Source organism: Populus trichocarpa, chromosome 3 (genome assembly GCF_000002775.5).
Source record: "Populus trichocarpa isolate Nisqually-1 chromosome 3, P.trichocarpa_v4.1, whole genome shotgun sequence".
Lineage (NCBI taxonomy): Eukaryota > Viridiplantae > Streptophyta > Magnoliopsida > Malpighiales > Salicaceae > Populus > Populus trichocarpa.
This window is the reverse complement of record NC_037287.2, coordinates 15,054,787-15,124,684: the sequence shown is the minus strand read 5'-3', so window position 1 is coordinate 15,124,684 and position 69,898 is coordinate 15,054,787. Positions and strand designations below refer to the sequence as shown.

Here is a 69,898-nt window from a genome sequence, read left to right as displayed (position 1 = left end):
AATAACTCTTAAAACTCAAAACTCAAAACTTAAAACCTTTGGTGTTGGATAACATGTTTGGGCAAAACTGTCAATAGACTCAACTTAGGCCATGTTTGTTTCCCGGAATTCATTTTCCGGGAAACCACTTTCCAAACTTTCCTGTGTTTGTTTGCTATTAGAAAAGTTGGTCAACGGAAAACACTTTCCGGTCAACGGAAAACACTTTCCGGTCAACGGAAAACACTTTCCAGTCAAAGAAAAATTTGGTTTGGTTTCCAGGAAAATATTTTCCCTTTTGGCTGTGTTTGTTTTCCGGAAAGTGATTTCCGGGAAACCAATTTCCAAACTTTCCCGTGTTTGTTTGCCATTAGAAAAGTTGATCAACGGAAAACACTTTCCAATCAAAGGAAAATTTAGCTTGGTTTTCAGGAAAGTGTTTTCCTGAAAAATTTGGGCGAAAAACACTTTCCGGAAGTTGTGAAAAATTTAGAAATGTCATTATTTGCTGATTATATCAAATTTGATCCTCAAACGTTTGATTGCTATATATAATTTGTTTTGAATATTTATTTTTTAATTCCATTTCTTAAAATTTAATTTTTATATTAATTTTGATCCTTATTTTTATAATTGCTATTTGCTTTTTTCTTATCATTTTTTTTATTGAAATTTTTTATCTATCAAATTTGGTCCTTATTTTTTTTATCGTTACTTATTTTATTTGAAATAATTTATGAAATGTTAATTATTATTATTTTAATTTATTCACCTTTCATTTTTTTTAATTTTTTAGATTTGATCTTTATTATTTTGATTATTATTTATTTTATTTGAGATAATTTATGAAATTATATTTTTTTTCAATTTCATTCTCATTCAACTTTTTAATTTGGAAGATTTGTTCCTCATTATTTTAATAAACTTGAGAAAAATAAAATATTAATAAGTTATTTTCCAGCTCATTTTCCATGACATAACCAAACACTGGAAAGTGTTTTCCAACTTATTTTTCATTACACTACCAAACATCGGAAAATACTTTTCTGGAATTCACTTTCCCCGGAATTCACTTTCCAAAAGGAAACTACTTTCCAGCAAACAAACGGGGCCTTAGATGAAGAGCTTAGCACTCATGAACTGTCAATTGACTCAACTTAGATGAAGAGCTTAGCACTCATGGACTAAGCTTGGAGAAAAAGCATAATGCCATAAGCTTAACCTGGTAGAAGAGCTCAGCTCTCACGGGCTTAGCTACATTTTGGTTCATATTTTTTCTACATCTTTAATTGTATAAAAAATCTTATAAAAATCTTTTATATTTTCACCATATTAATGTTTGTATAAAAGATATTTATTCCCCATTAATACATGTATCATATATATTTTCTCTTATTAATACTTATATAAAAAATATTTATCCCTTATTAATACTATCACAATAAAATTACATTTTAAACTGTCCTCTCAACAAAAAAACAAAACTTAATTATAGGCTTTAAATACCTCATGAATCCTTTAAGCTTAAGCTTCATAATCTTCGTTTTTTATTGAACATATATTTTTAAAGTATCTCTCTCTAAAATATCATTGTCTTCTCTCTTTAAAAAGATACTTACTTAAACATTTAAAAACACTTAAATCTACCAAAAAAAAACATTTTGCATGTACCAACCACTTTGACATACCAGCACCACGTACCAGCTACCAACCATTTTGGTCAGAAAAAATAAATCAAATTACTATAATCAAGAGATTAATTGATCATCCAATACATAAATCTTACTCCTACGACAACGGTGTTTTTTTCAAATATCTTCATTCACCTATATATATATTTCTCCTACCAAGTTTTTACATGTGTGATAACTAAGGAATTCTTGAAACCTTAAAAACCGATTAGCTATATATTTAACGATCCTTCAATCAGAAATCATATTAATTTTTTTTGGAAACTAAAAGATAAATATAGAGAATTTTTCAACTAGAGGAACTGAAGTTGGGTATTGTTGAATCTATAAAGGCAAATACATACTCTATCCTTATACTATTATTACACTGACTGGAAATTTGGGGTTGCTCCACGTTAGAAAATCAGGAGCCTCGTTGAATAATGGATACTATGAAAAGTGGAATGAAGGACCAGTACTTTTCATACATCCCTCTCAACGAGGAATCAAGTTTTATAATGGGATTCATAAGTGGCGACTGGTCGGTCCATGTCATTCCATTGTTTTTTTCTTACAGGGAGTAGGTAGAATTAGCTGTAAGCATGTAGTTGAACCCAAAAGTGGTTTTCTTGCGACGCTTACTTCGTCAACCATACCAAGTGCAGAAGACCCTTCAGGCAATCAGTCCCAGCTTGTGAAACCATCTGTGCAATAGTAGATAATATCTAGAGTAGGTATTGACTTATGGTGAAGTCTGTGTAAAACATTAATTGATCATATGAAATTAGAATGCAGGGAGGGAAGAAGTGCCAAATTTGTGTACTTTCGGTGTAATCTCTTACTAGAATATTCTCGTCTTTTACAGAAAAATAAGGGACTCGGGCAAATGAAATGAGATGCAAAACTAGGTGATTTGCTTATGGATCAAGCTATTAACGGCCACAAATTGAGAAATTCTTGGTAGATTGGATCCATATGAACGAAAAAGTCATAATTTGTCAGTAAAAAAGACTCAAAACAATTTGTGATTGGATTGATCCAATTGACAGAATCATAAATAAATAAAAATTGTTCTCCAAACCATCCTAGCAAAAAGAAAAAAAATGAAAATGAGGTATGTGCTCATGGATAAAAAGGCAACCGCAACTACAAGCATACTTTTGCTATATTGTTTTTAAAATGCAGGACGACCACTTGGTATACAAATATAATAAAATAGAGCCATCCTGTTTTATGGGCAATGTTTCCTACTTTTCCACTTCTGATACATGCATAAACAATCTGATCTATCATTTCCAGGCGGGCATTTCTCAACGCATTTATGAATGTTCTCATAGCTTGTTTGGGAAAGCACTTGTTCTCAAAAAAATTTATTTTTTTATATTTTTTTAACGTGTTGATGTAAAAATTAAATTTTAAAAAATAAAAAATAATATTATTTATATATATTTTTAAATAAAATAATATTTTAAAAAATAACTATTACCACACGATACCAAACAAATTTAATTTAATTATCAAGTATCAAAGTAGCACTGTTCCTGAACTAGCAATTGGTTAATAATTACACGGTACAAGTTATTAATAAAATACCACTATTCGGTTTCAATTATTGAAAGAAAGAGAAAAGAATTGTACACAAGTTAGGGTAAATGATGGAAAATAATCACAATCACCTGTAATTATCTGATGCAAAAAGAAGAAGCACCAACGCTTTGTCACTCTCGCATTTTTAAAAGGTTTCTTTGTGAATGGGAATGCAGTTTAAGATTTTAAGCGCCGAATTAAGGCTAATGACCCACATTACACTAATTAAGGAATCTACGAGTGTTGGTGCATTTATGCCAAAATTTACAATCCTTTTAGCCTCGGACAAGTGGCTTAAAATATGTCTTGGCAGACGGGTGATAAAATTTACAAGAAAGAAAGCACCACTGCTGACATATTTCGTATAGGCTGCGGACTGATCTTTGGTCATCCCTTTAGGATTTTTTTTTTTTTAGTTTAACGTGGGTGTTCGGGCTAGCTTGTGCGCACCTCGACTAATCCCACGAGCTCTAAAGTTAACGACCATATAAGTTTCCAGTGGCCATCATAATCCCTTTAGGATTTGTGTACCAAGGTGATGGTCGGAGGGTACTTTTGTTATCAAGGGCAGTTCAAGCATGACAGTAGAAATTTACAATGTTTTATGTAAGATTATGTTTTGTTTTTTCATGTTTTACAAATATTTAAAAAAAAATTACATTTTTTTAAATTTTTTTCTTTACTTTAAATTAATTAATTTTTAATTTTTTAAAATTATTTTGATGCACTAATATAAAAAATAATTTTTTAAAAATAAAAAATATTATTTTAATATATTTCCGAGTAAAAAACACTTTGTAAAGCAACTACACTCCCAAACACGCTCTAAAATGTTGGATTTTCGGGGATGTCGAGTTTTTTTATATTTTATTTTAGAGAGATGGAAACAGTTTATCTACGTAAAATAAATTTTTTATCAATCTTAATATATAATTTTTATATGGTTTGATTTAAATGAATGAAATATAATAGTAATGTATACTCTTTATGTATTGTATTTTATTTAACAATACATTAATTATTAGTGCGAATATTATTTTTGAAATTGATAGTGTTTATAAAAATTTATAATAAATTAATATTAATTATATAGCCTTATCCTTCAAGGACCAGAAAATTTCCTCTTTTTTTATTAAAATATGAGCATTTGATGTGTTTATTTTTTTTTAATATCTTGTTGATCCCTAAAATTACCGAAAAAATATATTCCCTTTTGTCCAGAAAACATTCCTAACATATTTAACGTTTCCAAGGATGGAGAATTTTCACCCGCCTCTAAAAAAAAGATGAAACGGTTGATTTTTATTTTTATTTTTTTTTTGTAATAAAGAAAAAAGTTTGATCCCTGGAAAGGAAACTTTGTTCTCTTTTATCCCTCCAAAATCTTCTTAAAAAGTTTTTAAGTGTTTGTCTCTGTTCTTGTTAAAGCAAAATATTCACTCATGAGCTGGTTTCATAGAAAAGCTGGGGTCTCCTCAAGTGGATTCCCTGCATCTTCCGGTCTCCTCCTGCTCCTAGTCTTCTGTGTTGGTCAGCAGCTGATGCTGCTGACACCTAATTCATCAGACCTTGGTTTCAGTTTTTTTTCTTCTACTTCTTTGTACGCAAAAAAATAATAATAATCAAAAGCCGGAATGTTGGTTAGCTAGTTCAATTACTCTAGAAGCTAGAAGTAAGTTAGGGTGCCATGGTTCTAGACTTGTAGCCTGCAGCCAGGTAGCCCGGTGGTTAAAACTCAAAATCAAGTCTTAGGGGCCGATTCCAGTAAGTCCATAAATGGGAATGCGGTTTAGAATAATTAAATTATCAACTTATCCTTGAATTGATTATTTTTGTCAGAATGAACACAGAAATGACAAGGAAATTTCTCATGAATTAGACTTGCGGAAGAGGGCAGAGTACTGAAAGAGACAGATCCCCCTCCATACACAGGCAGGCAGGAGAGACATAGAAGTATGTTGAAAATCCCTTTGGAATAAAAGCCCAGTAGATATACCTAACCTTTACTTGGAATGTGGTGGTCCATTTTCCTTATGCGAGTTCAAAGCTTTTTGTAGCCTTCGTTATGCAATGAGCTTAGCAGAGAAAAGTCCATTTGGAAGAAAGCTTAGTTGCTAGTTTGTTTTTACAAGCAGGCGGCGATCTATTATGTTTACGGGGAGCCCAGAAAGTCTCAAGCCCGAAAGATAGATCTTCCTACCTTATCTCTCTCTCTCTCTCTCTCTCTCTCTCTCTCATTTTTCTTTTCTCTTTATTCTCAAATCAGTTTACACATTGATCAAAATGAAATCCTCTCTTCAGATAATCTTGAAAAGTTATACTAACTTTACCTAAATTAATGTAAGAAGTTAACAATTATTGTGAATTTATCAATTCCCTTGCATTATTGTAAAATTTTCAAGAGTTAATTCGACTATTGAGCGATCTTGAAGCACTTGTTAAGAATCACTTAATGTTTGTAATTAATTTATGTGTTTTTTTTATTTAAAATTTATTGTAAGCACTTGAAGAATTATTATATAAATAACAATTATTTAATGTATATACTTAATGTCATTGATTTTTATTTGAATATTTGATTTTCATTATTTCTAAACACAATTCAACAATAAATAAAGTTTAATCAATGCATTCAAATAATGTTTGACTATGTTTTGCTTTTTGTTTTTTTTTTCGAGGAAACCACACCTTCCGGAAAGCGTATTTTGTGGCTCAGGTGAGCGAGTAAAATTCCGGCTGTTCCAGGCTCTTACAAGAGGTGCACGTCCTGACTCGAATTCGAGACCTGCTGTGCTGATCTCAAGTCCTTTGCTATCACACTACGTGTTTTACTTTTGCTATTTCTTAAATCTTTTCTCATTCACTCTTAGTTTAATTTGGATTAAGTGTCCTGTAAAACAATGCATAGTTTTCTTGGAAACCATTAAAATATATGAATTGCTTTGACAATACTTTATCTTTCGATCATTCCCCCCCCCCTAATTATATCTTTATATTTCCATCTCTCTTTTTTTAAGTAAAACAAATCAACAAGGTATTTGGTGGGATGATTTGCACCAAGAAAATCTCCACCGACGACGATCAAGAAATTAAGAAAGAAAGAAAAAATCTCCATCGACGCTTCAACCTGCAAATGTGCACGTGGTTTGACAACTAGTTCAAACTTCAATGTCGATGCAATATTTTTCTTAAAATGGCAGGGAATAAAATCACAATCGGACCCGCCCTACCGGATTTGGTTTGGTTGCCACGTGCACATGCATGGTGCAAGGCTACATACTAGGTATTCACTGTTTCCATTTATAAAATTCATAATCCAACAACACAAACCCTAGCTAGCTGTATCTTTGATGAAATGTATTTGTCCCTTTCTGGGTGTCTTGATCTTCCAACATGGGAAGATCTCTTCAAAATTGGTATATAGAGCAGGGAAGATATATCTAGGTGGGCTTCTTGAAATGCTGACATGAGCTGTGACGTGAGGTAAATAATAGAGACTTTTGTCCAGTTTTCCTGGTTACAACATTCCCTATTTCTGATTTTCCTGATAAATCTAGCAGTTACTCTTAACCTCCACGAATTCTGGACGAGAATCAGTTAATATGAATCAAGTTTGACCTAGTCAAATTAAATCTTGAAATTCAAACCGGATCAAGCTAGCCTTTTCTTTTTGTTAAGATAAAAGATAATTATTGAAAACAAGCTCTTTCATAATTTCATGCTGGCTGTTGTTGATGAATGGATAATTCCTTTCCTTTCCTTTCCTTTTTTTTTCTCTTTCTTGAAGCATGGAATTGATAAAACTCTTCTATTTCTAAATCTTCATTGTATTCTTTTTAATTAAGATTTGAAATTAAAGAAAAAACTCCTAGTAAGAATTATCTTAGTTGCTCGGATTCGATTAATAAAGAGGCAAAAGATGATATTAACTTGAATAAAGTCCTATATATAATCGTGTACGTAAGCATTACATTGGGTGTGCATACTCAGCTATTTTTGCTTGGTTATCAAATTCAACAGGACTAGCAAGTTGATTGAAAATAACCTTACACCAGAAAGATCGATGGAAAAGGAACAGATTAATTAATATAAGCAACATGGTAGCAGAGGAAAGGGGTTTCAGCAGTCGTCGTGGTCGGCTGGTTGTAGCAACAAAAAATCTCTTCGAGGTGACTGATCTCATAATAGCCAATGGTATTTAAACACATGCCCAATTATTTTCAATGGGCACATGTAGATTTTGACTAATGAGGTAATGAAGGAGACAACAGTACAGGAAATCCCACGCTGAGATGTTTGGAATGGGCAGACCTGCTCTAGCTTGTTACTAGTTACATGTCCGTGATGCCCTGAATCAATTAATTTTTATATTTTATAAAAAACTAAGACCTAAAAGTATTAGGTTTTTTTGCAAAGTTATATCTAAAAATCTCAGGTTTAGTTGCAACGCCTAATCCAAGAGTAATATTTAATTATAATATTAATAATAACATTAAACTTGCATGACCTAAATTTAAGTGGGTTTGACTGCAATACCAGACCCAATAGCATTGGACGTGGATCTAGCTGCAAGGTCGTGTCATAAATGTGTGATAATTAAATAGATTAGTTAAAAAGAAAAAAACAAAGAAAAAAAACCAACAGGAAAATAAAAACTAATTAAAAAAAAGAAAAAAAATATGAATTAACTGGGTTAACCCTTCAAACCAGGTTAACTCGTCATACCTTGAATTCGCATCATGAAAGTTTGATAATTAAAAAGAAAAAAAAAACAAACTAATGGGTTAACCCAGAATTAACTGGGCTAACTCGTCAAACCAGGTTAACCTGTCAAACCCGAAATCCGTGTCATGAAAGTTTGATAACTAAATAGAAAAAAAATTAACATTAACAATTTAAATTAAACAAAAAAATTAATTAAAAAGAAAAAAAATAAAAGGATGAGCTTTTTCACTGTGGACTGCACTATGCAGTCCACAGTCAAATGCATAAAAACAACAAAAAAACAAAAAGAAAAACTAAAAGTATCAGCCGAGAACTACTTAGAAAAAAATTTAATATTAATAAACTAAATTAATTAAATAAAATTAATTAAAAAGAAAAAATAAAAGAAAAAAAACCTCTAAGAAGAAGAAAAAAAACTAAATAGAAAGAAATTTAACATTAACAAACTAAACTAAACGAAAAAATAATAATTAAAAAGAAAAAAAAAGCAAAAAAAAAAATTCCAGGTTAACTCGTCAAATCAGGTTAACCTGTTAAACCCGGGATCCATGTCATGAATGTCTGGTAACTAAATAAAAAAAAGTGAACATTAACAAACTAAACTAAACGAAAAAAATTAATAAAAAAAAATCAAAAAAAAATCCGGGTTAACTCGTCAAACCATATTGACCCGTTAAACCTAGGATCTGTGTCATAAAAGTCTGATAACTAAATAAAAAAAATATAACATTAACAAACTAAATTAATAAAAAAATTATGAAAATAAAAAACAAAAAAAAATTTACGGGTCAACCCAGAATTAACTGGGTTCACCCGTGAAACCAGGTTAACCCGTGAAACTCGAGATATGTGTCATGAAAGTCTGATAACTAAATAGAAAGAAATTTAACATTAACAAACTAAACTAAATGAAAAAAATTAATTAAAAAGAAAAAAAGCAAAAAAAATATATTTCTGGGTTAACTTGTCAAATCAGGTTAACCCGTTAAATCCGGAAAACGTGTCATGAAAGTCTGATAACTAAATAAAAAAATTTAACATTAATAAACCAAATTAAACAAAAAAATTTTGTTAGAAGAAAAAAAATAAAGAAAGAAGCAAAAAAAAATCCCGAAAGGCATAAAAAACAGCTAAAAAAATAAGACAACTTAAAAAAAAAAACCAAAAACGGATCAGTGTTTTACTGTGGACTGCACTGTGCAGTCCACAGTAAAACACTGATCCGTTTTAGTATATGTTACAATTAATTAAAAAGAAAAAAAAAATTCGGGTTAACTCGTCAAATCAGATTAACCCGTCAAACCCGGGATCCGTGTTATGAAAATTTGATAACTAAATAAAAAAATTAACATTAACAAACTAAATTAAACAAAAAAAATTTATTAAAAGAAAAATACACAAAGAAAAAAGCAAAAAAAAACCCATAAAGGCAATAGAAAACCAAAAAAAAAGAAAAAAAATAAAAAGAAAAAACAGAAAAAAAGAAAAAGAAAAAAAAAGAAAAAGAAGAAGACAAAAAAAAATGGGAAAAAAATAAAAACAAAAAAAAAAGAGGAGAGGACTGCTCAGTGTTTCACTGTGAATTTGCACAGTGAAACACTAAGCAGTTTTAGTTTTTTCTTAATGCGATGGCATTTCCACTAATCAAAAAGCTCGTTTCAGGAAATCTCGTATTGCTGATCTTGAGAGATAATAATGAAGGGTTTTTTTTTCGAGAAAACAAATCACAGTAAATTAAAGATTTTGACAGGATAATATAACTTTTTTAAAAAATTAATCAAATAATATATTCTTACGTTGTCATGTTTCTAAAAAGAGACAAGTTAACATCTCGCAATTCAAAAACACGACTTATCATAAAATTTAAATATAAATTAAAAAAACAAAAAACATGAAAGTAAAAACAACATCTCACACTTCAAAAGCATGACTTATTATGAAATTTAAACATGAAAAAAAAACACGAAACATGAAAGCAAAAGCAACTCCTCTCTCAACAAACCAACACCTTAGCTCATATCTTTTTAGAAATCCATCAAACACTTGTCTTGTAATATATTTATGTTATGTCATTATGGTGATATTATAATTTTTTATGAATAGTAGTATTACATACAATGATGGAAACAATTTATTATTAAATGATAATTTAGACATGTCATATACAAAAATAAAAGCAATTATTTATCATGAACTTGAGTGGAATTACAATGATATTAATGTTGAAATAACTTGGAGGTGTCAAATTGATGAACATCAATACTATTTTGTATTGATTGTGTGATGATAGTTTTAAAACAATAATTGATTTTTTTATCCATGATGATTTGAATATGATGGTATTGTATGTTAGTAGTCAATTTAAAATTATAATTAATGATAATTATATTTTATTATTAATAAATGTTATTAACTTAGTTAATTATATTTTAATTACGGTGTATAAATTTAAATAGTTAATATTAATATAATTAATGGTCGACATTTATAATTAAATTAATTCATTATATTTAGTTATTTTAAATATATTTGAGGACTGATATATTTGTTGAATATATATATAGGGGGGGGGGGGGCAGATGTATAGGATGATCATATATAATATTTTTATTATAAAAACTCCTAAAAATACCTTTTTTATTTTAGTTTCTCGTATATATATATCTCTGCACATAATTTAAAACTTTTTTTTTCTATATTCCTCTTAAATTTTACTGTGTTTTCTTTCTCATACTGTATTAATTACTTAAGCAAGCAAAAAGGTAATTTAAAGACTTGAGAGGTTTTTGTTGAATTCAAAAACTCTAATGGATGGTTGAATCTTGGAAAAGAAACAAATTATATGAAAATTATCCTCATGCCGAGAGAGCCTTTTCTTTTTAAGAATAGCATTATTGTGTGCTACAATCTCAGGTTTCTTCTAAACCCAAATTCTTTCCATATTTACTTTTACTTGTTATTTTTATTATTGATCTTAGTTATTAATTTAATTAATATTAAAAAATAAAAACAAAAATCTTGGTTGCATTTACTTGCCTAATTCTTTCAAATATCTTAATTTTCCTAACATCTACATTCTCCTAAAAAATTAAGTTGATTTTTAATTAACATATATTGAAGCAAAATCCTTACAAAAAATCAGACATGTCCATCGTAATTGCGTGCTACACGTGTTACAAAACACAACTTTCTCTCATAGTTGAGGACCATACATTGGTAAAGACACTGCGGTAATAGTCGGTGATGTGCTGCCTTATATATTAGAGGAAAGACGTGTCTGAAGAGAACATTAACAAAAATGTGGCTGTGGCTAAGGTAGATGTCAAGGTCCTACATCTGTCGTTTAAAAGTCTACAAGAAACAGCACTTTGGTGAAAATTGAATGGAGATCATGCATCTTTTAACCACCACATATTTCACGAGAAATACCAGCTGGTGGGTCAACAGCTTTTAAGAGCAAGCACTTGAAATATTGATTCTTCCTCTATATTTAATTTCTTGGATTCAAAACGAGCTAGCTCATTGTCTACTGATCAATGGCTTCTTTTTAATAATCATGCCTCTGATCGATGACGTGCTAAGACACTATGTGCTAGATTCTCCTCCTAAGACTCGCCAAAAGAAAAGGAGAGATTCTCCTCCTAAGAACATTCAATCATGGTGATATATATGGTTAGGGATGCACTGCTCCGATTGAGAAGGGATCCGTTTTGTTATAAAAAAAAAGGGTCCAATTCTTGACATTTGGTGATGAAAATCTATTTATCATCACAAAAAAGTCTTAGTCGATGAATTTTATGAGAATTGAGACTAAAATCCCAACTTGCGTGTTCTTTAAACATACGGTTTTTCCCTGACGAAATTTCCCTGAATCATTTTCTTAATTTTATGATTTTTATCTATAATTATAGTTCAAACAATAAAACATACTTGCAAGTTACATCCTTTCACAGAAAACTTGAGCCACTAGTGTGTGAGTGTCATCTTGATCATTTGTTGGATCTTATCCAACCATTATTAACATTTTTATTAGAAAGGAAATAGTTTACACAGTCACGATGCAATGGGGATCAAATAAAAAATTGTCCTGTCCACGGAAAACTATTTAATATTATTATTAAATCCGACCCAACATATTAACCTTGAAATTTTTCAACACAATTTTTTGTCTAACTCAAATTTAAAATTAAATTATGTGAAAGTTGTCCTGACATAAACCAGTCGACTTAGAGGGTCCAAAGATAGCCCGAAAGACTAGCATAGTTTGACTTTAAAATTAAAAGGATTTTTTTTTTAATATTGAGACAATAATATATTGGAACAATTTAAGTTTTGTGGCTTTATCTCGTCAAATTCGCTATCCGGATGATGGATTCCATTGAGTTTAATAACTTTGTTTTCTCTTAAAAAAACTGTTTTTTTTAATTATGGGATCATAAAAATATATGCTTGTAAAACTGAGTATAAACTAAACACAAAGAAAATATTAGGATGTTTGTTTAAAACTATAATTATCAAACTCAAATAATTTATAAAAACAAATTTAAAATTAAATAAATATTGAAGAAAAAAAATAAGGATGAAAAAAGGGGGGAAATGCAAAGAAAAAAAAATCTCATGGACCTTCATTGTGATTATTTTTAATGGGACAAGACAATAATTATAGTATTGCAATGAATAATAATTTGTAACAATAGGATTGTGAATTTTTTTAATGGGACGGAAATCACTACGCATCGATTCTTAGTTTCGTCCTTGGCCTAGAAAGAAACACATCAACTCCCTTGGGTTTTACCCTCAACCTCCCACGTGGATACATATATAATTTCCTTCATCTGTTCAAGAAAATATAAATGCCGAACTCTTCATCGAAACCAGAAAAACTTTGGAATCTTTGAGACCAACAATGGAAACACACACGTGTCACATCTTCAAACCCCAACATAGACAATACAATCAAAACTCCTAACACTAATTAAAGATTAAAATGAAATTACTTTCTTAATCTCACAATGGAGACTCCAAGGGAAGAGGCATTTCTAGTTAGGTAAAGTCTTGTCGGATTGGGATTTAGAATTTCAAGATGGCAGACCCTGTTAAACTTTCTTACAAGGAAACCCCACAATAGCAACGCGCCCTACACGCGCATGTCTCCTCCTAACAAGCAAAATCATAAGACAGACTATCATTCTACAGCTAACTTACATAAATGTCTTCTTAGGTTTCAAAAGCAAAGACTACCACCGCTCTATTGAAGATGATATTTTTCTTAAAATCTTCGTCAAGATCAGTCCATGATCAAGAACATCATCACGAGCCAGTTGCTGAGGCTGAGGTGGAGACCAGGATTAACGATGGCACGTGCACGTCATTAACAGTGTGGAGGAAGTCACTTTTAATTAGTTGCAATGGATTTACAGTGATTAATTCCTGTGGAGATTTAGTCTATCGCGTTGATAATTACATTGATCGTCCTGACGAGCTCGTTCTTATGGATGGCTCGGGAAAATCCATCCTCACAATGCGTCGACGCAAGGTAATCCGCCCCTTTTTATTTTCTCATTCTATACGTTTTTGAGTTCTTTAGGTGAATAAGAAGCAGATTAGAACTCAAGACCCTATTAAGACGAATCGAATTAAGACTGGTCTCGTCTTAAATCTTGGTTAAATTCTTTTGCAGAAGCTTGGAGTGCTAGTACATAACTGGTTTGTCTATGAAGGTGAAGTGGGTAACTACTGTGCAACAAACAAATTATCAAAGAAGCCAATTTGGTGTGTGAGGAAGAATATTAACATCTTACAAACCAGTCACAATGTGCTCGCGTATGTTTTTCGAGGATCCACAGATAAAAGACATTCGTTTGTGATCGAAGGTTCTTATACGCGTAGATCATGCAAAGTGATAGGTGGATCAAGAAAGGTTTTGGCAGAGATCAAGAGGAAAGAAGCTATGGTCGAAGGTATTTCTTATGGGGTAGAGGTTTTTGTTTTGAATGTAGAACCAGGATTTGATCCTGGATTTGCCATGGGTTTGCTTTTGATATTGGATCAAATGTTCCCCTGATTTTTACTCTTTTTTTTTTTTTTGGATTTTGTAATGAGAAGTAAAATATACATGTCCATATGTTTTGGCCACAATATTAAGGAAATAGAAATACCAATGAGCACTGATCGGTTCAGAATAGAGAAATGCCAGTGGGTATTGAGGTGACAGATAATCTTGGCTCCAAAGATTAAGAGAAAAACACATTTAATTTCCTTATGTTTTCCGATCATAGGAATATTGGGGATTGCCCTCTCTCTCTCTGTTAAATTGATGAAATATAAAGTTGAAACTGCTAATTTAAATTCCCGGAATTTTTCTGTTCAAAGAATGGCTTTCCTTTTCTTTTACAGTCAAAAAAGAGAAAGGGAAAAAAGGAAACGGTGTAACCTTTTCAAAGCTGCAACACCAGCCAAAAAGAATGGAGATGCGGGGTATCGATCCCCGTACCTCTCGCATGCTAAGCGAGCGCTCTACCATCTGAGCTACATCCCCAGAGACAGGGATCGGTGTGGAAATTTATATAATATAAACAAAGTCTGAGAACACAAGCAGCCATCCATGCTGCAACGATTCTCAACTTTAGAACAATGTGTTGGTGCCGTGTTTCGTAACCGAATTTGAATCTAAAATACCGTTTTATATGGGTCGTTAACCAGATCTCCCCTAGTACGTCCACACATGTTTCTTTGCATCACAAGCCCCTTGGTGACGATTCGTTTTCTTTTTTTAAGAAATAGATAGTTTGCAAGTACTCAGTTTCAACTAAGAAGACGAGGGAAAAGAACTGAAATTTCTATTGCCTCGGTGAAGTGCTTTATATACAAGGCAAAGAATTACCTGCTCTTAATGGTACAACATTGCTTTTCATCCCTCAAGATGAACCCTTACAGCAAATCCCGTCCGTCTACAGTCTACATCCGTACAACAATCCCACATTATGTACACATCGGTCCAGCACAGTTTGACTGGCACCACAATGGCGGTGTTGATGGATTACAAGAATTGATTAAAACGAAGAGTTTTCTGAATCGGGAAAAACATTGATCAGCCATGCCTGTCAACACTCCCTGTTTCAGTCCATCTGCATCAATTTACGAACCTTTTGTTGACCGTTGCAAGTTCTATTCAGAACTTTTGCAGGTGGAGGAGGCATCATACATGCTTCCTTTAAGATGTAAGCAGCGGAATGTCTACTTTCTGCAATGGAGTCCCTAATTAATTTGATGGGAGATGCTCTTCTTGATTTTGGAGCAGACCAATTTATTGGCCCTTTCCTAACACTGTCGATATGATCAAGATCTTTTTTGTCCCTAATGGTTGAGGGTTTAGGCCTCTTTGTGGGCTTTATCTGGTCCATGCCACTTCTCGACTTATGGTCAGACCCCATTGATGAAGTTGATGCTGCAGATACATCATCAGGTTTCTCGATTGATTTTGTCCTGCGAGCTTTCATAGCCTTTTGTAAGAGCTCCTTAGGCCGCCTTAATATTCCATCTTGGTTTAGCCTTGCCACGTGAGTAGCAATGTCATACAAGGTTTGAGCAGCCTCCAACAGTCTTGGACAACGTTCAACTGTCAGGCAGAAAAATAACACAAAAAACAAAAACACAATTAAATGCAATGATTATCCAGTCAAACCAGGGCCTGTAATGGCAAGCACAGATACATCCAAACCATTGAACTCATAAACTAGTAACTCATCACACAGTGTACACACAAGGTTGAAAAGGGCAGCTGAGTATTTCAAATCAAATGAAAACAAATTTACGAGTAACTTCAAATTTTACCTCTTCCTTGAGACTTCAGGTCATCTTCAGATTCTGCAAATGGAAGACAAATGACCCTATTAATGGTATTTACAATACATCTACATGTATCTTTGTTAAATACATGCCTCAAAAGACCAGCGGAAAAGGTAGCCCTTCAGGAGTTATTACCTAGCAGAACATGGGATGTCATAGAAGCTTGTGAGGATGACAAACCCCACCCACACCAAGGTTTCAATGAGTCAACATTATTTCCTAGAACAGCCAACTTTGTTACTTGTGAAGGAACTAAGGTCTCATCATAAGCACATGACTCCAAATTTGTTAAAGTATCAGAGGCACACCCAGGTGAATTGAAACTGTCCCCTATTCTTACCCATCTACCTTGGCATGTACTCCTACTTGGTGAACACTTAACCGCGTCAGAATTAGTTCTGGAGTGCTGCCCACTGAAAGTGTGTGACCAGGGAAAAGCTGGCAAGCTAGCCTGGCGAGATGTTTGCTTCCCAGGTCGTGGATCAGGGGCATGCCTTGATGATGCAGCAAGCTTGGTTGCATCCAGAAGCAGAGACTCCAGATCCTTGGGTGGAGGAAGTGCCAACCGATCCAGAGTATCTTTAGGTTGGTCAAACGAAAAATCAAGCAAATTAGCAGGAGTTTCAGGCTTGTTGCAAGAATCCTGTATGTTTGAAAGAGGAGAAGATAGAGCACACATTCATTTACAATGAGCATCATTATCTTTGAAGGATAAGTAGCGCTAGCATGTTAGATGACAACCAAAACAATTCTATCATTGGAGCCTTAAGATTATTAAGTTCAATCACACAGAATTGCATACCAGTTGTCCCAAATTTCAGTCAGCTCTACAAATTGACTTCAAATTGATAGTATAGGGAGTCAGATGACTGTCAAGGCGACTTGAGTTTTTTAAAATTTAATAGTAAGATTTTAGAAAGAAATGTGAATAGTTATTTGTGTGTTAGGAAATAAAGCGAAGGAGTTCGCGGTGACTAATTAAGTGAGTTGTTAAATTCTCATCTAATTCATGCTTGTCTACATTCTCTTGCATTCAACAATTTCATTGAACTAACCTTGGTAAATGAAGAAATATCAGTTGCTGAAGAATCTCCATTTTCAACAATAGAAACAGAGTAAGATGGGCATGGAGGCATTTTCTCGTTGGAATAGACATCTGTCTCAGCAAAATTCTGGAGCTGAGCAGGCCTGGAGAAATGAAGAATAAAGCAAGCTTTTACAACTGAATGCAGAATATTTTCAGTTGCATTTATGGCTTTCTTCCCCTTGTCTTTGCCTAAGCTAGGACACTCGTAAGTGCCATCAAGAACATCATTCAATGATATATGGTCTACCAGCTTTGTGATGTCATGATCATCCGTCTTCAAACCACATAGTCCTGAGAAAAATATCCAAATATAAACACATCAGTTTTTAGCAACCCAGCCTAAAGAGAAGATAAATAGCACAATAAGTTATAAGCACCATAAAAAAGAGAAGAAAAAAAAAGGTATTGCAGCAAGATAAGACACATAATCTTAAAAGGTGCTGAAAAAAGCAATATCAGTGAAATTATACATGATATTGCTAAATCTCATATAGATTGATATTGGCAACTGAAACTCAAATGTACATTCATCATCAGAAACACAACTTCAATGGACCAGACCTCAATTGGGAAATTGGGGCAGTTCTAAACTATCAAAGAGGAGGCAATTGACTCAACTTGTGGCTTCAAAATATGCTGATGCACACACTCCCCCACCCTGAATTGATGGGTTTCTTTCAAAAACTTGCCAAATAAGTCTCAAGAACATCTCATTAATTTAAATTATATACCAAGCATCAAGAATATCAGTATTATATTAATTTCATTAATAATAGAAGGTTGATTTGGCATGCCTCTAATGTATGGAAACTAAATTTGTATGCATGGATGTAATACAGAGTAAGCTGAGGCAATGATTAACAATTCTTACACATATTGTCAAAGAAAACTGATCATAAAACAAAAAAGAAGTATTTATTTGACTGTATTGTACCAAAATAGCTGTTCCCACCACCAGCTGAACCAAAGCTCGCCAAACCTGCCTTCACAGAGAAGGAATCAAATTTAGTCTTCAATGTAACTTTAGAGTGTCTCCTATCACCTCGCTTGCGGCCAAAGTTGTTCTTTTTTTTCGCTGATTGAGTTTTTTCTAAAACGTACATTAGATAGATAAATCATGCATCAGTACGAGGATTGAGGTGGCTAATAGCTTTCATATTAATAGTACTATATATTCTTGTGCGCACATAACTAAATCACGTATAATAGAAGAATATATGATAGGTCATTGTTAGTTGCTACAATCAAATTTCAGAGATGCCAACAGTTGTAAGTGACATGGAAAAATTAAGTCTCCCAGATCATTATAAGAATTCATCCTAGCACAATTCAGATTTTGACATAACTAGTACATGAAGTAGAACAGAAACAGCAGTGAAGGAATTTTGCTTGAGAGAAGTGGAAGAGAAAAGGTATGCTGCAGTTCCAAAACTGCTTTCTCTGTGGAATGTTTAGCAAGCAATACGCGGAGGAAATAAGTGCGCACGCTTACACAAATCCTGCTAGGTATTCACAGCAGCTTGCAGAAACAGACAGCCACCACATTATGTGGAGAGCTTCCATATACATGAATATATAATTAAAAACATGTATGTGCAGGAGAACAATATTGTTGTCAATAAAACGACCACAACTAAGAAAATCATTTTAGGGAGCGGACTTCCACCACTGGCATCTGAAGTAGACAGAAAAACACCTTAGTTCAACTGGTTAATTAATACCAGAGAAAAGGGTTTACCATTACAGTCAATCTCGGTTGGATGCGAACCTAGCTTATCAGAAGAATCCTTTGGGTCAGCAACTCCAGCTGGTCCAGTAGAATCTTCAAATGGAGATAACCGTGGTCTCTTGGAGCAACCACTGCTACTTCTTGTCACTTTTCCTCCTCTTCTTTGTACTTGCACTTCTTCAGACCTAGGAATCCATGAAGGACCATTTGAGCCACTGCAATTGAGTTGTTTAGAAATGTCTCCAATAGGTGAGCTAGGTTTCTTAATAACATCCTCACGGTGTTCCAGAGGTAAAACTTTCTCCCATGAAATTGACTCCAAAGCAGTGAGTGAGCTCGTTTCATCTGCCAAACAATGTTAATAGAACATTAGCTTACATCAACGCAAAAGACCACACACCCAAACCACAAGCAGCCAAAATATAAGGTCAAAAAACAACGAATTCTTGTATAAGATCAAAAACAACGAATTCTAAAAAGTATATATATATAAAAAAAAAATTCTTGTATAAGGTCAAAAATTCAAAAAACAAGGTAAAAGACAAACCTTTTTGAGCAAACAAAGAGCTGCAATGCTGAATCGAAGCAGCTGCTGCTCTAGGGTTAACTAAAATCGACTCCTCGACCTCAACAACTTCTTTACCAACAAGCGTCGAGACCCTAATATTATCATTATTGTCATTATTATTATCTCTACCAAACACCTCATCAGATCCCATAACAAAACTCTTATTCTTCTTCGCCGCCGCCGCCGCCGCCGAAACAACAACATCCACCGGATAATTCAGCTCCACCGACGCATCCATCACGGTCGCATAATTAACATGTAATTAGAGAAAACGATGTCGTGTTGAAGTGTTAATGAAGACAATTGAGAAATTGCAGGGAAGATGAAGGGAAAGGAATTGTTTGGATAGGGAAAGCATGGTTGCGGCTGAGGGAAAGAGAGAGGGTTTGTTTGGGTGCGAGGCTCTTGTTAGGGCAAGAAATTTGGATGAGAATGAGAAGTATTTATAGTTTTCGGGATTTGGTGAGGAGAGGCGTGTGAATTTGAATTATTCCCCGTCGTTTTGGGTATATTCCGGTATTGTAATTGTAACCTTAGCCAGCTTAATCCATTACGCCTGAATTTGTTGTGGGAAGGTAATTTAGTCTTTATGCTTTTTTTCACGCGGATTCGATGAGTCTAATTATGGAATTTTCAGGCTGTTGACTAGTAGAAACTTTTTTTATCCAATTGATTTCCCAGATTATCCTCTAACTTCATTAATTTCATTAATGTAACACTAAAAAAAAGAGAATTTCAAATTAACATGCCATTGTTAATATAGCCAAGAGAAATTTATGCTAATCGACCCAAGAGAAATCAAAATCAAAATCAAAGAGGAAGAAACAATTTCCGTTTTTTTTCAGTCAAACTGCGAGCTTCAAGTCATGCTAAATGTATAAACTGAGCACCTCCTCTCTCATCTCCCGATTATGCTTTCACTTACAACCGTCCCTTATTCCATAAGAAATTCCCCACCTCGTTGCTAACAGAGGTACAGTGACATTGGGTCATGAGAGAGCCAGGATCATGAGATAGAGCAACCCATTTTTTACTTCCTTTGATATAACAAAGAAAAGATCGAGTAAAGAAGAAGATGACACAAAAGAGAGAAGAGAGAAGGTCGGTGATAAGGTTTATGGAGTCGATGGATACTTGCACTGTAATTGATTTTGAAGAGAAATAAAGGCTAATTTCTTAAAGGTCATGTAGCTATTTTCAGGAAGAGGGAAAAAAAAAGAAAAAAAAAAGTTGCTAAAATATCACTGCGTAGTATTTACAGTGTTTCATTTTAGAGAATAATATAAAACATATCTTGAAACTTTACCTAAAAATTTAAATTATTGGGTTGAGATAGTTCTTTGACATGGTATCAAAGCCTTAATGACCAAGCGGTCACGAGTTCGAATCTCACCATCCCTATTTATTTGATAAAAATTAAGCACAAGGTAATGTGAGTCTGTGCAAGTTTCAAGTCCAAAGGGCTTTCACTTGAGGGGGTGTGTTAGAGAATAATATAAATCATATCTTGGAGCCTCACCTAAAAATTTAAGCTATTGGGTTAAGATGGTTCTTTAACATTTCATTATGAAAAACAATCTTTTTAACTTTTTTATAATTATAATTTTTGTAATTATTTGGTCATTTGATGAATAAGATTTATTTTAGTTCCTCGTACAGTAATAAATGCACTTAGTAATAAGTGTATTTAGTAATATTATGTTTTTTAATTAAAAATATATTAAAATAATAATTTTTTAAAACACTTTATTTTAGACAGAGGTATCAATTTATAATAATATTATTCAACTATTTTAACCTCACGTCACTATATTTTATTGCTAGCATCTCATCGTTGTTGCCCCCACCCGTTAATCATCACTATCATTATTTCACCACCACCGTCTTATTATTGTCACCACAAATATTCAACTATTAATACTATTATCTATTCTTTAATATTTTCACCATTATTATCATCTTCGCTACTGCATCCATTACTGTTAATGCTACATCATTTCATCAACTTTTTTTTTACTTAAAATGATCACTCGGGGTCATTTGTTTTACATTAAATACTTTAAAAAAAATTATAGATTTTTCCATGTTTATTTTTGAAAAAAATATTTTCTTATTTTTTTTCTCGTAAAATATTTTACAATAAAATTGATCAATAAATAATATTTTACAGTCAACCTTCAAATTCAGTTTCTTTACTGAAAAATAATCTTAGCTCATGAATTTTTCTAAAAAATTATAAATAGTAATTTACCTGTAATATCATCCATCTATTTTAACCATCATTCTCATCTCATAATCACTACCACCACCTCCTCCTTCTTCATGACCACCTTCACTACCAACACCATCTCCCGACTACCTCCTCCACCACTATTATCATTTCATCATCACAATCACCTCTTCTTCCATAATCACTATTCAAAATATTTAACATGTAAAAAAATAAGTCATCTTAAAAATTTTAAAAGACAAATCATGCTTTTATTGGTTATTTAAGTTGTATTTGGACTTGTTAAGTCAACTGGATCACCTAAAATTAACTATCATACACTTTAATTTTAAACTCGTGTTAGAAAAGAAGCCAAGTCGAAAGTTTTTAAAGTTGATCCATTTTGTAAGGTTTAATAACAATGCCAAATAAGTTTTTAAAAAAATTCATCTTCCATTTTTTTCTTTCAATTGAATTATTTTTTTGATTTTTTATTAATTTTATTCTTCAATATTTAGTTGATTTTGAATTGATATTCATAATTTATTTTGATTTGATTTTTATAAAGTTTTCATAATTTTAAACAAGTATCTCGACATTAAGTAAAAAATAGTTTAAAAAAGTTGGTAAACCTAGTAGAGTCTATATTTCATATCATAGGTTTGACAGGTTAAGCTATAAAATCAAGTCAATGTAATATGTCATCATTTCAATATTAAAAAAAAAGGTTATCCTTAAAGAAAATTTAAATTTAAACCATGTTTTTTACTAACCTTTCAGGTTATTTTTGAACTTATTAAATTGAATGAGTCACATTAAGATAACTTTTACACAATTTAATTTAAAACTAAAGTTAAATAAGAAGCTAAGTTATGAGGTTTTAAAATGAGTTTAATAACAATGCTAAAAATTTCATAAAAGCTTATACATTTTTTTAAGTTTCATAAAATTTTGATCTAACTCTGTAGTGTGGTCAGAAAACTACTATTACACTATAAAATGTCTAAAAAAAAATACACATGATCATTTAAACTCTCAACAGGCAAATCGTAAAAGACAAACCCACATGCAAAAAGAAAAAGATGCACTTGAAAAGTTAAAAATGGATGTGGAGACAACATCCTAAAAGCCAACGATTTTTTTAGTATAAAGTTGCTAAAAATTTATCCAAAGTGTCGTATATTTTTTAAAAAAAAACTAAAATAAAAGGGTGAAGTTCAACAATGTAAAACATTATGCACACACTCACTGTGAACTGAAAAGGTGGTTTTTTAACTTTTTTTATTAATTAAATCCTTCAATTGCAAAATTAATGCCCAATTACTTTAACTATGGGCAAAATTAAAAGAAGAAAAATCAAGGTGAAAAATACTCAAAAAAATAGCTGGTATTGTTAAAATATGATGCAAAATTAAAAAATGTATTTTTTATTTTTTAAAATTTACTTTTAATATTAAAAAAAAAAAATTTTAATATTTTTTTACTTAAAAATTTATATTTTTTATTTTGATCCAAAAATTTAAAAAAATTAATTTTTTTTAAAAAATATTCAAAGTAAAACTAACTCCCAAAAACCGTAATTATTCACATAAAAAATTGCTTCTACTGCTCTATAAAAAAAATCCCTCAAAAACAGCATAACCGTCCGTACCTTCGCACGGAGAGAGATAAGGGGCGCGCGTGAAATATAATGGTCGGAATGATGGCCGGAACGATGATGCCGCCACCTCAAGTAGCGGAGGGGGTGACGATCAGAGCGGCAGGGCAGCAGATGTCGGCGTCGCTAGCGAACTCGTTCAGAGTTCATGCTGTAGCGGAGCGATTATCTTTGCATATACAACCTGGCTTTGACAGTAACCCTACGGAATTCTTTGGCCTTTGCCTCTCTCTTGCTCGGTAAATTCATCTTCTCATTATCAGCCACACGAAAATTTTATTTATCTAGGTTTTTATTCGATCCTCTGTTTTAATTTCAGTGTTAAGTTTTGCTTGTTTAGTTAGCTAGGGTTTATAATTTAACATTATAAGTGTTTCTCGGTCTGGCGAAGCAGCGAGCATTTCGGAATTAAATTTTGATTAATTCTGCTTTTTTCTTTTTGTGTGTATTTTTTTGACACTTGCTGATGTTGATTAGATTATAATTAATAATTTTTTTTCGGGGAATACAGAGGGATTGATTTTGCAGTTGCGAACAATGAGACTCTGCTGAAAGCTCAAGAATTACCTTTTTTATTGAAACAAGTGAGTTGTTTCGTACTCTTATTATTGTTCCCTTTTTATGTATTCTGTTATCAATTGCATAATTTTATATTTTGGGTAATAATGCAACACCCTGCTATTTTCAAATGGACCACCCGTATTTATGTCAAGCTTCTTGGATTTTTCATACGACAGATGTTATGTTGATTTTGTTCTCAACATCATCTATGTTGGCTTAATTGACAAGTGCAGTTAGGATGGTCAGAATGTGGGTAATGTGTTCCATAATCTGTGCTACTTTTGAGCTAAAGCAATCTTCATTCATACTTCTTTATATTTAAATCTTTATGATAATAGGAGATGCATTAACTCTTCTGCATTTTTCCATTAGCTTGGGACATGTTGGATTAGTTCTTTTTCTGTTTTGGGTGTCTTGTTAGTCCCTAACATGACAGAGTTATTGATGGTGAATTTCTCGTGTTTGGGGAGAGGTAAAAAAATGCAAAAGTTTTTGAAATTGTGTATTGTTTGTGGTTATTTGGGGCAACTGGATGGAGTGGAATGCTGTTATCGTTCCTTGTACGAAATGCCATGGCATAGAATAGCTTTTTGGCATCCTTATGGAGTTTCCATAGACAATATTCAGCTGGACTGACAAAACCTGTTATCTTATTTCTTTTTCATTGTCTGGGAGGATAACTTGTCATGTTATATCCACTCCCTCTTTATCAATAAACTATTCTATTTTCAGCTTTAAAAAAATCTGCTATGGAGAAAAGTATCATCTTATATTTATTCTCATCTGCTATGCAGGTTTGCCAACGTAAAAATGATGTTTTCTTGCAAGCAGCTATTATGGTTCTGATGGCTTCCGTTAAGGTATCTCAGCAATACTTCTGTAGCTTGTTTAAAGCATTTTTACAAACGTTCCTCATCTTCTGTTGCATGTTGTTTTGGGCTATACAGCTGGACTTTTATTGTATGTGGTTTCCTTCATTAAATCGGAAAAATGGATGGATGGGTTCAGTTAATCATTACTGAATCTATTGTTTGGGGTGTCAGAGGAGAATTCTTGTGGAACACTTGAATGTGGCATGAATGCCTTTTCTTATCTAATGTTACATAAAGGTTTCCCCATTGATTCCCTTTTTGTCTTCAGGTGCATTGCTTGCACATTTTAGTGCCATCTTCCTGCGTTCTTCAAATGAATGCTCATGCTAAGAGTATTTTATTACAGCTAATAAATTCTTATGTTTGATCATTTCTTTTCCTCTTTTCCTCTCCCTTGTATTTTGAAAGGTTTTTATTTTTCTCTCTGAGGCCCGTACATTGTGCAGTTGTAGTCATCTGATATAAAATTGTACTGAGGTTCATGTGATCATTCTCACTTTCTCTGTCTTCATGTGGTAGAATGCTTGCATGGTTGGATGGTTTCAAGAGAAAGAAACTCAAGAACTCGTTACTCTTGCCACCGAGGTGCTATAATTTTCTTCCTCTGAGTTTTTGTGCCATATGTGATGTGATTTGCTTAGATGTTGCTAATTATCATCTTTCACTGCCTGTTTCAGATAGGGAAAGTCTTTTGCACTCCTGGAGATATTAATGCTGGGACAACTGATTCTCTTTCCATTATCCCAACAATCATGTCCAGGTAAAAAGGTTTTGTAATTCCTCTTCTTTTCCTTTTCCTTTTCTGTTTTACAACCTTTTCATTCTGAGTTTTCCAATTCCAGTTTTACAAGTAATTTCTGCTTAATGATTTTCGACTTTCGTGTTTGACATTTTTTTATGAGATCAACACACCACATGAAATGACTTTCCCATGATCTTTATGAAGGCATTTAACATTTTATGAGCGCTCACTATTGATGGTTGATCCTGTATTATTTTTTTCTTGCCAACTTTGGCCTGCTTGGTAACTTCAATAAATGAGAATTTCGTGTGCAAAAATAAAATGCGAAGTAGAATGATTATAAAGGAATCATAGCTAGAAATTTTGGCATCCTTTATAGAAAATCTAGTATAAAAGTGGTAGAGATGGAATTTTGGCTTGCATTTCACAACATTTGTCAAGATGTGCCCCTGGTTTCAGCCACCAAATGGGCTCTATAGTTGCTGTGCCGATTGAATTGTTAGGTTGGTTGAGGGGGAATCATATGAAATCTATCAAGATGGCCTTTGCTTTGAATTTTTTAGCTTTGCATGTCTTGAGATAATATTTGAACCCCCCCCCCCCCTCTTTCTCTCACAGGTTCTATCCACTAATGAAGATGGGTCAGATAATTGTTTCTCTAGAAGTCAAGGTAGTTTCTTTGCCGTTTTCTTTTATATCTTCAGCAGCTGAAAAATGCTTTTGTTGATGTTTTCTTTCTTTTTGTTTTGTGTGTTGTAGCCTGGGTTTGGTGCACACGTGATTGATTTTCATATTTCAAAGACGACAAGAAATTCGACCGAGGACAAAATAGTAAGCATTCTTTACTTTGTTTAAAACTTTTTACTGGTCTAAGGTGAGTTTGCATTGTAATATTGGGGATGAGTGGGATTTAAATTGAATATGCATCTGATCTTCTTAATTTACATATATTCTATTTAGAATTTGCTCTGTCTCTGCATTAGTGCCCTATTTGCTCAAGTTGTGAATGTTTCTGCTTAATGAATGGCTTATTATGTGACTACTGGCTGGACTGCTGGAAACCTCTTTTCTGTTTGACTTAATTGCCATTTTGATTTGTGGTCTGATTGATGCCGACTCTTATTTTGTTGGCTTATCTAAATTAGTCAAAGCATCTCACCTTCTATGTGCAATTTGGCCTTTGTTCTTGGTGCTCTATAGTTTCAATCCTCTGTTCCATGGGTGGTACTTTGTCTTGTTGGAATACCCAACTCGGGGAACCTCAGGCAAGTTGAATTGAGGGAAGAAGGTTCCCAAATATCACGTGTCTTAACAATTGAGCTTTAGGCAATGTAGACATTTGTATCTCTGCTCTGTCCAGGGTCACCAGGACCATGCAAAATAGATTTCAGCCATAAATTGGTAAATGTCTACCCTCAGTATTAGCATGCTGCAAGTTAACCCCAGCTGGGGAATGTCAAAAGTCAAAACCATTTTAAGTAAATGGCAACTGATCCTGACTGAGTTAATTACATGCTGTTATTATTATTTGTTTGCACTGTTACTGTTGCTTTAGTACTTTCACTCTCAGAATGGAATGTTTGATCGTCAAATTCATTCAACTTCTCACTCCTATTTTGTTTTATCCTGTGGCTTGCAGTGGTTATTTGTAGCACAGACAGATAATACGGAGACATCTACCTGTATTGTAACTCCGCAAGAAGTGAAGTATGCATCATTTTTTTGCTTCTTTGTTAGTTTCTGTTGCTTTATTAAATTCTGATAACCTTTTCTATTAAACCCTTTTAGCTTTCTTTTAAACGGAAAGGGAGTAGAGAGGAGAACTAATGTTATAATGGTTAGTGTAATTCCTCTTAAAGATTTTGGATTTTGACATATGCAGTAGCTGGATTTGATAGCTTTATGATGATTTTTCTTTTCAAATCAGGATACTGGACCACAGATGCCAACCAACGTTACTGGAATGCTTAAATATGGAACAAATCTTCTTCAAGCTGTTGGCCAGTTTAAGGGTATGCTCGAGCACAAGTCCTCCTATTTCTTAGAGTGACCTTTGTCTGACATTGTAGCTTTCTAGGCCATTATGTTATAGCTGTCGCCTTCATGAGTGTGGAACCAAAACCTGAAACTCCTGTCCTACAAGATTACGTTCACCCTTGTGCAGCTGAACTAGATCCAGGTATGCTGATAGTGGAAAAAAGAAAACAGAAGATATTGATTTTTCTTTTTGGTCTAGAATGGTTTTACAATTGTTTTTGTGGTGTTATTTGATCTTTCATTTGTTGTCTCTTCTTATTCTGTCGTAGATTCTGACATAATTGAGGGACCATCACGTATCTCTCTTAATTGTCCCATAAGGTATGCTATGGTACTTTTGCTTGTGATAAATGCAGTGATAATTTCTTATTCTGCTTCTCTGAATAAAAGTTTGTGGCTACTTTAGATTTGAAGCGATTTGTTGTAACTTGCTTTTCTCTCACTGGGAGAATTTGAAGCGATTTGTTGTAACTTGCTTTTCTCTCACTAGAATTTGAAGCGATTTGTTGTAACTTGCTAGTATTAAGATTGATTTAAGTTATTGAGAGAAGTGATGGTTTAACTTGTGTGAATCTTAATTAAAGTAAAGCGTAAGTTACTGTTAAATAGATTTTGGGTTTGCTATTATGTCTTGTTTTTTTATGAATGAAAAATCAGGTATAAGTCATTATGGCAGCATGTTTCTGTTTGTCTTTAGGGGCCAAAAATTACCCTTGTCCTGATCGACTGATTTTTCATCTCATACAGCTACACACGAATCAGAACTCCTGTCAAAGGGCATTCATGCAGACATCTTCAGGTGAGCAAACTTCTATTATCAACTGTTGATCACTGATGCTTGTTGCAAATAGTTGTCTCATTTGCATTGTCAACATAACAGCATGATGGGTATTAGTGTTTGGAACACTTGGTATTGTTTCAAGTAAGGCTGTGATTTCTCAGCATCCCCAACTTGTATCATTATGGGACCCTGGAGCACTGTGATACAAGGTTCTGCAAATCCCTAGTTGTCTGCATTATAGCATTTGGCTAAACTGTACAAGCTAAAATGTACTGTTTTTATTTGCTTGGAAAACCTTGTTTAAGGTGTAAAAATGCTTACTTTGCTACAAAACTGTTTCTGGGAAGTTGGAGCATAATTTCGAAACTAGGCAGAATATTTTAGATTATTCTAGTAATTTTATAGAGGACCAAGTAACTACGCAATATTATGGAAAATTAATATAGATCATCTCCACAATACTCCAATTTGCATGATATATTGTCTTCAGAATTGTTATAGAATTTAAGACACGGTTGCTTTTAATGTCCACTGACTTGTCATTTTCAATTGTTACTATTTCATGTTTTCCTTGTTTTTTGAATATTTTCCTTGCTCACTGCTTTCTATGTGCCTTAGTGTTTTGATTTTAGTAACTTCGTTGATATAAATACAAGAAGACCATCTTGGCGCTGTCCACATTGTAATCAGCATGTCTGCTACACAGATATTCGAGTTGATCAAAACATGGTTAAGGCAAGTTGTGGGGTTGGAACTGCTATATGCTTATCCTTCATTAATAAACCTGACACGTTTTTCTCTTATTATTATTGTCGCACGGGTTACAACAATTATTATTATTATTTTGGTTTGTTCTGTAGGTTCTGAGAGAAGTGGGAGACCATTGCAGTGATGTGATTATCTCCGCTGATGGATCATTGAAGGCCATCTCAGAAAGTGACAATAAAGTAGATCAGACACAAGAAAGGACTTTGCATTGTGAGAAGGGCATGCCGGAGCAGGTAGAATCTATGACTTCCACGAGAGCCCTTCCCATGGTTATGGATCTCACAGTAGATGATGATGAGATAAATGGCGAGGACAATATTGATGCTGAAGACAGGAAACCTTTTCTGGCTACTCTTCAAAACCATCCTGTCGATACTAATCCAATTCCAACCATGCCATCACAATTGATTAATGCAAATGCACCTAGTCGAAACTTTTCTACTCTAGCGGATGAATTTTGGTCCAGTCCTTACTGGTCCAGTTCTGCATCAGATGCACAGATGGTGAATGGCTTCTCTGAGCCCTCTACTACCACTTTTATGACATCTCCTGTGATAACTGATTCTGTTTCTCCTGCACTTAACTGTGATGTTGGGGGTTACGGGAATACCACCACCTCCTCAGTGATGCATAATCAGCTATCTGCTTCAATTTATTTACAGTCACTGCAGCAAAACTTTGTGAATTCAGTTGCCAATGGTGAGTATGGTACATTGCCACCAATATATCATGTCGACAGGTCTCCAATAGCAGTTCAGGCCCTCCCAGCTCGACCTCAAACACCAGCTCCACAACAAAGATCAAGAACTCCAAATCCTGCAATTTCCAGTGGGGCCTCCCTTTCTTCTCATGGTACTCTACCAGAAGCTGCAAATGGTCTTAGCCCAGTCTCTGGTAATATGGACAGGCAGCAGCAATTTGCAAGATCCCTTAACACGAATTCATCTTCTTCGCAGGTCAGATATGCTTCTGTTGCCTTTTATACTTCATTACATGTTTATATATGGCAAAGCATGTGCCTGCCACAATAGAACTGAGCTGGCATTATCAGACCACAAGTTCATTTAATTTGTTGTCTGCTTGACCAAACAGGTTGACAAATTGCATTGTTTATATGTGCCATTGAGTTTCCTCTTCCGTGTCTGCTAATTGAGCCATTGGATTTTATCTTCTGTATGTTTGTGTGCTTGAGAGCATTTTGTTCTGATTTCTTTCATAACCTTTTCAGCTTTATTGTTTGTCTAATTCTCTCACAGAACTGGAATATGCAAGACCATCCATTTATGCATGGTCAATCAGCTCAACAACAGGCTGTTACCCTCCCTAGTTCGAGTCAATTGGCTGGTGCTCACAGAGCATCCTCACCCAACTTACTATATCAGCAACCTCTTCGAGTGCCCCAATCAAGGAGCCACTCTCCAAATGTAGTCCGATCATCTTTGCCTCTGGCACCAGCTCAAACCCAGCAAGGGGCTGCACAAGTTGGGGTTGGAAACTCAGCAGGTGCTACAAATAGCCAACAAAGTAGGTTGATGGTTGCTGCTCAGCTTGCTGCCCAGAGGGCTAGACAGCCACCTTCAGTGCCAGTTCAAATTCAAACATCCGGAGCAGGGGCATCATATCTTACTAGTGCTGATGGGATTAGAGCGCCAGCAACTGAGCAGAGAGGGAATGCTGGAGGAGCATTGCCAGCAGTTTCTGGCACCGAGGGTCTGGTGGATTTGGCATCAGAACAGAATTGGCGACCAACAGGTCGAATGCGTGGAAGTCTCTCAGGTCGAGCTTATTCTGCTGCTCTTAAAGAGTTCATGGTTCAGCCTACCCAACAAACTCAAACCCCAAGACCACCACCAAACTTACCCCCATCTCAATCTAGTATGCCACCTCACCTGCAGTTTCTCTTTGCAAGAAATGCCCAAGTTCCACAGGCACAGAGTAGTCCTGTGACTGGATCTGCCATTTCAAATGGAAGCTCCAGTATTCTACCATAAAATTATCCACTGATTTGCTAACTTAAGATGTATATGAAGCGTATGGCTGAGTTTTGCTTCACACAGTTGTTCTGTATTAGGGCCTCGTAGAAATCTGAACTCCACGTGCGTGGATTCAGGATTGAACTTAGTTTCTAGTGGGGTTTTATATTGTTAAGTCAAACTTAACTAATTTAGGATCCTCCTAGGATTGTAAGACCATGTTTAATGATATTACCTTAACACTCCAAAAGAATTTGGGATTTTTTATGGAATGTTTATATGAATAGGGAAAGTATATTAATGTGTTTTTTTAATCTTTTAATAATGATTCCATGTCATGGCTCAGCGCTTGGGGTGGGTGCAGGTCGTGAGGATAAGTATTGGAGGTGCATCTATTTCTAAATTGTGATAAACAAGAGATGCGAAAAAAATAATTCTAAATGATTATATATTTGGCTTTAATAATAATGCCAAAACATTTTCTTAGATATGGAAGTTTTTTATACTTTTTTAAAAATTAGGGTCTCCACTCTCCAGTGAATACAAACTAGTTTTGTTATAAGGAAAACTAAGACACGAGGTGGTTTTACTATGTATTTTTTATATATAAATTATTGGGAGTTGAAGTAGTATATTGTTTTAAAATTTTATTTTGGTCATGAAACTATTGTTTTTACTCAATTGCACCATTTTAAACCCAAATTATATTTAATTGCTCTTTTTTTTCTTTCAATAAGGGTAAAATTAAAAGATAAATGACCAAATTAAAATAAAAACAGGGAAAATAAGTGTCAATTTCGAATTTTATATGAAAAGTCTAATTTGGCCCCTTTTCTTTTTGTTTAATAGGAAATTTATCCCTTTAATTATTGACAATTTAATTCCTATACACAACTTTATTTTTTTTATTTTTTAGTGATTGATTTGTGAAAGGAAAGAGACTTATTTAATTTTAGTGTCAAAAAAAAACTCATTGTTGATACTAATTCCAACCGCCAAGATATTTAAATTTTGTATCAATGAATTTCATTCATGAAAATTTTTTTACAGTGATTGTTTAAAGTCTTAATATTACCTAAAAACAAATATAAGTTGAGGAAGAAAAAATTTTCTTTGTTTGATTTTGTGATGTGAACCATTTTATTGGTTTATTAGGTTGATACTTTTTCAAGATGTTCTAAAAGTATTTATAAAGTGTTTTTATGATAAAATGAGTTAAAAATAATTTTTTTAAATAAAAAAAAAAAACTCTGACCTTTTTTGGCCATCATAGTAATCTAGGTAGATGCGTGACATTTCTTATGCTTATTTTTTCTTTAAACCCCCCTCCCCCGGCGCCTGAATAATTAAAATCAAACTCATTGAAAGATCTAGACGCACCTAGCCACTAGGCCCGCACATGTGGAATGCAATGGAGCAGTAATTTTAAAGAAAATTGATTTTTTTTATGTTTTTGACCATTTTAACCTGCTATGTTAAAAATAAATTTTAAAAAATATAAAATTATTATTTTAATGTATCTATCTAAATTAGCAGCTCTTAAATTTTGTAATTTTTTTTATTTTTTTATATGAGATTATTCTAATTTGATATTTTATATCGTGGATGAGAGGGAAAACTATTGCAAGTTTAGGTGTCGAAGGAGTTATTATTAACTGAATATTTTATATTTTATATTAGAAAAATAATTATTCAGGCCGCGGCGTAGCTTATCACTACACTGTTACTGTATGCATCTCAACATAATGATGGGCTCGTTTTGGGATTTTAAATACTAAAAAAAAGCCCTTTAATTCAAAGCCTAAACACCTCTCCGCTTTCCAACTCCAAACGAAAGGCAAACAACTTCCCCTTCCATGTCTCTCCCACTGCCAAAGAAACTCGGTTACTGACTCACTCGTATGCACGCCTGAACTAAACAGTCCATGAAGTGCCGATCCGTGGCGTGTATATGGCCAGATACACCTCCACCTCACAAAGTCACCGCCTCCGCCGCACTTAACCACCCACCAACTCTCTACACTGGTGGATCCGATGGCTCCATTCTCTGGTGGAACCTCTCCTCTTCCGATACCAACTCGGTAACTCACATCAGCTAGCTCTCTCTCTCTCCCTCTTCAATTATCGTAATTGACTTTTCCTTCCTTCTTCCAAGCTAACTTAGCTTGATGATTGTTTTAATCATTTTTCATGATTATCACTGCAATTGTTACTAATCGAGGTTATCATTGATTTGATAGGAAATTAAACCGGTTGCGATGCTTTGTGGCCATGCTGCACCGATAGCTGGTCTTAGCATCTGTTGTCCCATGGTGGTTACGGGAGATGATACGAAAACGGAATGTTCGAGTAATGGTGATGGAAGTTATGGTGCGTTAATTAGTGCGTGTACCGATGGTGTGTTGTGTGTTTGGAGTAGAGGAAGTGGACATTGCCGGCGTAGAAGGAAACTTCCCCCTTGGGTTGGAAGCCCGTGTATTGTTCGGACATTGCCAACGAGTCCGCGATATGTGTGTATAGGGTGTTGTTTTATTGATGCGCATGCTCATTTTTCAGATCCTCGTTCAATTGATTCTTTTGAAGGGGGCGAGGCTTCGGTGGATAAAGGTCGTAAGCATGGTAAACATTCAAAGACTACCGTTGTGATTGTTGATACGCATGGTCTTACTATTGTACAGACTGTTTTTCATGGAAATTTATCAATTGGGCGATTGGATTTTATGGATATAGTCTTGTTGGGTGAGGATGGAGAGAAGCATTCTGTTTTAATGGCTGATTCGTCTGGTAGGGTGGAATTGGTTCCGATTTTGAAAGAGTCGAATGCAGGTGGTGATGATGGGAGTGGCTCGAGTAAGAGTTCTCAGTTGGAAGTGGTTAATTGGGGAAATAAGTTGAGTGAAGGAGGACAGGTTGTGTCAATTGCAACCCGCGGGGACCTTATCGCTCTAGTGTTGAAAACTCGTTGCATATTTAGGATATTGTCCAGCGACGCCTCAATTGGAGAGATTTCTTTTGCCGAGGATATCCTTTGCGTTGAGGAACATTCTAATCAATCACATGTTTTGGGGGGCATGTTTCTTGAAATTGGTGATACTGGTGAAATGCAGAATGCACAGTATGATAATTTCTTGGGACATTTTGCTGTGTGGAATAGAAGAGGTTCTGCTATTGTATATATTGTATCGTATTTGAATAATGTATTTAAATCTGAAACGCTCTGCGAGATTCCTTCTTCTTCTTGTCCTGCTGATGTGAGATTGTTATTTTCTTTCATTCAGTTGAAAAATTATCTTCTTCGAATCGAATCTGTTTGCTATGATGATGAAGAGCCTTTACGGTGGAAACCCCATGTCACAATCTGGTCTCTATGTCAAAAGAATAATATCCATGGAAAGTCATCCCGACAATGCAAAATGCTTGGTGAAAGTGATTTTTTGGCTGAATGGATCTCAAGCTCTAGCCTCCATGAAATCAATAGCCAGGGTGGCAGGAAAATGAGGATTACTTCTTTGCAAAGCTCTTTTCGAAAAGCAAGAACTGAAAATAATAAACATGCAGAGGATGAAAGTTTTAGTTTTGTGCACAATGGACTAGCTGTATCCTCTTCCATGGTTATTTCTGAAAACCATTTTGTTCCTTATGCTGTCGTGTATGGCTTCTTTAGTGGTGAAATAGAAGTTGTCCGATTTGATATGCTTCTTGGACCAGATTGTCATGGTGAAAGTCCAAGTCATGATGTAGAACCACCTGTTTCCAGGCAATGCTTTTCAGGGCACACAGGTGCTGTGCTTTGTTTGGCAGCACATCGGATGATGGGTGCTGCCAAAGGATGGAGTTTCAGTCATGTTTTAGTTTCTGGAAGCATGGACTGCACAATTCGCATCTGGGATCTCGACACTGGAAACCTCATTACAGTGATGCGACAACATGTAGCTTCAGTGCGCCAAATAATCTTTCCCTCAGCATGGACAGAACGTCCTTGGGGTGATTGCTTTCTCTCTGTTGGTGAGGACTCATGTGTTGCTCTTGCTTCTCTTGAAACTTTGCGTGTAGAGAGAATGTTTCCAGGACACCCAAGCTATCCTGAAAAGGTTGTGTGGGATGGTGCAAGAGGTTACATTGCATGTCTTTGCTGGAGCCATTCAGGATTATCTGACACCTCTGATACTTTATACATTTGGGATGTAAAAACAGGTGCCCGAGAGCGGGTCCTTTGTGGAACAGCCTCTCACTCAATGCTGGATCATTTTTGTAAAGGAATCAGTGTGAATTCTTTATCTGGTTCAATATTGAATGGAAACACTTCAGTGTCCTCGTTGCTTCTTCCAATACTTGAAGATGGAAACTTCTCTCAATCTCACTCAAAGCTTTCAGAGAAGGTCAGCTCACCAAGAATGACGTCAAGCATGAAAATCACAATGGACCCCACTACTTCCCAAGGACAGGTCAAGAAAGGAATATTTCCATCCACGCCATCTTTTCTACAAATGAACAAGCATGCCATTGGGTGCACTTGCCCGTTCCCTGGAATTGCAGCCCTGAGTTTTGACCTTGCATCCTTGATGTTTTCTTGTCAGAAACATGAGCCTGCAGCTAATGGTGGTGTTAAGCTTAAGGAACGGGGAACTAGCAACCCAAGAACCCATGATATGAACTTTGATGATGGTTCTGATAAGAATAGGACCTCAACTGATACAGTTGAAGAGCATGAGTGCATTAGGTCACAAGAAGAATATTTTCTTCGATTTAGCTTGTCATTTTTGCATCTGTGGGATCTGGATATCGAGCTTGATAAATTGCTAGTAACAGAAATGAAGCTAAATCGGCCAGAGAATTTAATTATAGCTTCTGGTTTGCAAGGTGACAAGGGGTCTTTGACACTGTCGTTTCCTGGTTTGAGTTCTATTCTTGAGGTACTTTTGGATGAACCTGTTAAATATTGGGATCTGTTTTCTTATTTGGCTTATTTCAACTTTCATTGAGACCTTGATAATAACCTTTTAGCTCTGGAAATCATCATCGGAGTTCTGTGCAATGAGGTCGCTTACGATGCTGTCCATTGCCCAACGAATGATTAGCTTCTCTCACTGCAGTTCACCAGCCAGCAGGTATTGTGATGGTTCCCCCACAGAAGCACTGTATGATACTAGTCTAATTCTGTCACCCAATTCATAGTGTATGCTACAAAACTTGTAAGCTGTCGAGGATTACAGTTATGGTTTTCTGAGTTAAAGCTAATATCCGTTATTTTATCAGGATTATGTATAGGATTGTGCAACGAATCAAAATGTGGATATGGAAATAGCTGTTAATGAGATACTTAAATTTGAATGGTTTATGACAAGGTGTGTGAACCACCTTTATCTTCATAAATTCTGAAGTTGGTCTGAGATTGTTCTTCTTGTTATAGCTATACGTTTACAATATTAGGCTGCCAATAAATGACATTGGGATAATATTTAGCTTCTTGGTTTTATTTTCCTTGACATAATATTTTAAATATAAGATTATATACTTTTCTATGTTGGTCTGGTGTGGGAGACCTTCAGAGAAAACCTATATTGCATGGTAGGTCTTCATTCTTGCATGTGGCATTCTATGACACTGCATGTTTGTTTTCCTGCAGACGCTAATATCTACTTTGCAGGAATAGTACCATGATCTGCAAATTCCTAGTTTTACAGATCAAATTAGCTTTCTTGTTTGTTAATTTTCAAAAAACCCATGCACATTTTGCTGTCAATGCTTGGTAGTTTTGATCTAATAGATATTATTTTCAGTGCCTTGGCAGCATTTTACACTCGAAGCCTTGCTGACAAGATTCCAGATATAAAGCCACCTTTACTCCAGGTCATCTTTTTCCCCTGAAGCATCTTGACAATTATATCAGTCCTGAAACTTGCACTGCTGGAATTGTGCTTGAAAAGTTCCTCTTTTATCATCTGATCGTTTTTTTTAGATGAAGTCTCTGCTTTTTGAAAACAGCTTCTGGTGAGTTTTTGGCAAGATGAAAGTGAACATGTACGCATGGCTGCACGCACTTTATTCCACTGTGCTGCTTCACGGGCTATCCCAATCCCTCTATGTGATAAAAAAGCAAATGCTAACAGAGAACTTGTGAGATCTTTGAGTGAAATTGGAGAAAATGAAGGTCAAGTTTCAAAAGTAGGTGGGACATCTACAAATGGTTTGTCATCTGATATGTCACCTGAACCTCAAGCAACCTCTCTAGCTGCAGAATCTCCTGACAAGTCACTGGAAAAACAAGGAATTACTGAAGCAGAAAGATTCAAAATACTTGATTGGCTAGAATCATATGAAATGCAAGACTGGATATCGTGTGTTGGGGGGACAAGTCAAGATGCAATGACATCTCACATCATTGTTGCAGCTGCATTGGCTATGTGGTACCCTAGCCTTGTCAAACCAAGCCTTGCCACATTGGTTGCTCATCCTTTAGTAAAGTTGGTCATGGCCATGAATGAAACATACAGTTCCACTGCAGCAGAGCTTCTATCAGAAGGTATGGAGAGTACATGGAAGGCATGCATTAATTCTGAAATATCTCGCCTCATTGGGGACACATTCTTCCAGATAGAGTATGTAAGCGGTCAATCTGCCAACACAGCTGGACATCGTCCTCCTGTACCATCTTCCATTCAAGAGACTTTGGTTGGGATTCTTCTTCCAAATTTAGCTATGGCTGATATACCGGGGTTTTTAAATGTCATTGAGAGCCAAATTTGGTCCACTGCATCTGATTCACCTGTTCATCTGGTATCCCTCACAACTCTTATAAGGGTTATGCGTGGTTCTCCACGGCAGTTGTCTCAGTATCTTGATAAGGTTAGTAGGGTCAATTACATTTCGAGAAGACAATCATGTACAATAATTCAGACTATATGCTTCGTATTTTGGATCTTCATGTAACGTTTGGACAGATCTGCAGGTGGTTAGCTTCATTTTACACACTATAGATCCTGGCAACTCAATCATGCGTAAAACTTGTCTTCAAAGTTCAATGACAGCATTAAAGGAAATGGTACGGGCATTTCCTATGGTAGCCCTGAATGACACATCTACCAGATTGGCTGTTGGGGATGCAATTGGAGAGATTAATAATGCTACCATTTCAGTTTATGACATGCAAAGGTATGGGTGGTATGAGTTTTAGATTCAAAAGAATTTCTTTATTATGAGTAAGTACCCCCACCATCCTATGTTTTGGGCAACATTACGCTTTGCATCCTGGTTTTTCAAAACCTTACACTTTCCATCCTCTATTTTTCTAGCAATTTCACTTTCTACCTTCCATTAAAAATCTCTTAGTTAGAAATTTAGTTGGCTTTTGATTAGTATGCCCATCATTGAAATAACCCCTGGGAAGATGGTAAATACCTGGAATAGACAATACTTATCCAACTACCACTATATGTGTTTCGACAAAACACAATCTTTTCTTCCAAAAAAGGGAATTTATAGACATACCCGCCTTGATTTCTTCGAGCACTTGCTCAAAAATATTTGATTAAGAGTTTTCAGTGTTTGGTATTTGAGAAAGAGAGAATTGCCAATAATTGAAACTATATGGTACATATTTTAGCTTTTTAAAAAAAAACATGACATTTTTTTTTGGATTTTTAAAAATCTCTGCCAAGAAATTAGTTGGTCTTAGGGCGGAAACAATAAATTTTCAAAATCCAAGGTGCAAACTGTAATACTATCCAAAACAAAGAGTGGTTGAGGTAATTAACTCTTAATGTATTATATTTTTGGGACTTGGGGGGTGGGGTCTGCTGAACAATTCTCATGCTTATCTATGTTTGGTTTACTGAATCATGTTCATCCTAGGAGTGAAGTTTGCTAAGTCTGGATCTAAGATTTCTCATTTTCACAGATCATATGGCCCAAGGGAGGCCATGATGGCCATCACCTGACTTAAGGTCGCAGCTCTTTTGGCCTCAGTGGTTATATGATATCCTTTTCTTAGTTGGGTTTATGTGGTCAGCTAGATGGCTCATATAATAGTCACAATACAAGGTGAATGACCATGGCGATTTTCAAATAGCTGTGTGTACCATTCAATCTGCCTCCATGATTGATTACCTTGGTCCAAAGTGCCCATTGGCATAGGAACCCTTGCTCTTCTGAACTAAAGTCCACAGCCCTAGTGTTTGCTTGTCCTTATCTGTATAACTATTCCACAAAACCAGCATACTAGCATTCTTTTTCCTATTTTCTCTTTTTGGAAAGATTGTAAACTAAGTTCTACACTGATCCTACCTATCCTTTTAGCTTTTGAGATCCCAACGAGATGCAGAGTGTTCACAACTCCATGAAATTTTGGAGCTTCCATTTAGTTTCAAAGATGTCCATCAACATAATTGGCTGACCAGATTACATAGAGAAATCACTCAGTGCTTACAGTACTAATTGCTTACATTTGAATGATTAATTATACTGTCATTCGGAGAATATGAGTATTGGAGAGAGTTGTAAACTTTTGCCACTCCTGCTTTATGTATTTTTTTTTGGAATGTGCTGCTGGAGTTGTCTTTGAACTTTTCTTTGACACCTCTAGCTTGATACTTACTTTTATTTGTGGGGATACTTAGTCTATCCTTGTTTTCTAATAGTGTGACAAAAATAAAAGTCTTGGATGCAAGTGGACCTCCTGGCCTTCCAAATTTGCTGTCAGGAACATCAGAAATGGCAGTGACCACTGTAATTTCAGCTTTGAGCTTTGCCCCTGATGGAGAGGTAATTGTATTTTGTTCATAGGCCTCAAAGAGAATTTTTAATCTTGTACTAGCCAGCTAATTCTGGCTTAGACTCCGCAATCAGCACGGATTAAAAGATTTGGCTTTGAATCATGAACATATTATATAAATAACGACTCCATGTGAGTTCAGAAAGTATATATTTTGAATGAAGAACTTAAGTATATATATTTTTCTTCCACTTTATGTAAAAAAATCATTTTATTTTCAAGTCAGGCTTAGTATGCACAGATCTAATGGACATACAGAACATCTTCAGAAAAACTTTAACACCTTCAGTTATCCATGGGGTAATGGTAAAAGTATAGGCTGCAATCTTGTTGGTTACAAAGCTTATCAATGTTACCTATTTGACAAGATCCTGAGTAGTTTGGAGGTGTGGACCCTCTTAAATTATTGGTCCGATTGGTTAATGAAAGATGAAAATAATAATTTGTTGGTTGTTTGAGTGTTTTCCTGCCATTATCTGAATTTGTCATTTTACATGCAGGGGCTGGTTGCATTTTCTGAGCATGGTTTGATGATAAGATGGTGGTCCCTGGGATCTGTGTGGTGGGAGAAACTTAGTCGTAACTTGGCTCCTGTCCAGTGCACGAAAGTCATATTTGTTCCTCCATGGGAAGGATTTTCACCCAATTCTTCTAGGTCTAGCATAATAGCAAACATATTGGGGCATGATAGCCAGGTCAATATGCAGGTGATTTTCCTTATAGCTAGTCAATACGTGCAACCTCGGGTGGTTAAAAATTATATTTTTGTTGAATCGCCTTAACTTGCTTTGGTGGACGACTTTATCTTTTGTAAGATAGATTAGTGTAAACCAAAAGGATTCCTCTGTTAGCACAACTAAGAAAGACGTTATATAACTGAGGCTTCTACACTTTTGTGATGTCCTTTTTTTGTTTCCTGCAGGAGAAAGCTCGGGATTCAACTTATGCTGATAGTTTGAAAATGTTGATTCATAATCTGGACCTCTCTTACCGACTACAATGGGTCAGTGAACGTAAGGTACTTCTTTCAAGGCATGGCCAGGAGCTGGGAACTTTCCCACTGTAAGCATTACTGTCATATCTTCGCAAACATCTGATTCACTTGAAAAGGAGAGTTATTGAATGATGCACGTTCTTATGGACAAAGCTTTGAGAAGGATTTGCTATAAAATCTGCTCTGTGCCACAGTCCCGCGTCAGTTAGTCTCAAGAGTCAAGAAGGAAAGTGCTTCTGTAGATGGACAGAACAATTTAGGACTTCTTTCTCAAGAAGGAAAATGATTTTCTAGGGCTTCTTATAATGTTTCAAGCCTTTCATGCGCAGTTCTCGCTTCCCAGAATATCAACAGTTTAATTGTGGTGAATCTACACCCAAATAGACACTTGTTTCACTGTTTCCTAAAAGTAGGTACATATCCAGGCAAAATTTTTAACTGTTTGTTATGTAGTTATGGTGGGGTCAGAGAGTAGCAACAGGGATTAATTTTGCCGTCATTTACAAATTCAATTTTGCTTGAGGGCTTTTGTATAGGCATCTTGAAAATAGAAAACTTGGACAAAGAGAAACACTCCTGTATCACTATGACTAAAAGAATTCATTTTCAGGATTTACTTTGCCAAGAATTTTGCTGGACATAGCTTGAAGAATCCGAGTTTGACATGTTTTTGTTGGGATTAGAATTTAAGATCCATTTTTGAGATTCTAACAACTGATGAAATTTTTTTATCTAATTTGAGGTAGCTCGAGCATGAAAGTCTGTTATGATTTAATGAAAGTCTTAACCAAGTATTTTTATGATTTTTTCCGTAACTTAAAAATCTATTTTTTTAAGTAAAGAAATTTAAATGTATTTAAATTTAAAATATTATAATGTGATAATTTAAAATATAAAATTTAAATGGACTAAATCTTGCCCCTTTAATTTGACTAGGATCGCTATAATTTCACCCAAATTAAAAAAACCTTGCCCTCAAAGGCAGGGTAGGTTCTCTTTAGCTGTTCTTCTATATTTTCTCCAAGTAAGTGGTATATTTGCAGGCACGTAGACAAATTTCAGTGATATTAGCACCAATAAAAACTCGAGTATGTTGTGCACGAACTATCAAGTCAACATTCTTAGGAACACGTGGCTTCGGCCAACATGCTTTAAATATTTGAAGATGGGAAGCCTTGTCAGGAAAAGGTATATAAATCAACTGGTCTAGACACCGACCTAAGACTAGGCAACTCTGGGTTAATAATGTCTGGCATATTTGTTGTTCCAGTGATAAAAACAGTTTTCTTTGCTGCCATGCCATCCATTTCTATCAAAAGTTGATTCAAGACTCTATTCGCAGCTTCGAACATCCCTGTGGCATCCTTTTCAGGTAGGTCCTCTAAGTGTGCCCTCATGTATGACTTCACTTGAGTTTGCAAGATTGATCGATAATCAAGGACAGAAACTGACTCGAGCTTGAGTTCCAACCTCTACATTCCATTAACAAACTGCATGTTTCGGGCAATTTCTATGGAAGTTTCCACTTGATGCATTTGGTCTTCGGTTCTCCAATTACTATCTTCACCAGATTCCAAGTCACAAAACTGAGAAGTTATACCACCATAAGTATCCTCATACCTATATCGATTGACATTCGGAGTATCTGCTTCTTTTAACACATTTGATATAACATTTACCTCAAATATACTGCTAATGAACAAAGGATCATGCTCATTCTCAACAAGCTTCTCTCTCTGTTGCCTTTGAACAGAATCATAGCTTCGATGTTCAAAGAGTGAGCTAGTCTCCCTTTTCTTACCTTCTTCAAGGCAAATACCCTCAACCGCCAGCAATGCTTGGTCATAGCTTAAATGTTTGCATTTCCTCCTTCTCAAACGTCTGAAGAATTTCCATCCCCTGATGCATTCTCTATTCTTTTGCAATGATCCATGATTGTAATTGCTTCCCATTAGAAAGGCCTGCAAACATCCATGATAGCAAACTATCAACATTAGCAGGTAGAACCCCGTCTCCATTCCCAATAATGGAATCAAACTCGTCAAAGAAAAGTACACAAAGAGCTGACTGCTGTGTTTTGTCGGTTGTGATAGAACCCCTCCACATATCCAAAAAAACCAGAGCTCATATCATCAGCAGGAAATCCCATAGAAATTATATTCTCACTGGTATATGTTATATCCAATTCAAAACCTCATTCCTGATATCTTCGCTTGTTTTGAGAGACAGCATGCCGAGTTTTGACCTATAATGCCTTCACTGTATTTTTAGAAGTATTAACTAACCTCTTAGTAAGTTTTCCAAATATACCAGATTGTGAAGTTGATGAAGTTCCTTCAAGAATATCATCTGCCGCAGGCGATTTAGGAGACAAGCGCAGTCCAAACCCACTAGTAGCACGTGCAAAGTTTGATTTTCCAGCATTTGCCGTAGGCGAGTCATCTGGCGAGGAAATCAATGGTTGTGGAATTGTAATGCCATCACCATCTCCAATTCCCATGTTGTCAAGACCATTTATTGTACTACTCAGATAAATTAGTTGAGCTAACATCAGCTCATCCACATGTTAATCTTTACCTGCATCACTGAATGAAGACCAAGAATCAACCTGCTTATTGACAGGGATGTTTTTAGCTGTTGGATTAGGCTGATATTGGGTGACTTCATTGTCATTTCCTTGCTGAACTTCAGTTTGGTTACAGCTGGTGTAATCACCATCCACCACTACTTGGCCATCATTGGATAGAGGATTATCAAATGGTTTATTCTCCTGGACTCTTGAATTTTGGAACCGCCTTTCAATGGAAGCATTGGTTGTAGGTACACTGCACAGCTGCAATAGGAATTGTTCCTCTATTACTTGTGCAATTTCAGTAGCTGGGGCACCTGCTTGCTACTCACCATCACCAATCCACCAATCATTACTAGCCCTCTTTGTCCCTGTGTATGCAACAAGTCTAGACCTTCTGGATCCTCCCAGTTAAACTTGTGAAAGTCTAACTTCGCTGCCTTTTTCCCTTGAATTTTAATAAACTGATCTAACCTCTCTGACATGTTATGTAATTGTTTAGCTATTTCTTTCAAAATTTGTTGCTGTTTCATACTAGCGACCGTCTCCATTAATTGCACCTTTCGGCTTTCAAGATACATGGCTTGCCAGACTCTGATACAAATTATAACAAACATGAATTATCATGGTGATAATAATAGCAATTTTATTGAATAAAAAGGAATTGACTCACAATATCTAATTGAAAAAAATAAAAGAAAATTTCTCGGCATCGAGGCAGCTCGGGCTTTCAATGACTAAATGAAAATCGTAACTAAGTTTTTCCATGATTGTTTTTATAGCTTAGAATTTTATTTAGATAGAAAAAAAATTTAAACATGTTCAAATTTAAATTTAAAATATGTGATTTAAAATTTAAATGGAATAAAACTTGCTGAGGTGTAAATTGAAAAATTCTAATCTAACTTGGATCGCTACAGATACCAAGTGCGGTTTGCATCAATTTGTTCTTAATGCTTGCAAGAGTCAGCGGAGAATAAGAACAGAACAAGTTTATTTCTTCTTTTTTCCGGTATCCAATGGATTTAAGTGGGCAAAGCTTCTTTCCAATTTATCAAGTTTGAATGCTGAGAAATGGTTTAATCTAGATGAATGCTCAACAAAAGATTTATCGTCCCCTCGGAGGCAGCCTCGTTATTAATACAGAGAATCTCCAATTAGGGGTTTCAAGTTCAACTTCCGAGTTCAAATCCTGGGATGAATTTGGGTGCCTTTAGAGCTAGATAAGGACTGTCCTTGTTGTATAGCCCAAGAAGCAATGAGCCCAGTAAATTAAAAACAAAAAGACTTCTTTTTTTCATGAACATTTAAGCAATCATAATCGTATGATCTTTGTGATTCAACTCCTCCCTTCACAAAAACCTGTATAGCCTCTCACGCTCGTTTATGCCATTGACGAACCCACACCATTTTGACAATTACCTAACAAAATAACTTACAAGAACATTTAATAACCATCCAGATGACATATTTCTAGTAAAATGGCTCTATAAATACCATGGAGTGATCAAAATTAGACAGTCACAAAGTTATGGGGCATATTGGAGTTGTCTGGGGTCTTGTCTTGGCTAGTCAAGATTTGCGGCATATTGGAGTTGTCTGGGGTCTTGTCTTGGCTAGTCAAGATATGCTTGCCATGGAAAATGAAGAAGAATGCTTCGCGGCTACTAACTATGGAGATTCCCTTAGCAGATCAATCCTATTTTTGAAGGGCAACGTTCTGGGAAATTGCCTTCCAACCAGAGAGTAAAATGGAGGGGAAGCTCTGCTCTCTCTTATGACAAACCTGCTAATGTATGGCAAACACACTTGCCATTATTTTAAAGGGGCTAAAATGTTTTCTTTCTGAAATTAAATTTTTTGGCTGACTCGTTAAGAATGTCATACTGCTGTTTGATTTGGTAGACAAGTATGGATCTTCTTATCAATCACGATCAGTAAGGCAAAATGGTTTTTATTTTTTATCTAAAAACCCTTGAACCAGGCTTTTCAGGCACCTCTCCCATGAATGAAGTCTGAATTAGCAAATGAGGCATCGTATATTTTATTTTTAAAAAATAAAAGACAGATAATGTATGGTCTAATTTATTTTTATTTTTAAATAAAAGGGCCAATGTTGTTTCATTTACCCTAGACATAAAAAATAAATAAATAAAGAAAGCCAAAACTTCATGCTTCTTTTTCTTTTTAATAGGACAAACAACATGTTGCTTGTCTAATTCTTACAAGAATAGATCTATGGCATATTGTCTACTGTGTGACAAATGACACATTGTCTACTTGTAAAAATTAAATTTTATTAAAATAATTATTTTTTTTAATTCATGTTTTCTTATTTGAATATAACATTTTTTTTTATTCATAAATTTTTTTTTAATAGAAGGTAATTGTTAAAAATTTTAATCATTCAAAATTAAAAAAATATATATTTTCTTAATCTAAACTTTATTTTGTTATTAATAAATTTATTTATTTATTTAATGAAATCATATTTTTTTAATTGGAAGCACTGTTATCATGATCTATAAAGCAAGTTTTAATAAAAACAATATTAAAAAAATATCTTAATATTTTGTATGTGAAAGTAAAGAAAAAAACTGATAAAATTATGACAATAATATATTAAAAATAAGAAAAAATTTATTCTTATTGAATAATCATGAGCACATTATTTTTTTATTTTTACATATTAGGTATATTATAATTAGAAAGGCAATTGTTAACATTAACATAAGAACCTATAATAGTATTTAAAAATGATAGCAAGATTGAACAATAATTAAAATATCATGTTAAGTAATTAATTTATAACATGTTTCAATTAAAATTTTTAAAAAATAATTTTGAAAAAAATATATAAAATAAGGTCAAGCACATGGATCTAGGAGATCATTCAGGGTGACTTCAAAGCCACAGACATGTGTGTACCCTTTTTATTTTTATTTTTATTTTTTTGTCTTAGGGTGGATGATATGTTCTAACACTTTCATTTTTAATAATAAAAAAAAAAAACAAGTTGCTTGTTGGTTTAAATTTTGACCAGAGGTGGCCTAATAGTCATGTTTTTGGTTTTTTTTTAATCAAAAAACTTATTTTCATCTGAAAATACGTGATAAACATCCTAAAAATCTTAATAAACTAATTTTCAATCTCAAAACACCCCTAAACATGTCAAAATATACGAAATTAAATTGAATAAAAAATTCTTCCTTTACTCCAATCTACTTTTTCCAGAGAGATTAAAGTTCATAAATATCTTAATAGTGTTACTCTTGTCAAGAGCAACCTATTAATATCAAGATTGATTTTTTTGTTGTTAAAATGTGATCAATTGATCACTTTCTCTCCCCTCTCCGATATTTTCAAGGGCTTTTTTTTTTTTTTCAGAACTCAAGGACTACAATATAAAACAAATAAAGTTTCAAACCTAAGCGTGAAAGTCTAAAATTGAAGGGACCAAAAATATCTAAATGAAGACTATTAGCATGAAAACGATGTTTTTAACATAAAAAGGGAAAATGCCCCGTTATTTTTTTTTATTTTTTTTATTTTTGTCCTTCATTTCTTAATTATTGTTAATACTAAAAATTTAAATCTTATTTCATCAAATCAACCTCTAATTTGAATTTAAAATTTTATAAAACACCTAGAACATGAAAAGATAAAAGAAAATATCAAAAACATCACGTTAAATGGATGGATTAAATAAAAAAAACCAATAAAGTTAAGTGACTAAAATAAAAAAATAAAAGAGGCACTGTTAATTGAATTCTATGGTGGGAAGAAGGATTTGGACAAGTTTAAGAGTGATGTGGAGTAATTTGTAAGTGCATTGATTCCGAGGAGTGGTTTTGTACAGATTGAAACGACTCATTTGTAAGTCATTTGTAATTATTATTTTTTTAGTTTAATATGGGTGTCCGGACCAGCTTGCGTGTACCTCGACTAATTTCACGGGCCCTGAAGTTAATGAATATATAAACCTCCAGTGACCATTATATAAGCAATTATAGGGCTTGAACCATAAAGAAAGTAAATATTTTGATTCAAACTTTTATTACTGGCTATATCGATGATTAGTCATTTGTAATTATTACTTGTATTTGACATTTACTTGTATTTGGCATGGCTATAAATAGTCAAAGAAGCTAGCAAAATCTAAGGCTACGTACAAGGAGAGAGAAGCAAAAAATTGAAAACCGCGTATCAACACTCGAAAGTCTTCTCAAGTTCATTAAAAAATAATTAAAACAATTTTCTTGCTGAAGAATTCGTAAAAACTTCAGCATTGAATTGGACTTTTCTTGGCTACATCTTGATCTGAAGTGTCTGGATTTAAATGCAGATTTTATCTCAGTTGTTCCTGCAAATTTTTTTTATCATAATAAAATATTCTATAATACCAATTAAGTCATAGAGTAATGTAAAGAAAAGAAAATAAAAATGAAAAATGTAAAAAATATATGAAATGGCGTAAATTAAGCCCTTGAATGAATAAATTTTTGTTTACCTAAGGGACCCGAAGATGTTAATTAGAAGCAAATAATTACGTGTGTACTGACCGAGTGGTTCATTGAAACAGATAAATAACATATTTCTAGCTTGGATTTAAAAAATAAGGGCATTTTTCCAAGAAAAAAAAAACTGAGAATATTTAAGAACATGGAAGATATAAAGGTCTACTAGTCCTATTCCGAACAAGGTACGTTGCATCTAATTAATCTAGGACCATCTGGAGGAGAACATGTAAGAACTACCATGTGGTTCGATCTACTTCCACCTCACTGACCAAGTCCTCCAGCTTTTTAGGTTTTCAAGTTACGTACCAGCCCTTTGATCCAACTCAAAGATTGTCTACCAAGCATACAACGTCGTGTACGGTCCAAATATTAAAATCATGAGAGTTGATTTTTTAGATATTTTTGTAAGCAATCAATTAAAACTTCCTCTCCTCTTCCATTACTTACCATATTCTACCAAATATAATTTTAATATATTAATTTCAAAAATAATTTAAAAAAACAACTATTATATGCTAAATACGCCGAAATTAACATGGTGTTGGGTCCATATACAGTTAAGCTTATCCAGCAAAGTGATTAATTAATGTCATTTTCCATCACAGTTAGATAGATGATGGACGGTAAGTGATATAGTGGCACACTTGCATTAGAAAATTCTCGAAAAATCCAAGTTGCTCATAACAAAATAACTCGTTGAAGATAGGAGATGCTGTGATCTCAGTCCTTCTCTTTCCTGGTAGAGGAAAAAAACAAAAGAAGAAGAGCAAAAGATAATGACAGAATATCATGTTTGCAGCAGTTGATCAAGAACAGGTGAACGTTGAGCCCATTATTGTTTTAGATACAGAAACATTGTTCTCTAAAACCCTAACATACTCATTCCTGATATATCTTGAAATCTTCTATTTCAAGATAGATTCGAATATACAAAACTTAAATTACAACAAAAAACAAGGAGAAAAAGAAAATTTAATCCTATATATATATATATATAGCTCATTAATTTCTGGTGCAGCTTCTCCTCGAGTTAACTAGTATAGTGCGCGGCCACAATTAATTAAGAGCTAGTTGTGGGTATATTGGATGATCGACAATCTGCAAATTCATCCAGAAGAAGCCCTTCCAAATCCTCTATACTCGGAAATAATTCGTCACTGAATAATATATCTGGCAAGGCAATTTCGTCCAAAACCTGCCCTTGATCTAATAATTCTTCATTTTTAATACACACATTTTGCACCAATTCATCTTCAATGGAAGTCACTGAAGGGGTTGTTGGGGAGAGAACCCCATCAAAATTCGGCGAAAGTTCGTCTTTTATTGTTGGCATATTGGGCTCAATATTCTTAGTGGCTTCTTTAGGCATAGATGGCTTGATTCGGGTGCTACCGGCGAGGGAGCTTCTTCGAGTAGGATGGGCATGGCTATGCTCAGCTGTGTAGGTTATGATAAATGTTGATGGATCTGTACGGCTTCTTTCCATTTGCTTTCTTGCCAAACATCCCTTTAGACTGCTGCATCTGTAGTAGCTCCTGTTTGTTGTTCGTCAAAGCAAATGTTAGAGTGCCATTAAATAATTAAAAATAAATCTTCAATAAATGTGGTGCAGCACTATTTGTACCATTTCCAGGCTACCCACGCTGTAGCTTGTACGAAAGGGGTAGAATTTATTAGATTCTATAACCTCGCTTGACCACAGACAAACAGAAAACTCAGAATAAACAAACAAATAGAGTTTTCTTTTACCTTGGATATGGGGATCCCTTGATGGGTTTCTGCCCATATTTGCGCCAAGCCCACATATCAGATGAGAGACCATCTTCTTTCACGTGTTGAACCACTTTTTTGTGCTGATTCTTCCTGGAGATTAACATCAATTAATCTCAGCTGCATCAATACCAGTCGAGGAAATCTAACTTAAAAGAAACTGTATTAATTGAAATTCTGAATAAATTTACTGACCTCCTTTTTGATTTGGCCGCACTAGTAGCATCAACAGTATTTGCAAAAGTAGCAGATTCAGGAGAAACAGGCTTCTTTTTCTGCACCTTTTGTCTCTCTTTAACTTCTTTTGGAACAGATATGGATGTGGTGCTGATACTGGTACTCAGGATATTGCTTTGTGGAGAATTAAAGGTCTGGTGCAACAAAGGGTAAAGGGGCTTGTAAAGGCCATCTAGTCCATCAAAATCTGTTGGGGTTTCTTGGAAATTTAAGAGCTCATCTTGATAAAAACTCAAGGGAGCAAACAAGGAAGGTGGGTTGTTCGTGATGTTGGCAAAATCTTCATAATTAGTACTGCTTCCTGACCTTACCACAGCGTGCAGATCCCAGCTGTCCTCCATGCAAACAAATTCATCCATCATTTATCAGCTAAAACAGAAGAAGAGGGAGAGGAGCTGACTTTGTGGTTGGAGTAGATATAAAATTTGAGAGATGGAAACCTTGAAAGGATATATTCCAGGCAGGCTGTATATATATTAAAGGAGAGTGGCGCCTACTTAGAAAGTCTCGGGCTTCTCCATTTAGCTAGACTGGATTTTTTTTTTGCTGCTGTTACTGCATTTCCATTGAGTTGACTTTATTACAAAGTCAAAAACGTATACGATAAATTATGGACCAATAATTTGGATTTTATACATTCCCTTGGATAAAGCCGACTTGCTGAGACTCGTTCGTCGGCCATGTCATCTTACACCGGACTGCATTATTGGGTTTATTTTTTAAAGAAAAAAATTTTAATGGGAGTTAATTTCTGCTTTAAATTGGATGGATAAGCGAAGGTAAAACTCAAGTCTGAGTCCTGCCCCTGAATATATCTCTTAAGGTACAGAACTTACTTAATGAGTATTGCTTGTTATTTGGAGAGCTCGAATTTTTGTAGGCTTTCCAGTGAGTTTAATTTGGCCTCCACAGTATATATTCTCTTAGTTGGTGTAATTAGTAACCTTTTTTCAGCTTTTTCTTTTTATTGAGTTTAGAATTGCATAAACACATGTTACTCAGTGTTTTGATTATTAGTTTTTTTAGTAAAATAAAACTCAAGGTTTCATATTTTATACATGGTAACAGCAATATTAATCTCTTTAATTATATAAGAATCACAGAAGTAGAATCTAGAATTCAAATTCTTTATTCCTTTTAATATATAAAAAATATTTAAATATAATCGAAACAAAAAACACAACCACATGGTTGTGGGTTTTTGTATTTATTAATATATTGTATATATGCATGCTACATTGTTCTACATATTAATTATTTGCAACTGTGGCTCTTGTTATTATTACAAGAGAAGTTCAGAAATGATAAACCTAGGCGTCGCGATCGTCTGGCAGGGGTGGGAATCCTCTAGTGATTGTTATAGTTCGAGCTAGCTATAGCGATGTTGGTGAGTCATGAGTGCCATAAACGGTCCCCTTCCCTTCCTGCACGCCTTAAGGAATTAGGGGTCACCTCTATATTATTAGACCTCTCTACTTATATATATATATAGGGTATAGCCAAACTCTCCGAACTGCCACTCCGGCCACTTGTTTAATTTATTTTATTTATTAAGGATTTCATTAATTGGGACAGATCTATCTTGAAATATAGGGCTAGTGTTTAATTTACTCGTCCTATAAATTCTCAATCGTATATCCAGTACCCTAGCTAGCATGCATTAATCCGGTTGTGTAACCCAAAAAGGAGGGGGTTGTCTCTTCTGTGTAAAACTCCCGATAATTTCAATTTTCATGTATATATTTAGCTTTCCATAGTTTTCTTACTTTCGTGCGATAGAGCTTGTTCTTTATCTTTTTTCTGTATATTGGTCAGCCTTCATTTTATCTCCTAATCTTTTATTATCTGTAAGATTCAGAATTTTGACTTTGATACTTCCGGCCTAGTCTAATGCATGTGCTCCGCCCATTCAACCAGGCAGAAAACAAGTATAGAAACTCAAAGGGGGACCTGCGCGGTCTCAGTACTGAGTCGCTAGCTCGTTCCTCCAAATTAAGTACCCAGTTTTGCCAAATATTTTGTAAGAGGAAAAAAGTTCAATCGGTGGTCAAAGAGAGAAAAGGAGTCGGTGGTCGCCAGCAAGCAACTTGCAAGAAATTTGTAGCACCTACAGCAGGTAGTTTCCATCCAACGGGAAGCAATATGGCAATGGAAAAACAAGCAAGGGATGATCTTTACATGCATTGCGTAGATTCTAGGGAAACTCAAAAAATAAGATATCGGGTCCACAAAGGCCACTACAGTGATCTCATCTCAACACATAAGAATATGCTTCTTGTCTCTGTTCATCAATTAGCTTTTGTTTTTGGGAAAACTACTAATACGCCCTCCACCTATTAGGTAGGTCTCAATTAGGTCCCTCCCACACTAACTGCACTAACATTACCTCTTGGAATCTGGATTCAAGCTATCAAGATTGCATGTGCCAATCTCCTCTTTATTAATTAGACGTTGGTTTTTCCTTTTAGATCACACAACAATCTTAAGCATGTTCACTCTCTCCAATTCTATGCTCACAAACTTTTCACTTTTGAGTACTTGGTGGTATCTTGCATGCTAAAGACTATTCCCAGTGGATGTGTGTTGAAGAGAAATGAAAGTTTCAAGGAGATTGTTTCTATAATAATGTAGTTGTATTATAAAGATAACGAAGGTGGCACTAAAAGGAGCTAGCGCAACTAAAATTGGCAATTAGAAAAGAAGAAAACGACGTGTAATTTGACAAGGCAGATATCATCATCCCATCGACGGAGAGAATGGATGGGCACAGTTTTCCTAGGTTGAGTGCAGCATTGGTGCAATCAATAGGGGAGGGACATAATTGTAGTTTGCCCTTCTTGTTTTTTCTTTTCCCCTAGCGTCTTTTACCTATAAAGAATAGACTATAGAGTGTGGCTGTACGTGTGTAGGCAGGCAACTAGCAAGTAGCAGGAATTGAAAAGATTGAAAGCTCTTGCTGGTTGTGGCAATTGGGAGCTGTCCCACGCGGATAGGTTGTGACTTCCAAGCTCGGGAAGTAACTAATGAAATTGAAAATGACTAAATGCGCTAACGTCAGAATTTGATGTCTCAGTAGTTAGGTTTGCATTCAAACATCAACGCTGGAAAAAGAGCGTTTATTTTTCCTAATATAATGCATTTAGTATATGATTTGAAAATGAGCTGAGGCCCTGTTTCTTATTGGCTGGAATTTTGTAAATTCTCTTGAGTTAAGATTTTTCGTACCCAGATTTAAATGGTATATGCGCCTAAGAAACATGCCAAGGAACTTTCTAAAAATAAGTTCATTCACATGTGCATGGCTACGAACTCCTTATGTTAGTTGTAATTTGACAAATGTCATGTACCCATGAAACAAAAAAGGGAAAGAAATTGGAGCAAGAGTGGGTGAAATTGATTTTAGGAAGGCTATTTGAGAAAACATTATTACTTCAATGATAATTCCATTGTGATCATTATTTTAGCATGATGTTACATTATTTTTTATTCTCCCTTCTTTTTCTTATTTCAATTATAACTTGCTTGGAAGAATTATTTAATTTCATATTCTAAAAATACAAACCGAGAAAAGTCATTCGATACCATGAAATTTACTTCTTATTATAAAAAACCAATTTATTTTTTTACAAAAATAATTGGACATGAGTTTTTGATTTTTTACACCTTTATCATGTTAATTTTCACATATCTGAACAAATTACATCACTTTTGATACAATAAGAATGATAGTCTATTAACTTTAAAGAACAATTATAAAACTTTTTTTCTTCATAACCCAATTTAAGGTATGATTCCAATAGATGGTACAACCCGTTTATCATTAAGGCTAATCTCTTGAATTAATAGTTTGAATTATTATAGCATGTCAAGAGTAAATAGGGTTTATATATATATAAACAAAGCAATTTATAGATTGTGTGTTCCTAACAACATAATCTATGTGGTTTGTTTGTGATGTTTTGAACAGTGCAAACCTTACATTTAAAAGTGTTCTGTGTTTTTTTTCCATTTCTCTTCTACTTCATTCTCTTTTCCCTCACCCACCCAATCTTCCACTCCCCTAACATGACTACTATCTGCAGCCATTCCCCTCTTTCTTTCTTATTTCATTGTCTCCTTTCTTCATTTTGAGTTTTCATAATTACAGTGTTTACAATTAAAACCAAGTATTTTCAAGTGAATGAAAGCAACAATGTCGAGTGAAGCAATTAAAGTAAGAGAAATCATTAAACCAATTATTGTTCTACATGTTAGGTTGTGATGTTACAATAACTAAATGAACATTGCAACAATAATTTAGGGTTTACGAGGGTTTGGTATTAGGATTAAGAGTTTAAGGTTAGGATTTGGTGTTAGGGTTTATGGTTTGGATTAAGGATTAGGTTTGTGTTAGGATTTGATGTTTGGATTTAAGGTTTAGTTAGAACGGAACAAATTGAATTCAAGGACTTCATTCTAATTTTTTAGTTGATAAATTGCACTATTGAAAAAACATAGCCCATTAGATTATGTTATTGAGAACAAGGCAACTTATAAATCTTTGCTATTTTCTCAAATAATTTTTTGAATGTGCTTGTTTGTAAATAAATAAATAAATAAAATGGCATGTGTTAGTTGAAAAGAATAACTCCAGAGTAAATCATGAATTGAGATTCAAAGTTGGAACAAAAAAATTGACAGGGGAAAGTCTTTCAATCAAATGGTAGGTTAGACCAGCAGGGAACAAAATTAAAATCAATGCATGATTCACAACCGACATTTGACCAAAGACCAAATAGCTATTAGCTATTAGCTACCTATATACTCTCTTAAACAGTAGTAGCACTTAATTATCAATTATTATTCTTTTTATTTTTATTCTGAGTAATTGGAAGATAAATAATAAATAACGAATACTATACAAATATTTTGGGAGTGGCTATCCAAGCTGATCATGCAAGAATCTCTTTGTAAATTAGAAGTGCCATGATTCTCCAAATTGATTGTTCTAATTTAAAAATTGTGCAAGAATTTTCCTTCACGTAAGCATGGCACTTTTGCGGTCTGCGGGTGATTCTCGGACAACCAGTTTGCAGCCGTGATCCTTGCGCAGGACCCACGAGTAAATAGTTAGAGTTTGGGCCAGCCAGGAATTCAAAAGCAAGCCCATTGACTTCTACGCCCTGCCCATCAAGAAAGCCCATTAAATGCCCGTCAATAAGTGGACATTAAAGCAGAAACCCGGCGTCCAACTAGTTCTTAAAAAAGCACTGTTCACTGCCGACATTGAAAGGATAGTCAACTGCCAGTTACTGATCCCAAATCCAAGCATTTTTCTTTTCAAAGGATAAAACATGGTGGCGATAACCATGGCAATAGTCATATTGGCCAAAAAAACACAAGAATAACAAATGTAAGTAAATAGCAGGTTAAAATGATAGATCACTTCAAAACAACTTCCATGACTTTTTAATAACAAAATTGTTCTAAGAAATTATTCTGTGATACAACTCTCATCCAAACGTGAACACTATTTTAATGAATTTTACACTCTTAATCGAGGATAAAATTGAGCGTAGATACCAGCAAAATTCCAGCTTACTAAAATGAATCCAACAATCAAATGGTGTGTGAATCAGATTCAAAACCAGTCTCAGCCGCAATATACAGAACTACAGGCATCTCAATTCCTAACAAACAATTTCAGCTTCTCCTGGATGTTAGACTCACTCTCTTTCCCTCAACGGAGAACTTCTTGCAACCTTCCAGCTGCAACCACCACAGAAAAAATGTCAGATCAGAATTGTACGTGCAAGGTCACTAAGGAGCATGAAAGGTGCTGGCTGAAGATCAAAAAGCAGGGATAAACGGAGAGAAAAAGCTGCCATATCTTTCTGATAATTATTACTACAAAATTGTTGGCTGCAAATTGTTGAATGGTAGCTAGATGCACATACCTTTTGCTTCAAGTAAGCAACAGCATCTCTCCTGGAAGTGAAGTTTGAAAAAACAGCTGGTGAGTGTTCTTCAACCAGACTTTTCAGCTTTTTAAGCTTTAATGACTCTCCCGGCACCTGGATAGTTTAATTAATTAGGGACATAAACTATCATTTGCTTAAAATAGCTAGCAATGTTAGGTGCCGCACCTGGTGCAGGAGCCTTTTACACAGGCTTTTCAACTTCACTTTTTGTTCATTAAGTTCCTGCATTTTGGGAGTGTCCTCACGTTTACGTTTTCCTGATGAACAGAAATCAACAGAATCCTTGTCAACAATTTTCGCTTCAACATTTTCCATTTCCAGAATGCCATCACAATTTTGTTTTGCTGAGGGAAAATCAGCAGAACATTTGTCATCAGCATCAGAGTCGTCGTCATCAGATGCAGAATCCTCATCATCACTGTTGTCAAAGGTGGTCTTTTTCCCCTGAAAGCGAACACCAGCTATTTTCTTTGGCCGATCCTTAATACCCAACCCTTGCTTTCCAGATGTAGCTTTGTCCTAAAACAGTAGAAAAATGCAATCAATGACTCCCCTGTCATGTAACTACCCGACACTCCAAACACAGCCCTTGAAAAAAAAAAATTCAAAAGGCACATTCAGTTTATCAGTCATGTTCCTGTACAACTTTTATCCTGCTCCATTCAGGAATTTCCATGAGATATGTAATCGGCATAGGTTAAGAGACTAGACCGGATATTCCATATTAATAATTTCAGAACTCAAGGGATTACAAAAATTTAAAGAAAACATAGCCCAAAAAATAGTATTCAAGGAAAAAAAGTTCCAAAAAAGGACACATACTTGGACAAGTTTGTAGAGATTCTCTTGATCTTCTTCAAAGAACATGGCCCTTTCATTACGATTGTGAGTATCAGCAGTTCTGGTTGATTTCTTTTTGGCAGGCTTTGCTCCAAGTAAACCACCAGATACAAACCCGTGTTTAAAACCCCACCAATCTGGAGGAAGATCTTCAACCTTGCTTCCTGTCACAATGAGCTAAAGTTATTCTAAGCAGTCAATGTTTTCCAATCAGCAGCTGAAGGAAAACCAATGTGAAATATAGCATCTCATAAAAAGCACAAGGATCTACAGATACAGCACAAATTGCATATTTATGTAGAGAAATCTGTGCCAGAGATGATCAAATAAGGTTTATGAGGAACATGACAAAGAATGGCCGAGAAGACCCTTGGATTCAAATGATTTCACTCCCCCAAATTATCTGAAATCAATGAGCTAAAATTAAAAAAAGTTAAACACCTGCCAATGGTGTTGAATGATAAATTTGTTGCAGTAACTACTCTTTTGGATAAGTTCAACAGAATGTAATCAGCATATGTTTCCCAGCTATATGAAACATGATTCAAATTGTCATCATCATTATCTTGACAAGCACATAGAGAAGCTTATCATGCAGACCTGAATCCTTGGTATAAAATCACATTGAACTGCCTTGTCAAAAGCCCAGGGCACTAAAAGCTAAGAGTTAAGGGGAAATAACACAAAGACTATAAAATCATCAATTACTGAAAGACTGCATAAATGCACAAAACACATGAACGAATAAGTAAAAGTTCATCGGAAAAAATCCCAAGACATGCCATTTATCAGAAAAGACACCTGTTGTCTCCATATACTTGTATTTTACCTCCAAGATACCATATTTGACTCTCAAGTGCAGATTCAGACTCCAACTCATTGTCTGGATTTGGATCTGTCTGAGGTAACTCCTCTGATTTTTTTACCTGGGACAAATATTACTAGATTACTAATGATGAAAGATAAAATTCTATTTGAATACTAAACTCACAACATAGATCAAACAAAAGCACGGAGACCAATGGAATAAGAATCTATCAGAAATTGAATATTTCGAAATGAGCTTTCCTCCATTGGTATATTGTATTTTAAATACCCAATAACATGTGTAGTCTTCAGCATATCAATTATAAGTCTAGGTTCTGCAACAAATCCCACATATAGCGATGATGCACACTCAAAGTTCATGCTTTAACCATTTGACAAACATTGAGTTTCCAAGTTTTAAAACTTACAAGAATCCCTGAGAGATCCTTTGAAGAATATGCATTGACAAGCTTCCCCCTCTCTCTTTTATGATATCTGATAAACAATGCTGATGCTGATTAGTATTCCGTAAACTAATTCTTCTATACATTAACCCAAACCAATATGCAATAAAACTGAACTTCTTCAAAGATAACTATAGCAACACACACCACCACTAACCTTCCCCGTGCTCGAGTAGCCTTGACAACTTGTTCCTTAGCATCATTAGTTGCATCAGTCTCAGTTTTTTCTTCACTGCTGTTCTCCTTCACAACCTCTGTTGGACGCAGAAAAACTAAAGACAATTAAATAGTAATTCCAATACTAGTCGAATCAAATTTCATTATAGTACGATCATACCTTCATCATTACTTTGCACAGCTTGCTGTCAAACAAACACAAAAAAAGAAAAAGAGAATCAAAATCCATGATGGCAAATATTATGCAAACACGGTTGAACAATTAAGGCAAAAACAGACCACTTTCAGTCTTTTAAGGATGCTATCAAATTGGGTGGTATCAAATGCCCAGTTATTAGGCTTCTCTACTCCAACACCTGTAGTGTCCTGTTTGTTTTTTACTCTAACATAACCCTTGATCCCCTGTTTATCTTTCCCTAACCCCTCTCCTTCTTCCCATCCCTGAAAAAAAATCAACAAACACGCCATTAAGAAGTGAAACGAATAAATATATCAGGGAGATGGGGGGAATCTACCATTTGTTTCATGAGGCGGAAAGCAGGGGATTCCCTAACGATACCGACGTAACGGAGAGGGGCTTCAGGTGCGGCCATCTTTGCCGCTTTTTCTTCTGCTTCTTCTTTGTTTTCTCGTCGATTTGGAGGTGCCGTCGTTTCGAGGAGTGGAAGAAGGGTAAATTTGGAGAGGGATAGGCAGGTCAAAAACCCTAGGGAAGGGGTAGGGGAATTATCTGGTGGATTTAGAGAGTTTTGTGTTCGGTGGGGATGCGAGGGATTTTAGTGGTTAGGATTTCGATGATGAGTTAGCGGATTTAGGCTGTACTGATCTTACGTGTGTGATTTTCTCTTGTCTTGGCGGTTGTATTCAGTACACGTAAGCGTTTATTTCATTGGGCCGTCGAGGAAACGTCGACGTTTTCCTTTTTCTTTTTATTTTCCCCTCTTTTTCTTGGATAAATTGTGTCAGGGATTTTTTTTTTCTATTATTTGCAAATAATTTTCCACCACATATTTTTTGAGCTAAAAAAAAGGCGATTTGTAGTTTATTTATTCTTTAACCTTAAAAAATAAAAAAGAATGTTGAATCGGACTGATTGTAAAATTTTATTGGGGACAGGAATTTCGTTTTTTTCGGAGTCCATATTCTCAAAATGATCTTCATAATTTTACCTGACCAAAATTATGTCCTTAAAATTAAAATCATTCGACAAAAAGATTTTTAAATTTATTTATTTTTGTATTCAATCATCTACCATATTCCTGGGTGTTGGTATACATCGCTAGTATTCGAGTTAAAATCTCTTCTTCGTTTTTTCTTGTGACTTCTATTTAGATGGCTGAAAACCCTTGTAAAATTATTTTTAAGATTGTTATACTATAAAAAGGCTAAAAAGGCATAAAGACTGGACTTTCACAGTTAAGGTTCCGTTTGAAATTGTAATGATTGTGGCGGTTTAAAGTGTTTTTTACTTGAAAATATATTAAAATAATATTTTTTATTTTTTAAAAATTATTTTTGATATCAGTACATCAAAATAATAAAAAAATATTAAAAAATTTATTTTATATAAATAAAATAAATCTTTTTAAAAAAACATAATTTACACTTCCTTTCAAATAGGCTCTGAAACACCTACAAAACTAGTCCTTGCAAAGGATTGGGAACCTTCAACATCTAAATTAGTCTAGGAGATGAAAGCTTTATGAAATTGTGTATGTACGTGTTTAGTCGTAGAGAATTTTCAGATTTGAGTAAGAGAAAAAAGACAAAATTCCCCCTTTTCTTTATGAAATTATAAATTCAAATTCTTTTTTATATATAAAAAAATATCACAAATATAAATTTGTATTGAAAAAGAATACTACCCAATTAAACTTTATTCCATAAAAAGGAAAGGAAAGATTCAAGCAAAAACTAAAAAAAAAAGAATAAAGGAAAGGAAAAAATAATAACATACCTTATGCCTTATGAGGAATGAGAATATCTTGGCGAGGATTAATGTCAAGTAGAGAAATAAATGATATTGTGCTGCTAAATATTTTTTAAAAAAAAGAAAAAGGGGGAAATAACTCAATCAATACTCATAATTCGGGTCATAAGTTTATATAGTTATAAAAAGTTGATCTAGATTTTTTAGGTTCTTTTTTTACAATTAATTTTTCTCAATTTTATCATTTTATTAGATTATCTCGATCTCATGTACTAAGTCGTGGGTTTCTCGGATTAACCCAGTTGACTTGGATCAAGTTTGTTTTGTTTGATTTATTTGTTGTTATCTTGAGTCAAATTGTCTTTGTATTAGAGTTTATTCTTTTTTTATATATTAAATTTGATTTTTATTATTTTGATTGCTATTTTTTTATTTTGATAATTTTTTTAGTTGCTTTTTTTTCTTGATTTCATTATTAAATATTAAATTGGTTAAAAATTAAGTTTTTTGATTGAGTTCGGGTCTTAGATTTAACAATTATAATTTTATCCTCCGTAAGTTTTTTTTTTCTATCAAATTTGATCCATATTAATTTGATTGTTTTTTTTACGTTAGCAAATTTCTTAAAATGATTTTTTTATTTAATCATTCAACATTAAATTAATCATAATTGAGCTTTTTTATTAAGTACGGGTTTGAGATTTTACGAGTTGTGAATCTTATTGAGTTACCTAGGTTTAGGAGGTTCGAACAAGTATTTTTTTTTTTTAGCTCGTGATTTTTCAATTTCATTCGTCATTATTTATTCAATTGGAAATTAGACTCCGTTATTTTTATTTGTTTAGTTTCTATAAAAATTTTCAATAATTTTAAAAATAACCTGTGTTATCTGAGTTCTTTTTATTTATCATTCTTTGTTGAATCTAGTTTGACATATTTTTTAAATTGATATTTTTTTACTTCATCCTTCAATATTATATTATCTGAGAATTAATTTTATTTTCTAGTTCTATCCTTCAAGGTTGAAGTTTTTTGATACTAGACTTCATGATCTTTTTTAGTTTCCTTTCTATTTATTTATCACAGTCTTGTCACTTAGATTGTGAGTTTGACGAGTTAGCCTAAATCGACTCAATTTATTTTTAGGATTGTTTTTTTAATTTAATATGTTTTAAGTTTCATCCTCTTTTTTTGTTTGCTTTCTATTGAGTTATTTCATCCATATGATTTGGGTCGCAGAGTTTAGTTGATTTTCTTGACTTGCTATTTTTTTATTTGTTTTTAATTATTTGTTTTTAAATTTATTATTCTACGCTGTATTTGATTGGAGTTGAACTTTAAGGTTTTTTTTTTTTTCCTTTTTGCTGACTTATCTTAATTTTATTACCTGACTTGAATATTTAATATGCTTACTTAGGTTGATTTCTTTTATTTTTATTTTTATTTTTTAGTTTTTTATTTGACTGCCTGAAATCATTGCTTCCTCATCTTTTTTATTTTGATAACTATTTTTTTTAGGTTCCATAAATTTTTAACCAAATTGATCCATTTATTGTTTTGACACGTTTTTTTAAATTAAATTATACCATTTTTTTCCCAGTTGAATCTATACCATGAGTTATGTTTGTTTACTTTTTTGAGACAAGATTGCCTCGTCTGAATGTTTTTGTAACCATTTAATTAATATTTGCTTGCTGCAGCGCGGGCCACAAATTTAGTTTGGTTACAAAAGGTGTTTCCTACACAAGTCAAAATTTTGATTCTGTTTACCCCCAAGCATCTACAAGGCCCCCATAAATTAAGTTTTGTTCCTCCACCATCTTTCACGAGCTTGTACCATCAGCTTATAAAACATTGTACTCTGCCAAATCTCCATTACCAAACAAAACAAACCTACCGGCTTGAACACCACAAAACACTCTTCACACAGAACAACAGTCACAAAAAGAACCCGTTTTTGTTCTGCAAAACAAAATCACAATGGCCATGGCCACAAACCTGTATACTTCATATTCTATAATAGCGACCAAAGCCCACAACAACAAAAGTGTCTCTCTTTCGTTACAACCTGGTACTTACACCACTAGCCATGTCAAGTTCACTTTACCAATTCAAAAAAGAACCGGACTTTCAATTTCAGCTGCGAGTACTACTGCGACACAAGTAGAGGGATCTGCAACTTCTAGCAAAGCATCCAGGATTTTGCCTTTTAGGGTGGGTCATGGGTTTGATCTCCATAGGCTGGAACCTGGGTACCCTTTGATTATAGGTGGGATTGATGTGCCACATGATAGAGGATGTGAAGCTCACTCTGATGGTAAAATTTTGATTGATTCTCGATGTTTTTTTATTTTTTTTTCTATTGATTCCATATCAATTGAATGCTTGAGTTCGAAGTTAGAGTTTTGGGATTTAAAAAGATTCGGGCTCTGATCATCCTTTTGGGGTTATTTTTTTTATGGGAACCAATTGGGATATGATTTTGTTTAAAGTAGTTTCATTGAATTGCTTGCAGGGGATGTGTTACTTCATTGTGTTGTGGATGCAATATTGGGTGCACTGGGGCTCCCTGATATTGGGCAGATATTCCCTGATTCTGATCCTAAATGGAAAGGAGCAGCTTCATCTGTTTTTATCAAAGAAGCTGTGAGTTTTTATATACTAGTCATGACTATTAGTTAAGTATTTTATGGGTTCTTGGTTGTTTCTTAAATTCGTTTGTGTATTCTTAATGTTTACGTGTATTCATTGTCAATACTTAGTATAGATTCAACTGTGTTCGCTCATTTAGGAGTAGCAAATCACTCACAGGTTCAGATGTGCTAGTCAAGATGCTTTGAGGAATTTGTTCTGCTATGAACACAATGAATAAATCAGATTTGCTTACTTCAAGTTGAGGATAAGAAAGATTCTATTGCTATGAAAGAAACAAAGAATATCTACACTTTCATAGGCAATAGCAGACACATGTTCGAGTTGAATTGGAGTTACCCTAAATTGAGCAACGTGATTTTCTAACTGCTTTACTTCCCCTGCATGAATTGGCATTTAAAGGTATAGTATATAATCTACAAAGAAGTTATTCTAGTGGGGCTCTAAAATCTCTATGCTTCCTGATTGATGCCGATGAAATGAAACCCGTGCTTGGAACAACTTCAGTTGTTTCTGGTTTGACTTGGGAGTTCAGGGGAGGGCGGGCAAGGATTCGTCATAGGAAATTACCTTTGCATGATATGTATGTCCTGAAAAAGATAAAAGTGACGCTGTCTATATGATGTATACATCCCTAAAGAAGCGGGTGGGGCCTTTAGCACTGCAGAAAAGTGTTGATAGCACTCCACTATTATTAAGAGAGAAAGATAGATCTAGAGAGAAGTAGAGCGATATTAGAACTTGGTGTAGTGCTAATGGCACCACCCCACAGTAGCCTGTCACCGTTAAATTCTCGGTATAAAATGTTTGTCTCTGCTTTGGCTGGGCCTCCGTGCATCGATTATAGTGTATTTTTTTTAAAGTTTATTGTAACCGGTAGAAAACAGCAGACAAGCTTTCACCATATCAGTCTTGATATCACCTTTTGAAGGTTTTACTTGTATTATTCCCTGCAAAAATTATGCATTGGCATGTGTTTTTTAACTCATCTATTTGTGCGATGTATCCGTTTTCCCATGTGTTTTCTTGGCAATCCTACCTTCAAACATGTATAATGTCTTGGTGATGCATATTCCTAGGACTTGCAGAAACAAATTTGCGAATTTAGGATACAAAGAGAAATTTTTGAGAGGAAAGATGAGAATATCAATGTTGTTCCTCAATGAATTATGTTACAGTGATGGGAGTTGATCCTTGTAGAGTTGTTAAAATTGTGACCTTCTAGCTGTTTTGACTCAACTGCATAACCACCTTTCTTACCAAAACTAGTTAAAACTATAACAGTTTCACCATCCAAGTCTCTAATATGCCTCCCCTTCAATCTCTTTGGTAGGTAAGCTATTCTTTCCTTCAATCTTTGCGCCATCTATCACTTCCCCATTCGCATCGGTGACAGTTAAATGTAGCCTAAAGAGGTTTTGGAACAAGCCTTCGACGATCAAACTTCTTATAGTTACTCTCTTGTGGCATTCTTGAACATTAACTACTGTGATAAACATCTGAAATCGTTGGGCGGGATGTTCTCCACTGGAGTGGTGTACTGGCGTTTACATTTAGATGTGAGATAATGACTTGTGAGTACCGACATCAAGGAATCTTTTTATATACATATCTGGATAACAACCTGACAGGATAATCTATCCTGGAAACCACCGTCCATTACGTTTATATCTGAAAATGATTTCATCTAACTTTCTGAAACCTGGGAAATCGTAATGTGAGGTACTCTAAGCAGTTCAGTTATCTGTAATAACCAAAGCTTATCCTATGCTTCATTTCAGGTGAGACTTATGCACGAGGCAGGTTACGAGATTGGAAACTTGGACGCTACCTTGATTCTTCAAAGGCCAAAACTGAGCCCACACAAGGAGTCGATCAGGGCCAATTTGTCTGAGCTGCTAGGAGCAGACCCCTCTGTTGTAAATTTGAAAGCAAAAACTCATGAAAAAGTGGATAGCCTTGGTGAGAATAGAAGTATAGCGGCACACACAGTGGTTCTTCTCATGAAGAAGTGAAGTGAATGTCTTGAAATGTATACTGTTTTGGATAGGGCAATTGTACTTCATTGGCATTGTTATATACTGCTACACAAATAAACCACTGTGTCCTCTCAGCTGATATCATCGGTGTCTCGTATAAACATTTCCCTTTGGTGCAAGTTTATCCGAAGATTGGTTTTTTATGCTAGATATGGTAGCAATTGGTCAGCTTATTAGTGTTTTGCCTTCCCGAGTACCCATTCAGATCGCACCGGATTCGGGTTTCGTATTATATAATCACCTTGGTTCGAGTCCCTGGCGAGTGCGGGACTGAGTTAGGTTTTTATTTTTAATATGTTCATGTATAATAAACATAACAATTTAATAATGTGCATAAAAAATAAAAAATAAAAACAATATTAAAGGCGTATTTGTTCTTACTGTTCAACTTGTTTTGAAATGTTTTTTAATTGAAAAAAAAATTTAGATGTTTTTTTAATGATTTTAATATATTAATATTAAATTTAAAATTTTTATTTAAATAAATTTTTAATTAAAAAATATTTTTATAAAAATACATTACGACGGGGTTAGGAGGTGGGGTGGGTGTAGATAGAGGGCGAAGGTATGTAAACATAACAATTCTTCTTCTTCTACTATTTATCAAGAATTATGCAGATTGGTTTCTATCTTACTTTCTTTTCTCATCCTTCCAGATATATATGTGTATGTTTGTGGATGGGGTCATGCGATAGATAAGATTTAACTAAACTTCTAGGGAATAGAGAACTTGTCTGGCAAATTAACTGACTTGTGAAAACTAGTTCTTAGAATTGTGGATTTTTTTATTTTATCTAGCTTTACTTTGAACTCTATAGTTTGTTTACAAGTCTGAAACAAGGTAATTTTTGTGCAATTAGATTGCAAATCATTAAAAATATTTACTTAACTGGAATTGTGAATATATAATTAATTAAAATATTTTATTCAAGTTTATGATTTGAATTTATATTATATATTTTGTGTTATGTTAAAAAAGTATTTTTGAAAATATTTACAGGAAGCGAATTCAATGAGCAACAAGCTTCTTCTAAAGTCGTATGTAGGAGGAGCGGACAACATGTTTTTTCAGCTTTACGTGTTTTGCCTCTACTTTGAATGTCAATTGAATTTTTCACGTTCCTCATGTTTGCAATTTGGTGTCATCAATTACTTTAATTTTTTTTCAATGGAAGAAACTTAAGAGTAAGCCGACCAAACATCCAAAACTTTCAAAACACAACTTTTTTTTTTTTAGTTTAATATGGGTGTTCAAGCCAGTTTACGCGCACCTCGACTAATCTCACAGGTCCTGAAGTTAACGATCATGTAAGCCTCCAGTAACCATCATATGAGCAACTACAGGGCTCGAAGTTAAAATAATAGAAAAAACAAATTTTTTTCCTAAACTTTTACTTTTATTTGAACAAATCACTGCCAAATACTAATTATGGTGTTCAATCTCTACCTAATGACCTAAAAATAATAATGAGAGGCTGATCTGACAGAAACTTCAATAGTATATATAGCTTCTACTTTACATTGGATCAAATCAACCCTTTACTTCCTAGCAAAATAGAGTACGATTTGACAGAATAAAATGCAGGGGGATAACATGTGATTATCGGTATAAACAACCTTGTAATTCACACTCTCCCAAGTTTAAGATCTTCCTTCATTGGCGTGTGCGGATAACAAATTTGAAAGTTTCAACCCTCCACGTGCGAATTCTATTCTATGAACTTTGACAGGAACAAAAGTGAAATTCCACTGAAAGTGTAAGAGAGAAAAACAACTTCGATCCAAGTGGTCACATTCGTATATTTGGACCATGCATGAGAATCTCACTGGAAGACCTGTATTAGTAGCCACCCTTGTGCTATGCACATTGTTGACGCATCCACTGTATATCAAAGCCACCGTCCATCTTTAATTATTATATATTTGTTTTTGTATTTTAAAAATATTTTAAAAAAATTAAATTTTTTATTTTAAATTAATATTTTTTGATATTTTCAGATCATTTTGATCCGCTAATATTAAAAATAATTTTTAAAAAATAAAAAAAATATTATTTTGATGCATTTCCAAGTGAAAAACATTTTGAAAAACAACCGCAACCATACTTTCAAAAACCCCTAAATATATTCTCTTACCACCTTTATATATGCTTCCAAACAGAAACATTTTCCATTACCAAATCAAGGGCTTGTCAAGTTTTATATTGTTTGATTGCTATTTGGTGATTATATATCTAGCTTTTGTATTCAAAAGTCGTGTTTTTTGTTTTTTGTTTTGGGTTAATCTGTAATTATGTACATGAAAAGTATCTTCGATTAATGTAGTGTAGTGGCTTTGTCAAGATACCGCACTTGTTGTGCATTAACCATCCGATCGGATACTTGTCAATAACGTTTCATTCTATATATCCAAAAACTACTAGAAATTTCTTCATTACCAAGTATTTATTTATTTTCTTTATTTATAGAATATAAATGTATGTATATTTTTGTTACAGTACTCGATATCATTTCAAATTACTTTAATTGCGAGCTAAATTTGATTATATTTATTTAAAGAGCACTGGAGTACGTACGTATCCCATTATATTATTTTTTGTTGTATAATTAATTGGATATATTTATGCGCGGATAAATCACACATGTTTGTAGAAACTCCCAAGTGGAACACCGAAAAGCTTCACACCGCAATATTTCATTTCAAGCCAGCAAAAAAAATGAAACATAGAAAAGAAAGGACCATGGTCAAACTTTTTGCCTGCCAGTCTGATCTGAGACTAGAAAAAAGTCAAAAACAGACATATAAACCGCTAGCACGAGTTTCTGGCGTGCGTCTCGTTGGGGAGCATTTATAAAACGGGGGCCAGAGGTTTGAATGTGCATGTGAAGATATATGTGGACCACGTGTGGATGGATCCATATTGTCCACCGAGAGTCGTAGTGTAGGGGAGGAATAAGGGGGACACCGTCATGATTAGCGGAGTAGGTGTTGCTACTCCTCCTGCTTCAAAGAAGGCGGGTTAAGTTCTTATGTGATAACATAAGTAATAATTCATTCACATGAAAATATATTGAGTTGGAGTTTTATCGCGACTTAATGAGATGGCATAGTATTGACAACCGATATTAAGAAAATAATTAATTCATTTTTCCCATTTTACGTGACTCTTTTTTTCTTTTCTTTTCTTTTCTACGGTAAAAACCCCATTCCAATAAATAAAAAAAATGATTGTTAAGTAAATACATGATTACAAGAAACCATAAGGGCTGGGAACAGTTGGGTTTGGTCCATGCTTGAAACGCTCTCAATTCAATCATCTAGCAATGAAGTTCATAAATTGTAGAAGCAACACTCACTTCGGCAGGCTAATAGCATTGCTAAGATCACAATCTTGTAAGATTATGCGGGGTCTTTGTGGAACCGATTCATCCCACGAATCCTTACAGTTGAAGGTAAAATATGACATTGGACTTGAGAGAATAGTGAATATTAAGTTGGGCTTTCAGTCCATTTATTTTGGTTATGTTGAAAATGGATGGAAAAGCCATCATTTACATTCAATGGACCTTGACAATAGCACGTTGACCCATACCAAGCTGAAAGAATATACTTTCGGTGAAGAACATTTTAAAAACACGAACACAAATATATTTATTTTTAAAACAACATGTTTCCCGAAGATTTGCAGTTATTTTTAGACTGTTAAAGAACATAAATAGACAAATTAGTATGCCAACTTACTTTACACGAGATTGCAAAAAAATCTTACGTGGAAAGAGAGGAGAGAGAGGTCCCCACTTGAAGAGGAGTCGAAAGCGTGGCCCTTCACGTAATGTAATTATGTAAGAGGTCATAAATACACACCTCACAGAGATCATGTTGTAGAGATTGTTGATAGAAGCGAATATATTCGAAATGGAATCCTACATGAATTGCGTTCGACCTTATTACGCTATCAAAAAGTAAGCAGATGCACTATCGCCAACAAATTAGGCATGAGATTCAATTCACTTGACAGGCAAACTCAAATCCAAATCGAATATAAACTCTTCTAGTTTGATGACCCCGGCCCGTGCTTTCTCTTTCTGGTTTTTGGCCACCCTCTAGAGACACCAACTTTCAATCAAAGTTCTGGAGGTCCACAGAGCAAAAGGGCAAGCAGAAGCAGCTGGGGCAAAAATATGCACGGTTTGGAGAGCGTAAATGTAATAGGAATTCTTGTTTTTCAAAAAGTTTTTATTTTTTATTTTTTCATGTTCGGTAAAGTATCAAAATAGTTTAGCACACTTGTAAATTTTTGTAGAAAACCTATAACATGCAAAACAGTCTTGTAAGACTTATTCGGTGAGATTTTAGGACCCTCAAATTATAAAATCAATAATTTTTAAACATATTATTATAATGAATAAGAGAATAAATATTTATTCTTAAGAATAAAAATGTTAGTTGTTAGTTTCGATACAATGAATTCTATGAAATTAAAAATATATTTATATTGAGAATAAAGATTATAGACCTTTTACCAATATGATCTAGGGATATTTATACTTTTGGAACCCTGTAGAAAATATATTTCTATTGAGAATAAAGATTATAGACCTTTTACCTATCATCTAGGGATATTTATATTTCTGGAACCCTGTAGAAAATATATTTCTAAGGGTTTAAAAGGTTCTTCTACCCTTATAACACTTATTAGAGATAAATATTCCTGACATCTCATGTTAATATGGGATGATATATTTGTTAAGTAATATTTATTAGTTTTATTTATTAAGGGTATAATAATATTTTCAGTTTAACCTATATATAATTCCTTTGTATTTAGGTTAACTTATGCATTCATAATAAACAGATTATTCAGAATTGTAGCCTCCTTTTATGTTTGATCTGAATTACTTTAACATGGTATCAGAGCCTAGTTGATCGAACCCTTGGCTTGTTAATTTTATAGAACTCGCTGCCCTTGTAGAAATCATGTTCACCAATGTCAAAGCCACTGCTCGTATCAAAATCGTTATCATCATCCACTTCATTCTCTGTAGGATGTTCCAGCACGCTCAATGCATTCCTTTGAAGCTTAACTTCAGATCCATTTTTCAAAACATCAGACATGGGTTGTTTGACCTATTAAAAGATGGAGGATGAAGATCAGGTTTTGTGCTTGCGGCTGAAGAATTAATATCTGAAACTTTATTTTAGATTCTTCAGCTTCTGCAATTTGGTATTTCTATTCTGTCTCTGCAATTGTTTTGGTATTTCATCTTCTCTTCGGTTTTTGCAATTTGGTATCAGCTTCTGCAATTTGGTGTTTCTGTTCTGTCTCTGCAATTGTTTTGGTATTTCGTCTTCTCTTCGGGTTCTGCAATTTGGTAT

At 34.4% G+C, this 69,898-nt stretch overlaps 7 protein-coding genes and 1 non-coding gene across 12 annotated transcripts; 4 read left to right on the top strand and 4 right to left on the bottom strand.

The window, feature by feature from the left end:
- Positions 1-12,857: 12,857 nt before the first annotated feature.
- Positions 12,858-14,309, top strand: LOC7497810 (protein LURP-one-related 17). The gene is made up of 2 exons (XM_002304486.4): positions 12,858-13,497; positions 13,642-14,309. Exons 1-2 carry the CDS (start codon positions 13,219-13,221, stop codon positions 14,023-14,025), a joined length of 663 nt encoding a protein of 220 aa, XP_002304522.1. The 5' UTR covers positions 12,858-13,218; the 3' UTR covers positions 14,026-14,309.
- Positions 14,310-14,426: 117 nt separating this feature from the next.
- On the bottom strand, positions 14,427-14,499 carry TRNAA-AGC (transfer RNA alanine (anticodon AGC)). The gene has a single exon. It is a non-coding gene; the product is annotated as a tRNA-Ala (tRNA).
- A 284-nt stretch (positions 14,500-14,783) lies between these two features.
- Positions 14,784-19,834, bottom strand: LOC7497809 (uncharacterized). 2 transcript variants are annotated; one of them, XM_002303577.4, is made up of 7 exons: positions 19,173-19,823; positions 18,635-18,970; positions 17,831-17,986; positions 16,865-17,187; positions 15,945-16,452; positions 15,795-15,827; positions 14,784-15,579 (listed from the first exon to the last, which is right to left on the bottom strand). In XM_002303577.4, exons 1-7 carry the CDS (start codon positions 19,429-19,431, stop codon positions 15,080-15,082), a joined length of 2,115 nt encoding a protein of 704 aa, XP_002303613.4. In that variant the 5' UTR covers positions 19,432-19,823; the 3' UTR covers positions 14,784-15,079. The 2 variants fall into 2 exon arrangements, with proteins under 2 accessions (XP_002303613.4, XP_024453503.2); XM_024597735.2 differs by lacking the exon at positions 17,831-17,986 and having other exon boundaries at positions 19,173-19,834.
- A 3,166-nt stretch (positions 19,835-23,000) lies between these two features.
- On the top strand, positions 23,001-31,107 carry LOC7458200 (E4 SUMO-protein ligase PIAL1). Its single transcript, XM_024597644.2, has 16 exons — positions 23,001-23,298; positions 23,571-23,643; positions 24,415-24,480; positions 25,012-25,077; positions 25,170-25,252; positions 25,853-25,904; positions 25,994-26,065; positions 26,874-26,941; positions 27,023-27,071; positions 27,162-27,246; positions 27,312-27,413; positions 27,541-27,592; positions 28,019-28,070; positions 28,671-28,787; positions 28,913-29,776; positions 30,077-31,107. Exons 1-16 carry the CDS (start codon positions 23,093-23,095, stop codon positions 30,809-30,811), a joined length of 2,742 nt encoding a protein of 913 aa, XP_024453412.1. The 5' UTR covers positions 23,001-23,092; the 3' UTR covers positions 30,812-31,107.
- A 1,472-nt stretch (positions 31,108-32,579) lies between these two features.
- LOC7497808 (uncharacterized) lies at positions 32,580-41,177 on the top strand. 3 transcript variants are annotated; one of them, XM_024597025.2, is made up of 9 exons: positions 32,581-32,874; positions 33,034-35,706; positions 35,798-35,901; positions 36,574-36,643; positions 36,779-37,639; positions 37,743-37,945; positions 39,430-39,553; positions 40,064-40,270; positions 40,486-41,177. In XM_024597025.2, exons 1-9 carry the CDS (start codon positions 32,719-32,721, stop codon positions 40,627-40,629), a joined length of 4,542 nt encoding a protein of 1,513 aa, XP_024452793.2. In that variant the 5' UTR covers positions 32,581-32,718; the 3' UTR covers positions 40,630-41,177. The 3 variants fall into 3 exon arrangements, with proteins under 3 accessions (XP_024452794.2, XP_024452795.2, XP_024452793.2); XM_024597026.2 differs by lacking the exons at positions 39,430-39,553; positions 40,064-40,270; positions 40,486-41,177 and adding an exon at positions 38,691-39,404 and having other exon boundaries at positions 32,580-32,874; XM_024597027.2 differs by lacking the exons at positions 39,430-39,553; positions 40,064-40,270; positions 40,486-41,177 and having other exon boundaries at positions 32,580-32,874; positions 37,735-37,915.
- Positions 41,178-48,420: 7,243 nt separating this feature from the next.
- Positions 48,421-50,101, bottom strand: LOC7497806 (WRKY transcription factor 22). Its single transcript, XM_002303574.4, has 3 exons — positions 49,612-50,101; positions 49,396-49,509; positions 48,421-49,181 (listed from the first exon to the last, which is right to left on the bottom strand). Exons 1-3 carry the CDS (start codon positions 50,013-50,015, stop codon positions 48,707-48,709), a joined length of 993 nt encoding a protein of 330 aa, XP_002303610.1. The 5' UTR covers positions 50,016-50,101; the 3' UTR covers positions 48,421-48,706.
- A 4,977-nt stretch (positions 50,102-55,078) lies between these two features.
- On the bottom strand, positions 55,079-58,660 carry LOC7458199 (G-patch domain-containing protein 1). 2 transcript variants are annotated; one of them, XM_024598330.2, is made up of 10 exons: positions 58,417-58,660; positions 58,181-58,342; positions 58,062-58,086; positions 57,882-57,978; positions 57,689-57,755; positions 57,283-57,379; positions 56,436-56,617; positions 55,779-56,132; positions 55,590-55,706; positions 55,079-55,401 (listed from the first exon to the last, which is right to left on the bottom strand). In XM_024598330.2, exons 1-10 carry the CDS (start codon positions 58,492-58,494, stop codon positions 55,336-55,338), a joined length of 1,245 nt encoding a protein of 414 aa, XP_024454098.1. In that variant the 5' UTR covers positions 58,495-58,660; the 3' UTR covers positions 55,079-55,335. The 2 variants fall into 2 exon arrangements, with proteins under 2 accessions (XP_024454098.1, XP_002303609.1); XM_002303573.4 differs by having other exon boundaries at positions 57,882-57,996; positions 58,417-58,625.
- Positions 58,661-61,630: 2,970 nt separating this feature from the next.
- Positions 61,631-64,670, top strand: LOC7458198 (2-C-methyl-D-erythritol 2,4-cyclodiphosphate synthase, chloroplastic). The gene is made up of 3 exons (XM_002304483.4): positions 61,631-62,148; positions 62,347-62,477; positions 64,265-64,670. The coding sequence occupies exons 1-3, from the start codon at positions 61,812-61,814 to the stop codon at positions 64,496-64,498; spliced, it is 702 nt and encodes a 233-aa protein (XP_002304519.1). The 5' UTR covers positions 61,631-61,811; the 3' UTR covers positions 64,499-64,670.
- The last annotated feature ends 5,228 nt before the right edge of the window (positions 64,671-69,898 follow it).

Coding starts and splice junctions, on each gene's coding strand:
- LOC7497810 (XM_002304486.4), top strand. CDS start 13,219: ATGATATTTTTCTTAAAATCTTCGTCAAGATCAGTCCATGATCAAGAA. Junction 13,498..13,641: donor TCACAATGCGTCGACGCAAG/GTAATCCGCCCC, acceptor ATTCTTTTGCAG/AAGCTTGGAGTGCTAGTACA.
- LOC7497809 (XM_002303577.4), bottom strand. CDS start 19,431: ATGGATGCGTCGGTGGAGCTGAATTATCCGGTGGATGTTGTTGTTTCG. Junction 17,987..18,634: donor AACCGAGATTGACTGTAATG/GTAAACCCTTTT, acceptor TGTACGTTTTAG/AAAAAACTCAATCAGCGAAA. Junction 15,828..15,944: donor GACATCCCATGTTCTGCTAG/GTAATAACTCCT, acceptor TTCCATTTGCAG/AATCTGAAGATGACCTGAAG.
- LOC7458200 (XM_024597644.2), top strand. CDS start 23,093: ATGGTCGGAATGATGGCCGGAACGATGATGCCGCCACCTCAAGTAGCG. Junction 24,481..25,011: donor TTCTGATGGCTTCCGTTAAG/GTATCTCAGCAA, acceptor TTCATGTGGTAG/AATGCTTGCATGGTTGGATG. Junction 27,247..27,311: donor AGCTGTTGGCCAGTTTAAGG/GTATGCTCGAGC, acceptor GTAGCTTTCTAG/GCCATTATGTTATAGCTGTC.
- LOC7497808 (XM_024597025.2), top strand. CDS start 32,719: ATGAAGTGCCGATCCGTGGCGTGTATATGGCCAGATACACCTCCACCT. Junction 35,902..36,573: donor TGCAGTTCACCAGCCAGCAG/GTATTGTGATGG, acceptor TATTATTTTCAG/TGCCTTGGCAGCATTTTACA. Junction 40,271..40,485: donor ATAGCCAGGTCAATATGCAG/GTGATTTTCCTT, acceptor TGTTTCCTGCAG/GAGAAAGCTCGGGATTCAAC.
- LOC7497806 (XM_002303574.4), bottom strand. CDS start 50,015: ATGATGGATGAATTTGTTTGCATGGAGGACAGCTGGGATCTGCACGCT. Junction 49,510..49,611: donor GCGGCCAAATCAAAAAGGAG/GTCAGTAAATTT, acceptor GTTAATCTCCAG/GAAGAATCAGCACAAAAAAG. Junction 49,182..49,395: donor AAGGGATCCCCATATCCAAG/GTAAAAGAAAAC, acceptor AACAACAAACAG/GAGCTACTACAGATGCAGCA.
- LOC7458199 (XM_002303573.4), bottom strand. CDS start 58,494: ATGGCCGCACCTGAAGCCCCTCTCCGTTACGTCGGTATCGTTAGGGAA. Junction 56,133..56,435: donor ATCTCTACAAACTTGTCCAA/GTATGTGTCCTT, acceptor CTACTGTTTTAG/GACAAAGCTACATCTGGAAA. Junction 55,402..55,589: donor TTGCTTACTTGAAGCAAAAG/GTATGTGCATCT, acceptor TGGTGGTTGCAG/CTGGAAGGTTGCAAGAAGTT.
- LOC7458198 (XM_002304483.4), top strand. CDS start 61,812: ATGGCCATGGCCACAAACCTGTATACTTCATATTCTATAATAGCGACC. Junction 62,149..62,346: donor ATGTGAAGCTCACTCTGATG/GTAAAATTTTGA, acceptor AATTGCTTGCAG/GGGATGTGTTACTTCATTGT. Junction 62,478..64,264: donor CTGTTTTTATCAAAGAAGCT/GTGAGTTTTTAT, acceptor GCTTCATTTCAG/GTGAGACTTATGCACGAGGC.